Here is a 70,721-nt window from a genome sequence, read left to right on the forward strand (position 1 = left end):
CCTGCGCTGTGAGAGAAGTGGTAAATATCACAGTCTTGGGGGCACTTGTGGGGTCCCAGGATGGCCACCATCACCAGCTACCTCAGCCAGGCCAGGAGGAGAGATTGATCGGTCAGCTCAATTTTTATCGAGTGTCCATGGCTGCTCAGAAAGGGACAAGAGGGGCTGCGAGCCGAGAGGAGCCAGAGCCCCTGGAGGAAGGAAAATAAATGCCACAGTCCCAACCCATGCCCAGACCTGGCACGCAGGAGGGGCTGGTCCAGTCATCCAAGGTGATGGTAGATCAGCAGTTTCCTTTCCCTGAAAACTTGAGGGTTCAGAGACGCACAGGTGAGCTCAAGGGGAGCCAGGCAGGGGCAGGAAGCGATGGCAAAGAGCCCGCCCAACTACACACCCGAGGGGGCTGTCCGGAGCTCTTATCACATCTGAGCCATGAGCAGCAGGGCGCTGGGGTCGGGGGCGGTCCCTGAGTGGGGAAAGTCCCTGCCATGCCTGGACTTATGCAAACCACGACATTTCTTGGATGCATCTGACTGAGGGTGAGAATCCATGTGAGGTTGGCATTCGGCTGCGGAACCCACCTGGGGTTTGTTTTCACACAGAAGTTTCACATCCTGCCCAGGATCCTCGAGGAAAGCAGATGCCCTGAGAAGATGGGATGTGTCTGAATGTGGCTTGGCTTCCTCCGGGGATGCATGTCCCCATGTGAGACACACCGACAGTGAGTGCAAGAAACCAGGACTGAGGGTTCCAGCTCACTGGGCCAGACCCCTTCCCCTGTGGGCCTTGATTTCCCCATCTGGAACCTGTCCCTTGGAACCCTGGGCCCCTGGCCACAGCACCCAGTCATAGGGAGGAAGGAGCAAAGGGCAGCCTCGTGTGACAGGAAACTGAGCGGTGTGGGTTGGGATCCCAGGAGGGAAGACACATCCAGGGTCAGATCGGTGAGGGGGCAGAGAGCTTCCAGTTGAGCAGAGCCATGTGCGGGTGTTTGTCACAAGGACAGTTGTCATCGTCTCAGCCACTAAGAAAACAAATCCTTAAAACACCAGGGATTATGACCCAGCAATTCCACTCCGAGGTCTCTACCCAAAAGAATTAAAACAGGTGTTCAAATGAAACTGTACATGAATGTTGATAACAGCACTATTCGCAGTAGCCAAAAGGTGGAAATGACCCCGTGTCCATCAGTGCATGATAGATAGACACGTGCTCTGTCCACACAATGGAATGTCATTCATCTACAAAGGGATGATGTTCTGATACATGGTACTACACGGACAAACCTTGAAGACGTGCCAGCTGAATGAAATCAGCCAGTCACAAGAGGACAGATGCCGTATGATTCCATTTATATGAAATGTCCAAAATTGGCAAATCCATAGAGACGGAAAGCAAATCTAGAGGTTTCCAAGGGCAGAAGTGACTGCTAATGGCTACAGGGGTTTTTTTGGGGGGGGGCGGTGATGAAAATATTTTAGAACTAGAGAGGTGACAGTTGTACAACACTGTGAATGTAATAAACGCCACCAAATGTGTACCCTTTAAAAAAATAAATAAATAAAAAGGGGGGTTTTACATTGTGTGCATTTTATCTCAATAAAAAGTGAAAAAATACACCAGGGATACAGCAGATCCAGGACAGAAACAGTGGCTGAGAGGCCAGGCTTGGCAGCAGTGTCCCCTCCCCCAGGGATGACACGAGGACGAAGTGGCAGAGGCAGGGAGCTCCCGAAGTAGGGCCTGCCCTGCCATGACCACCCTGCAGACGCTGGCTGCGTTTGTTAGTATCCTTCCCTTCCAGAACCTGGAGCGGCCACCAGGGCCTCTGCTGGGCTGTCCACGTGGCTGAGCCTGGCTGCTGGCTGGTGAAGCTCCCTGTGGTCATGGTACCCCAGTGGCACCAGCGGAAACAGAGTCGTAAGACAGGAGGCCAGTTCTCTGCCACTGGTCAGCTCATTTCTCCCCCCAGGCCTCACCCACCACCTGGGAAGGGCACAAAAGTCAGTCATCTAGGAAGCTTCCAGCCCCAGAAACTTTCCGCACCTGGAACCTCCAGGAAAAACAGTTGATCCATCAATCAACATATCAATCCATCGGACTGATGGTGAAGGGGCCAGAACTGTGCCTGGGGTCAGTGGTGGTGATCCCAGCTCCCCCACATCCCAGCCCTCACCCTTGGGCTCTAGTTACCCCAGCTGGCCTCTCTGTGCCTCAGTTTCCCCATTTGTAAAATGCAGATAATAGTCACAACTACTCCTCAGGCCATTGTGGAGACTGAATGAGGCTGTGAGTGGCTGGCTCACAGTGCAGCCTCTGCCAGCTGGGTCCCCATCCTTAGGAGACAGACCCTGTGCTAAACCTGGGTTCAACCCAGGGTATAAACTCAGCCTAGGAAGGAACAACGAGACGAGCCCAAGAGAAAGGGGGCTGGGGGAGAGGTTGGCGGAGAAGATACCTGCCCCCACACCCACTCACACACGCATTCACAAAGGAAGAGTAGCCCAGAGCGGGTGGGGGCGCAGCACAGCCTTGCGCTAGGGGCGGATTCAGCCTCCCAGCCACACTTTATAAATTTTGCATCATCCTGGCTATGAATAGCTTCCTCTGCAGCAAGACAGACAGTTCAAAGGGAGGAAAAGGGCCTGAGGGGGGAGGGGAAGGGGCAAGATGCACCCTGAATCCCTAACTCGGGTGCTGGAGACGTTGGCCCTCAGGAGGGTGAGGAAGGGCATCCCACCCACATCCCACAGGGTCAGGTGTGTTTCCAAGGCCAGCAGGTGAGGTCGCACAGGGGTTCCCCAGCAAAGCCCTGGCAGCCCTGTTAATGCTTCCAAGATTGGGCCTAGAGGATACGGCAGGGGTGGGAGGGGTGGATGGGAGTCTGGGATGGCACGTGAACCCACATGGAGACCCCTGTCCTCCCAAGCCGGGGACTGTGAGGCCATTTCTTAGGCAGGCACACTGAGGCCTGGAGAGGCCACTGTCCAGTAATAGCCACACACACTAACCAGGCCTGAGCTGAATGCATGGAGTGGCCCAGCTGAGCTGATAGGGAGAAGTGACAGTGGGGTCCAGGTGGCACAGCAGGGGCTCAGGGAGGCCTTGGCGAGGGTGATGGTGTCATGGCGACTTCCACAGCCTCTGTGGCTGGAGAGCCTGGGCTCAAATTCCAGCTCCACTCCTTCCTGACTGGGCGGCCTTGGGCAAGACACAAAACCTCTCTGTGCCTCAGTTTCGCCAATAGAGAACTCGTAATAAAATAATGAAAGTACCGCCTCAGTACCACCTCCCTTGGATGGTGGTCCCGGTGTGGCCGCTGGCCCCCCGCTGCTCACCAGCTGTGGATCTTTGCCTACCAGCTCCGCTCCTGCCTGCAGAATGGGTTGATGCTGCTCTCTGCCCTATCTGGCTGTGAGAGGACCAGGTGAGGGTGCAAAGTGCTGAGAACGAGCCGGGCACAGTGTTGGGCCATGTGAGCATGACCATTTAGCATCATGTTGTTGGCTTTTTGGCTGGAAAAAACATGAAAGGGTCCCTCACCCATAAACAGAGAAAGTCATTGGTGGACAGCCCCAGTGTGCCACCAAAGGGGGGAACCCCCAAGTGTCTGAAGCACTTGTCCCATCCCCACCAGGCTGGCCAGTTCTGGTGGAGGCCTACATGGTGGGCAATCAAGCCAGGGAGCTCTGTGAGGGGCACAGGGACACTCAGACCTGATGTGGCCCCTGTAGGTGAGCACCAGGCAGGTGAAAATGTCAGCTCAACTTGATGGGCTCAGGGCCTGTCTGTCCTCTCTGGCAGGGCTGGGGGTGACCAGGCCACATCCCCACAGGGCTCCATGGGGTACCCACCTGCACCCACTGCTCATGTCCCCAGCTTGGGGACCTCAGGATATCTCAACCCCTGAGCCTCGGTGAGGGGAGGGTACTGGCCACATGATTGGATTGCCGTGACAAGTAACATGCCCAGTGAGAATTATCAACATAACCGTGACAGCCAGCTTGACTGAGTGCCAACCACACGCCAGGCACTGTTCTAAATGCTTTATATGTATTCACTCATTTAATCTTCAAACCAATCCCCTGAGGCAGGTGCCATTAGCATCCCCATTTTACAGATGGAGAAACTGAGGCCCAGGGAGTGAAGGGGTCGTGTGCAGGACAGGGCCCCACAGTCATCTCTCCATTATCCAAGGTGTCCAGCGTTTCAGGTCCCGGCTCTTCCATTCAAGTGCTGGGAGACCAGGCTGAGGCCTTTCCTTTCCCTGGGCCTCGGTTTCTTTTTTTCATTATAATCTAAATTTTTTTTATTGAAACGTCATTGATTGTACGTATCTGTGGGGTACCGCGTTGAATATCAATACCTGTGTGCGATATGTGATGTTCAAATCAGGATAATTAGTACATTCAGCATGACACAATGTAATCATTTCTGCGGCCCTTTCCCAATTTTTCGCTAATCCTCCCCCTCCCCCCTTCCCCCCTCCGGTAACCTCAGTTCTGTTCTGTCCTTTTGAAAGTTCAAAGTATTACTGTGATTGTCGTATCTTTGTTTCTTCTTCTTTATTTATTTTTTAAATTTAATTTTCTCTTTTAGCTCCCACTTATGAGTGAGAAGAGAGGTATTTCTCTTTCTGTGTCTGGCTTATTTCACTCAACATGATTTTCTTCAAGCTCATCCACGTTGCTCTGAAAGGCAGAATTTCATTCTTTTTTATGGCTGGGTAGTATTACTTTGTGTAAATATACTCCATTTCCTTACCCAGTCGTCCACTGACGGACATTTAGGTTGGTTCCAATCTTGGCTATTATAAATAGAGCTGGGATGAACACAGAGTGCAGGGATCCCTTCGACATGATGATTTCCATTCCTTTGGGTATATACCCAGTGGTGGGATTGTGCGGCAGTTCTGTCTGTAGCTGTTTGAGAAACCTGCATACTGATTTCCATAATGGCTGCACTAATTTACAGTCCCACCAACAGTGTAGGAGGGTTTCCCTGGGCCTCAGTTTCCCTGGCAGTGAAGGTCTTGGGTGCAGGATCAAAATCCGGACTCCAGTCCTGGCCCTTCCACTTGCTAGCTGGGAAGGTGAGTCCTTAACACTCCCTGTGCCTCTATTTTCTTCTCTGTACCGTGCGAGCGGGAACAGCTCCTGCCTTCAGGACTAAGCTCTTAGGGCAGCCTGGCACTTAGTAAGCGCTCAGGAAGTGAGTTGTACTGTCATTATTGCAGCTGTTGCTATAAAGTGAGGGGTCTCTAAGACCCTGCACTAGAGGACAGGGGAGGGGGGTTGTCCAAACAGCCAGGAACCTACAGAGGCCTGGGAGGCGGTCTGTGCCCGCAGCCTGCAGGCCCCTCAGAGCAAACAGCCCTAGAGCCCGGCCAGCCTTCCCCTCCTGCCAGACCTCCCTCCCGGCTGAGGTCGCAGACAGGGAGCAAGCTGAGCCGAGAGCAGCTGAGCCCAACCCAAATCTCCAACCCAAAGAACCATGAGCTAAATAAAATTGTTGTTTTCTACCTGAGTTTAGGGGATGTTTGTTAGGGCGCAATACCCAGCTGATACACACCACATCCCCATGTTACAGGTGAGGAGGCTGAGGTTTCCAGGGGTGAGGCTCAAGGCCTCTTCCCCGTCTAGGGAGGCAGCAGTGAATGAAGACACACACCCGGGGGACGGGGAGCCGCGATGGTTTCCGCCAGCACTTTCAGTTGTACCATTAAAAGCATCGTTAATAAGGACGTATTGCTGCAGATGAAGCTCACGCCAAGGGTGTCTGCTAATTGCTCCTGACATTTTTACACTGGCTGCCCACTGATCGAGCTGGCAGCCTGACCCCCACCAGAGAGAGTAAAGGGCCAGCCAGTATCAGCTTCCTCCCCACCGCCAAGGACAGAGGCTTCTCCTCTGCCTGGGAAGTGGGCTGTGCTTTGGATGGTGGCAGAGGGGAGGGGCAGAGGGGGGCTCCGAGCCAGCTGGGTGTCCCCGAGCACCCGCAGTCCCAGCCACGCCTTTTCCGCACATGCCACAGCTCTGCAAGTGCTGCCCTTCTGCCTGGTGCAGACTTTTCTCTGTCCTTGCTAGACCATGTCCAAGCCTCAAGGCCTGGCCAAGTTCATTTCTTTTTTGTCCCCGCTCTCTGTCCTCTGGATTCAGATAGAATCCACTTCCTTGAGAGGCTTCTGGGACCACTCAGCAGATGCTGGATGCCCCCGACCCCCAACCCGTTACTCTCTGTGAGCGCCTCTTAGGACTGTCATTATGATTACTTGCTTCTTTGATGTTTGTCAGCCCCCCAGAGCGAGTCCCACGAGGGTAGGTCATGTTCACTGCAGGGTCTCCAGGAGAGAGTCTGCTCACAGAGGGGCTCAGCAGCTCCGTGTTGGTGGAGCCCGTGAATAAATGAATGGAGAGCCGAACAGATGAGCTCAGCCGCGCAGAGCCTGAGGCTCGCAGGCAGGAGTGGAGGTGTCCAGGGCAGAGAGGCGATCAACACGGCGAGGGGGCGAGGGGGCGAGGGGGCGAGGGGCCTGGGGCCTCAGCAGAGAAGGGAGCAGGGCGAGGCGACGTTCCGGGGACATGGAAGCGGACACTGCCAGGGACGGCGTTGGGAGCCGGGCCCGCCTGAACAGGACCAGCGAGGAGCACGTGCAGTGACCCTCCTGGGCTCAGGTCTGAGCTCTGTGCCATCCCGTGTGTGAGGTCTTGTGCCACTTACTGTGCCTCGGCTTCCCGACCATAGGACGAAGACAATGATAGCAGCTGCCCATGCGCTCATCGTGGAGACTCACTGTGCTCAGACCCCAGCCGGCTCCACAGATGTCATTGTTTTTGAGCACGAGCCATGGGCAGATGCTGGGCTCATACCCGCCCCGTGAGGTCGTGCTATGATACCCATTTTGTAGACAAGGAGACTGAGGCACAGTTTACATAAACTAGGTTTACACGGAAGCTTGTGTCGGACTGAATTTCTCACAGCTCTCACAAGGTACCTAATACCTCACGCGGTACCCCCACACGCCTCCTGCTAAGTTAGAGAGTCAAAGGGAGAAGCAAGGGACTAATTTCTTTTTTGTTTGTTTGTTTTTGGCAGCAGGCCAGTATGGGGGTGCACACCCTTGACCTTGGTATTAGCAGTACCGTGCTCTCCCTAGCGAGCTAACCAGCCAGCCCACACATTTTTTTATTTCTTTAAAATTCTATGTGGAGTTCATTGATGGATGAATGGAATGGAATATTCAGCTTTAAAAAGAAAGGAGATTCTGAAGCAGGTTACAACATGGACAAACCTTGAGGACATTGTACTAAGTGAAATAAGCCAGTCACGAAAAAACAAATACTATATGATTCCACTTACATGAGGTGGTCGAATTCATAGAGACAGAAAACAGAACGGTGGTTGCCAGGAGTTGGGGGGAGGCAAATGGGAGTTGTTGTTTCCTGGGTACAGAGTTTCAGTTTTGCAAGATGGAAAGAGTCCTGGAGAAGGACGTGGTGATGGTTACACAGCCATGGGCGTGTTCCCGTACCACTGAACCATATGCCTAAACATGGCTAAGATGATAAATTCTACCTGATGTGTATTTTGCAATAAACATGTTTATGTTTTGGGGGGTTTTTTGGTTTTTGTTTTGTTTTGCTTTTTTTTTTTTTTTTCATTTTGTATTTTCACAATTAAAAAAATTTTTCAATGCTATGTGGCACATAGACATCCAAAAGACTGTATAAAATGACTGTGTACAGTTTAAACCGGGTGCTAGGATGAACCCCAGGGGACCCACCAGCCACCTGAAGAAATACAGCATCACAGCCCCTTGGAAGCCCCGAGTCCTGCCCAGCTGCTTACCCACCTCGCCCCTCAAAAGAGAGCGGTGATAGGGAGAGATTGGTTAATGGATACAAAAATACAATTAGATAAGAGGAATAAGTTCTAGTGTTCAACAGCACAATGCGGTGATTATGGTTAACAATAAGTTATCATATATTTCAAAATAGCTAGAAGAGAGGATTTTGAATGTTCCCAACACAAAGAAATGATAAATATTTGAGGTGATGGGTACCCCCGTTACCCTGATTTCATCATTACACATAATATACATGTATCAAAATATCACAAGTATGCTATAAATATGTGCAATTATTATGCATTAATTTGACATTAATTAAAAATAAATCTACACGACTGTTTTTACACTCTGCAGATGAGGAGGCATTTTCCAAGTATCACACCAAAGACAGAAGCCGCAGAAGAACAGACCGACATGTGAGACGGCAAAACAGTTCAACGACGACTGTGGATTAAAGAACACCCCAAGCAGAGCTGGAAGAGCAAGACGAAAACTTTCAAATAAGACACAGAAAGGACTAATGTCCTCACGGTAGGAAGAGGCCTTAGAGATCAGACAGGAAAAGGGTGAACACCGCCCCCCACGCAGGCCCTCATGTAAATGGGTACGACCTTTTAAGAAGGCAATCTATAGCAAAAGGTGAAAGAAAAGCTCACCTAGTAATCCCACTTTTAGAATTTTACCTTAAAAAATAGCCAGAAACGTGCACTAAAATTCATGTACAAGACGTCTTTCACAATCACGCCTATAATCAGGAAGAAATGAAAAGTGATCCAGCTGTTAAACCCTGGGCGATGGTCCGAATCTTCAACACCACTGAAATCACGTTCCAGAAGAATGTTTGCTTAAGTAGGAACATATTGATGCTAGACTAGTTGAATTAAAAAGCAGGCAATACTCTGATCAATTGCTGATTGTAGGACAAAATGGCACAGCCGCTTTGGAAAACATTTCAGGAGTTTCTTCTAAAGTTAAACATACACTTATCACGCAAGCCAGAAATTCTATTCTTAGATATTTACCCAAGAGAAATTAAAACATGTGACCACAAAAACTTGCACACAAATGTTCACAGCATCTCTGTTCACAACAGCCCAAAACTGGAAACGACCCAAGTGCCCACCAGCTGGTCAGTGGATCATGAACAAACTGTGCCCCATCCATACTATAGAATACAAGTCGACAACAAAAAATGAACTTTTGGATCAATCTCAAAAGCATTAAATTAAGAGAAGGAAGCTAGACACAAAAGGCTACATATGGTATGATTCCATTTATATAGCATCCTGGAAAGGGTAAAACTATCACGATGGAACAGAGATTCGTGTTTGCCAGGGGTGGGCTGGGAAGGGATGTCGGCGCGAGTGGGCAGGAGTTTGCTCTGTGTGGTGAAGGGAGTGTCCTGTCTCTTGACTGTGCCAGTGGTTACCCTGCTGTCTACATTTATCAAACTGTCACTTCAAATTGACGAAATTTATTGTCTGTCAATTATGTCTCAATTAAGCTGACTTTTTAACAGTTTTTTAAAGCACTTTTTAAAGTTTTTACTCCTCTCCGCACACCTCCAACGCACCACGATAGAACAGGGACCAGATAGCTACAAGAATCGTTCCCATTTGGAACCTGTCTAGACATTTCAAAATCCATAGCAATTTGGGGAACCCACCAGGCACACTTTGGGCAGCCCCTACCTTGAGGGTGAGAGCGTTTCTTTAATTAGACCCTGATGCTTCCCTCTGGGAGGAACTCCCTTGTCCAGTGTCCTCCACGGTCCCACATTCTACCTTTTGGGGGTTTCTGCCTGTTTCCCTTTCCTTCTCGGCCATATCTGGAGTGAGATTTCCCACAGCCTCCTTCCTGTCCGCTACAAGGGTAATGCCCTCATGTCATTTAAGTCCATTTTAAGTCTCAAGTCATCAAAGGCTTTTGTAGGCCAGGCTTGGGATTTCACTGGAACCATATTCTTTTTAAAAACCCAGGAGGATGCTGATTTAGTCGCCTCCGATCTGTTCTACGTGCCAGTTCCTACATCCAAACTCCCTTACAGGAGGCAACTCTCACCCACGTGCCCTGGCTTTATCACTAGGGCCTCTTTCTCTCAATTGAGTGACCGAGTCTATCTGGAACAACAGGCAGGAAGGCCACCCTTGAACCTAATATTTACCCTGAGACACCTCAATCCAGTGAGAGGCTTATTCCTCCAAGATTTTGTAAGTGCCATCTCTTACTGTCAGAAGTCTAGAAGCTACTGAACTTTTCAGTCCTGCTTTGTCCTAAATTTTTGACTTATCCCAACTCCTGTCGGCTCTCCTCTGAGATGATTTCTTCCTATGCTCCTTGCCAAATGCAGCCAATAACAGTGAACAAACATCACTATCCTCCTCTCTTCCAACTTCTTCCTTTAGATATATAAAGTCGGGAGCCGCTTGGCTTGCCTCCCCAATTGTCATGGGAGACAGCTTTACCAAATGGTTCACCTCGGCTCACGTGGAGCCTGTCTTTCCATTCTCTGATATCAGTTTCCTGGCCACCTGCCACTGCACTCCTAAGACAGTGCCACCTATTCCAGGAGTCTGCAATGGCAGCATTTCTCTTTCTGTGTAAGTCAGGATAGGACAGGCTGTGTTGACAAAGAAACTCCAAATGCTCAATGACTTACCACTACACAAGTTTAATTTCTGCTCACATCTGATCTGATGTGGACTGACGGGAGATCCAGGACTCAGAGATCCAGGCTCCCTCTATCTGAGATGCAGCTGCATCTTCCAAGATCACCCCAGCCATGAAAAAAAGGAGCCAGAGGAGGCACGCCAGGTCTTAACTGTTTCCGGCTGGAAGGGACCTGCATTGCTGAAACTGGAGGGTTTGCTACACACCCCATGTGTGGGTAATTGTAGGAGGTACACAGTGAAGCTGCGACGCGAGTTCAGGCCCCGTGAAGTCTTGAAACCAAAACTCTCTTCCAGAGCAGGAGTCGCACTGAGAAGAATTTGCTGAGAGTAGAATCGAAATTGGGCAGAACAGAAGCAATAGAAATGAACAACTAGGAAGGAAGGAAGGAAAGAAGGAAGGAAGGAAGGAAGGAAGGAAGGAAGGAAGGAAGGAAGGAAGGAAGGAAGGAAGGAAGGAAGGAAGGAAGGAAGGAGAGAGAGAGAGTAGGAGGCCTACATAAAAAGGAAAGAGGGGAACGGAACACGAGACCATATTTTCTTTTCTTTTTTTTTTGTGGCTAGCCACTATGGGGATTGAAACTCTTGACCTTGCACTCTGAAGACCCCATTTTTAAAAAAACTTCATAGAAACAACAGAAGAGGAAACTGTTGAACCATGAAGCTAGAAAAGTGATTCTGACCCACTAAACACAACAGATGATGCCTTAAGAGAGTCAGAAGACAAAATGGGTTTAAAATGTAAAACAAACAAAACAATAAAAAGAAAGTGACTATGCAGGCAGGGGACAGGCAAGCAATCAAACATGTGTATGATGGTGGTAGCTGAAGAAAACCAAAGCTAGGGAACCACAAAGACTAAGCACTATAATTCAGAAACCCTTTCCTGAAATAAATAAAAACTTGAAGCAACATTGTGACTCTGAAAATCTGATCCAGAACATCCAACAGAGAGTCACATTCTTTTTTTCTTTTTTTTTTTTTTTGTCTTTTTCGTGACCGGCACTCAGCCAGTGAGTGCACCGGCCATCCCTATATAGGATCCGAACCTGTGGCGGGAGCGTCGCTGCGCTCCCAGCGCCGCACTCTCCTGAGTGCACCACGGGCTCGGCCCAGAGAGTCATATTCTATGACTCTATGGACACCATTTAGAATCCAGGAAAAGATCAAGTCACGGGATCAGGAAAATCGGATTGTCATCAGACTTAGCTACATCCACACTTCATAACAGAAGGCAAGGAAGTAGAATATCTGCAATATTCAGGGGTAAATTATGATTCAAGGAAGGTATACGTCTAGCCAATTAACTTTCAAGTGTAAGGGCCATAAGGTGTCATTAACATGCAATAACTCCAAGAATATTGCTTTCGTGAGTGACTTTGGAGAACCCTATTAGAAAACATGCTTCAGACAACCAAAATGACGAGAGAAGCATAATCATCAGGGCTGATGGTGAGAATTAAACATATAGAATATACAGTTACTTGTACAGCTAGGGCCAAATAGCCACTGTAAGGGACAAAGTGTAGTAGGACACAGTACAGCTATCAAATATTTGAGGGAAGTGGTAAGAGCATGAGAAAAGTAGAACAAGCTTGTTGATTGCCTTATAGCTAACATCTGGGAGTAAAGGATATTAATTCAAATTAGATGCTGTGGGAGAGAAGAAAGAAGGGAGAGGATAGCAGCAAATTTCAATATTGCTCATAGTCGGGAAACAAGAGACAAAAAACAGAGAGGAGACTAAAAGTATTACACGAAGATATGACTATAAAGGTAACCATGTGAACAAAAATATGGATCTTCTTAAGTACCAAAAAATATAATAAAATACCATATTGAAAGACTGTTTAAAAGACTTACATGGGGTGGCGGGTGGCAGTGTTAGTGGGGGGACTGGCCAGTCAGCTCAGCTGGTTGGAGCATGGTGTGGATAAAACTGAGGTCCAGGGTTCGATCCCTGTTACTGGCTGGCCATCAAAAAAAAAAAGGAAGAATTTTTTTTAAAGACATAGGTGTAAATGTAATATAACACAATATGACAGAACTGAGGCTAAGCGTATTGATTATATGGTCTTGGGCGGGGGCAGGCAGCTGGCCAGTGCAGGGATCGAACCCTGGAACTTGGCGTTATCAGCACCGCACGAAACGACTGCGCAAACGGGCCAGCTCTGATTATACAGTCTTAACTCACCTACTAATAGAAGAAAAAGATGTTAACATTGGCTAACAAAGCAAAATCCAGCTCTGTGCTTTAAATCACTCTCAAGTGGATAGCCAGAACGTTTGGCTTGGTGAAAAGCGTGCGGTGCAGAAAGGTGAACCTTGCAAGCTACCACTTATCCACACACATATAAACCAGCGTGTGTTAAAAATGAAAAAGGAAAGGATGTGCTGATTATTGCAACATAACAAATGATCCTACTGACTGGCTTGAATAATTACTTTCTCATGTAATTGATTTTGTGGGTCAGGAGTTCAGACAGGGCTAGTTGGCTGGTTCTTCTTTCGCACGTGGCATTGAAGGAGGTCACTCACCCACATCTAGTTGGAGGATAAACTGATCTAGAGGATCCATGATGGCTTCACTCACATAACCAGTGTTTGCTGGGGACAGCTGGAAGGCTGAGCTTATGGGACTGTGGACTCATGTGCCTACACCTGCCCTCTCCAACAAAGGGGTCACAGAGTGGTCGGACTCCTCGACGTGGTGGCTCAGGAGGTTCCAAACATGAGTGTTCCAAGTGAGCTGGGTGGAGACTCCACGGCATTTTACAACTCAGCTCAGAAACTCCTGAGCATCACTCCTGTCACGCTCTGTTGGCTGACGTGGTCCCTAGTCCCCCTGTTTTACAACTGCCATGAAGGATAAAACATGTATATGTTTTTAGTGGTTACATACGGGGAAGAGGAGAGACAGGGTGGAACAGACAGGGATGGAAGCTAGGCTTCTCTGAATATAATTCACTTTGTAGATTTGATTTGACAACTATGGAAGGATTTTTATATCGTTAAAACACAGAATTTTTACAAATTCCCTAAACATTGAAAGCAAAAGAAAACAAATGAACCTGTTTTGCCACCACAGAGAGGAACTTGAAAATATCATAATTTGACTGTACATCTCTAGTGAAATATACCATAAAGACAAAAAGAAATGCAGGCAAAAATTGTTTTAAATTGTTTTCAGTCATTGCATTGTTGTCGCTGGTGGTAACATTATTATTCTGATATTGTTGGGCCTGTACAGTGACTGCCCAAGCAAATGGTTCTCTGACTCTACTAATCCAGCATCACTGAGAACCAGATTCTTGCCTAGAGAGAGGAGATACAGATAGAGGACAGAAGGTGAGTAAAAGCACTGTAGTCCTAAATTTGAATCAGAGATATTAGTGTGAATTAATGACACAGAAACAATGACCGATGCAGCAGCGCTGTGTACCCCAGCACCCAGACTGTGGTTTCTAAATACCATTTCTCACTAAAAGGATCTAGGGCTTCTTGGCGTACCAGCTGACTCCAGGTCTAGAGCAGGAAATATGTAAGATGAACTTGTAATATCTCGCCAAACCAGAGAGCAAGTGCACTCTCAAGGGCCACTAGGGTCATGTCCAAAGGACGCGGGAGCCAACTTGAAAGATGGGATAATTTGAGCCTCAGTGAAGGTAATTATCACAATCAATTAAAACACATGCGATATCTTTGACTTCATGAGTTCTTAGTGTCTTTTTTTTTAAATCTCTATTTGATCACTAATGGAAGAATAATTTAATTTAGAAAACTGCTAGAAGCACCAGGTCAAGCATACATCCTGCCTTTCCTTTACAAACTGTGCCACCGGGTAACTGCTTAGTAGAAGTTTGGCTGATGGGGAGTTTCTCTCTATAGAAACATTTCAGCTAATAAATGAAGAAGGAACGATAGGATCAGAATGTCACCATTTTGCAGCCACTAATTTATTTTAAATTTACTGGCATGACTAATAAATTAATAAATCCAGGCATTGAGCCTCAGCAGGTACTGACACCATAAAGAGGCAACAGGACACTGTGCCTCCTGAAAGAGGAACACAGAACTCTCTACAAAGTGTTCTTCCCCCCCCAAAAAAGGTCCACCCGGAATCTGATCAAATCCTTACACCCAGCTACCAATTTGCAGGATACACAGAGACTATAGGAAACTTTACAATCTAAAAACCTAGTTTCCTCAACAAATAAATTACAAGAAAGAAAACACAGAAGGGTAACCACCAGGTGAAAGACACCACGGAGATGCATCAGCCAGTCCAGATGTGGGACTTATTCAGCTCCTGGTTCAAACTATTCTTTTGTAAATTTTTACTTTTAAGAGATAATTAGAAATGTGAACAGAGACTGGGTATTTGCTGTTATTAAGAAACGATTACATGTGTAAATATTAAGTAATGATATTGTCATTTTTTAAGTCCAAGTCTTCCAGAAATACACTCTGGAATATTTGTGGATTAAGTTATATGATGTCTGAGATGAATTAAGTCAAAGTCCAAATAATTTGGGAGGAAAAGTGAGTGAGGGTAAAGATAAGACTGTGCATTGATCACTGTTGAAGGGGGTGGTAGGTTCCCGAAGCCTCATTATGTCACTCTGCTTTTGTGTATGTTTGAACTTTTCATACTAAAAGGCTTGTGTATGCAAATTTTCACATGATAAAAAATGTATGTGTAGGAAAAATGGCTATAAGGATATAAATCAAATTGCTAGCCATAAGTAATGCTGGCAGGTGAGACTATAGGTAAATTTTCTTTTTAAATTGCTGAATGTCTTCTACAGTACTTAAAAAATCTGGGAAAGGAAGATTAAACCAAACTAGCCCACCCTTCCGGTGGGGCAAAGGTTTCTCCCAGGCTCTGTAGGTGACAGGTAAATTGGCAGGGCTGGGCCAGGAAGCCATTTGGCTGTACAGACCATGGCCTTTGCAGGCAACTTTGTCCATCTTCACCCCACTCCTCTTCTGGGAATCGTGCCTAGGAAATCATCCGAAATCTGAAATGCCAAAGAAGCTGCCTGCACAAAAGATGTTCACGTCAGGGTTATCTACATCTGACCACAGCAATTGTCTCGGTGAAGCCTCACGTATCGTGGTGACAGAACGCTAAGCAGCCATCAAGAACGATGCAAGGGTTAGTTAGCAGCAGAGCACAGAGCAGGTGGGGGATTAGGAATATGGTCCCGGTGAGAAGGTCTGCAGGCTCTGGGTGAGGCACCAACAGTGCTCCACACAAGGGGGTCGCAGACTCACAACAGCAGCCTTCAAGGCCCTTTGTGAGTCCCCCACCTGTCAACCTCACCCACCCTCCTCACGTCTTGGCCCAACAAGATGAACAACTGACGGCCCCACAAACACTCTCCTGGGACCTCTGACCAGAAGTGCTGCAGCCCCAGGCCACCAGCCTTCATTCCTGGGACCCTGAGCCAGGCACTCCCACCCCCCAGCCTTCATCCCCTGCCTCTCATAGATTTCTGGCAGACACCACAAGACCTGGGATCCGGTTGCCCAGTATACCATGCTGGCATTTGCCCTGAGAAGGTGGCAGGTCCCAGCACATGGGGCTGAGAATGTAGACAATCAGGGAGGTGCAATGACTTGCCCAAGGTCACACAGCTCATGTGGAGGGGCCGGGATGGGTGGGAGAGGGGAGCAGCAATGCTGCAGGCAAGTCTAAAGCTGTGACAGAACCCAGGGAAGTGGACCCCAGACCCCGCGGGGAGCCAGCAAGGATCCAGGCCACAACATCAGTGTCACTTACTGAGCACTTGTCAGAAAGCTCCTAACTCCCCATCACAAGGTGCTGTCTCTTGAAGTCTTCCCACTCCTCTTTCATTCAATGAGAGAAGGATTTGGGTGCAAGTAAATCCCAGACCCACAGGGAAGTGGAAAAGGGAGACAGGGAAGGGAAGGAGCCAATAAAGGGTGCGTTGTCAACGGAGTTGGTCCTGGGGGATGAGGGGAGCTCCATGCTGCTGGGAAAGCCTGGCAGACTTGCAGCACGCACCCCCACGTCTCCTCTCTTGCTTGAGGAAGCTCCTGAGGAACGCAGACCCCCCAGCTGGCCTGCCCTGCTCCACGCCAGCAGCACTGGTCCCAGAGAAAGCTCCTGGGCACAGCTGCGTGACTGGGGAGTCGGGTAGCCACGTCCTCCGGGGCTCCTGGGCCTGGGCAGGCACCACCGCACCTGCTGTAGGTAGCACCCCCCTTTTGGTGGAAAAAGGAAAGACCTCACAAAGGCAGAGCCAGAGGAAGAGAGTCTGAGGAATGAGTAGGAGTTTGCTGGCAGGAAAGGAGGGCGTAGTGAATGTGGGTGCTGGGGTCGGGTGGCTGTCCTGCACCCAAACCCCTTCTTATTTGGAAAGGAACCCCCTATGTAGAGTTCTGGGTGGGCAGTGTCCCATGTCACGCTGCAGAACCTGAAAGGACCAGACTTTGGTCCATAGGCCTTTGGTTTGGTCAATAGGCCTCTCCTGCCTGGCACTCTGAAGCCCGACATCTGGGGCCAGGGCCACAGCAGAGTCCTGGCCAGATTACCCTGGATGCCAGGCCCGTGGAGCCCGCTCGGCCCCTGAAAGTTCTCCTGTTCACTCTGGAAGCCCTGAGATTGAGCCAAGACATTCCCCCTCCCCCTGTGGTGGACAGAGTCCCTTTCTGTCACTTACAACCAAGAATTCTGTAGGGAATTCCTGGCAGCAAGACAGGAATGAGAACGTGGTGGGAGGCAGGGGCTGCAGGAGTGGCTTTGGTCCTCCCTCCACCCATGCCTGGCCCCCTGCCCCAGCCTTTTCCCAGAGACTCAGTGAAACCACCCAAAGAGGCAGGCTGGGCTGGGGCTTCTCTGCTCCATTTTACAAACAACCAAACAGACGTGAGAGATGTGTGACTCACTGAAAGTCGCACATAGACAGAGGGGAAAAGCTCTGAAAGAGTCTGGGAGCCCAGCTCGGCTCTGCCCTGGCTCGAGAACCCCAAGATGGGCCAGAACAGCCTGTGAAATCTTAGTCCTAGGACAGACACCTCCAGTCACTGAGGCCAAGGTTTAAAGGGCAAGCCCAGTTCAGCCATGGACGTGCATCCTTGGGGGACCCCTGGGGGAAAGGTTATAGTTTAAAGGCAACTGTGGGAAGAAGAGTGAACTTGGGCCTGGCCCAAGAGGGGGCAGTGGGGGCAGGGACCAGAGGGACAGGTTCATTAATTGAGTACCTACTGTGTGCCAGCCCTTGATGAGCCTTTGCATTCTCTAGTGTTTCTTTGAAACCACCGGCAATCCTACAAGATCAGTGTTAGGTGCCCCAATTTGCAGACGAGGAAACCAAGTCTCAGAGAGGTGCTGTGACATCTTCAATGTCACACAACCTGGGCAAGAGAGTTGAACTCAGAGCTGTCTGACCCAAGAGATGGGGATGGTGGAGTTGGGGCAGGACAAACCCTGGAGCGGGGCTTTGAAGGCAAAAAGGGGGCGTCCACCTGGAGGAGAGGAGGACGTTGCAGATGACATGATCTTGTTTGTTCTCCATGTAAATCAGATGACATCTCTCCCCGACACAAAGCCCTCCAACAACTGCCCGATGCCCTGGGATGGAGTCTGACCTCTGCCGTGCCACCTGCCCTCCGACCCTTCATTCTCTCCAGTGGCACCAAGTCCCCTCCTGCCCCAGGGGCTTCTCAATTCAAATTTAAATAATTTAATTAATCAGATTTAATCACTTGGTTGTAATTAAGCTTAATTAGTTTAAACGACTTAACTAATTAATTTAAATTTGATCGCCGTGTCTCCTCGGGGAGTGCTGATGGGAAGGCAGCCAGTGCTGCTGCAGCACTTGTGAGTTTGCTTCTTGCCTCGATGCCCTCACACACAGGCCCAGGTCTGTCTCAGCCCTGCTCTAGCTCCAGTTCAGGAGCACTGCCTGGCACACAGTAGGTGCTCAGGTAACACCTACCACGTGCCACACCCTGCAGAGAACAACCCAGACAAGTCCCTGCTGTAGAGAGTCCATGCTGCGCCTCCTTTCCCCTGGATGTCGTGGGCAATAGTAGGGAGCCATGGAGGGTTCGGAAGCCAGGGAAGGAAAGAACTTCTTGGGCAGGTGCACAGAGCAACTCCCCCATCCCCAACCAGAGACTTCAGCTGCCTCTGCCTCCCCAGGCCTTCCCCAGCCCTAGTCCCCCCCAATGCTGGCCCAGAACAGGAATAGAGCAGCCCACGGCTTCTGTCAGGCCAGAGGGGGTGGCTGCAGCTAAACCTGGCCTGGCAGGTGGCTCACTTGGGGTGGGGCAGAGCCTCGGCCAGGGGTAGGGAGTGAGGCACAAGACATCTTGGGTTCCTGGGCTCCCTCTGTTTCTGCCTCACTCTCTGGTTGGGCTCAGGTAGGGCCAGAGCCTCGTAGAGACTTTGTATCCTCCAGGAGAACCCGGCTGCCCTGGGCATGTAGATAAACCAGCTCCAATAAGCATAGCACAGCTGATGTATATATAGACCCTCCCACCTGGTTTCCAAAAGGATTTGCAACAGCTTTCACAAGAGGCAAAGAAATGAGCATTTAGAGTGTACCAGAGTTTACACATGGGGCCCTCACGTCCCAGGCCTCAGGAAGTTGAACAAGGACACGGAGATGGATCTCAGATCCTTCCAGGAAGCTCGTCCCAGTGGGAGTGAGCTCCCCATTAGGGGAAGTATGCAAGCAGAGGTCAGCAGGCCCTGGTGGGGGTGTGGCCCGGGAGGGATGCGTGCATCAGATGGAGGCTTGGTCAGATGCTGTGAAGTCCCTGCTGGGAGATGCGGTGACTCTGGCCCTCCTTGCCCAGCCAATGCCCCTGCCCACAAAGAAGCCTGGAAAAGAGCCTGAGATAAAGCTGGGGTGGGAGTTGCTTGCTGGCCCCTTCCCTCTTCCCTAAACGTTACCCAGACAGGTTTAAAAACTGGAGGGGGCGGGACCTTAATCACAATTCCTGGGACTGTGGTGGGGACGTCCACAGCTGCCAGGTGGCCACACAGGCCTTCCCTGGACCCTGCCCTCGGAAGCAGAGCCTGGCAGCTGTTGTGGGGGCAGGTGCCACCTTGGACGTTCAGTTCCCAGCTTCGGTGCTGCCTGCTGTCTGGCCTTGAGTGCGTCCCTTCCCTTCCCTTCTCTGAGGTGCAGAGTCCTCAATCAGTACAATGAGGGGCTGACTTGCTCCTGGAGCCCTCCCAAGACTGCCAACCCCCCAGAGTGATTAGAGCCACAGGCCTGCCCCAGGCCGAGCCTTGGCATGGTTGGGGCATGCTCTCTGGGCCCCACTGCCTGGTTCCTGAGCTTGGCCTTGGGGCTGGAGGCAACTTCCCTGCACCTGCCCTGTTTCCTCTGCCATCACCTGACCCTCATCTGAGCTAGGCTCTGAGCAAGACAGACCCCTCTCAGTGTACTGGGGAGACAGTGAACAAGAATGCAAATAAATAAATATGAAGAAAATATGGTAGGACCAGGGTGGTCAGGGAGGCCTCTCTGAAGAGGCAGTGTTGGAGCAGAGACATTCTGAGCAGAGAACACCCTGGGGGAGAGCATTCTGGGCAGAGAGGACAGCTAGGGCAAAGGCCCTGAGGCAGGTCCAGGCTTGGCATGTGGGGGCACCATGTTCCTGCACGGCAGAGAGAGGGGCAGAGTGGGCAGAGGCCAGGCAGGGCTGTCGGGTGTGGGGCCTAGTGGGCCATCGGGAGGCCCCAACCAGGGGAGCTGGGAGCCACAGCAGGGCTCTGAGGAGAAGAGGCACAGCTGATATTTAACAAGGATGGCCGCCTGCCCTGGCCTCCAGAAGGGAATCCGCCAAATCCTCCCTCAGACTCAGCCTCCCTGCTCCTGGAAAGGCCTGTTTGCTACATTTTTTTTTCCCTGCATTTTTAATGCTGCTTGATGAGGAGGCTCTCACGGCTGTAATTGAAACAGAAAGTCCACATGTTTTGCCACCTGTCTGTCAGTCCAGAGAGACTATTAATCCCAGGTCTGGGTGAGGCGCCTGCCCTGACCCTGCTGCCTGATGGGAAATGGAAACATCCGGCCTCAGCAAAGGGGCTTGGTCTAGTCCCTATCCCCATGACCCCCACCTCAGGGCCTGGCAGCGGGGAAGACAGGGCTCTGCCACTTGGGGCAAATAGTATGGTGGGGGAGACCCTCACTGAGGGCTTGGGTTGGATTCACTGTCCAGGGCCTGGGACTGGCCCTGTGATTTGTAAATGCCGGCATGATTTGCACACTGGCTCCCCCACTTTGAGATCTGAACACCCTTTATAAAAGCTGAAGGGTCCCATAAATGGTAACGGAACCTGTAAATGACTAGTGCTTGCAGTAATGTGTGGAGGAAGCTGCAAACTGTAAAGGGCTGTCTAATCTAGCCAGTGCTTGGCAAACCGGAAACTATAAAGTGCTTTGTAACCCTGTAGGGAGTTGCAAACCGTAAATGACTTTGTAAACCGTGTTTGGTAAGCTGCCAAGTGCTTTGTAAACTGTAGGGCTCTCTGAAAGCTGTAGCGTGATTTGCCAGCTGTAGGGGCTTGTGCACCATGAGAACCTGTGTGACTCAGGCCTCCTGCCCTGTCACCCTAGTCAGCCCCAAACCTCTGAGACTGCCTGCCTACGCCGCCGGGAGCAGGGCTGTGGCGCATCCTGGGCTGGCAGGGGTGCGAGCCTGGCCACGCCAAGTGCACGGGGCGCTCCGAGGCCGGGAGGGGCTCCAGGGGGCTGTGCTCGCAGCCCGGGCTCTGCCGCCTCCTGGTGGCTGCAGGCGGAGGCGACCGGGGCCTGCCCCTGGAAGTCGGCGCGGGATTCGTCCCCTGCCTCCCTGCCGCTGTGTGCACTCATTCAGCAGAGGTCAAGGGAGCGCCTCTGGGTGCTGGCGGCATTCCAGGCACGGGGGTACAACAGTGACAGGTCAGACCCGCCCAGATGAAGCTGGGTAGTGAGCTTGAACGCCTGTGCTGTCTTAGCCAGCGTGGTCCTGGAAGGCCTCCCTGAGGAGGTGACAAAGGAGGCAGAATGGCAAGAGGGACGAGCCACAGGAAGACGGGCGGCAGAGTCCAGTCCAGCCGAGGCCCAGAGGTGAGCGCGAGCCTTGGAGATTGGAGGAGAGCGGGAGGGGCAAACACTCCCTGAAACTGTGAAGTGCTGCTGTGCCCGGGAAAGGCTGATGGGCAGAGGCCTGTTCCATGGTAGGCTGGAGAAGGGCGAGTGGGGTGGATGGAGGCAGAGGACGGACATGCCCGTGGGACCCGTGCCCTCCTCTTGGGAACGCACCCTAACTTTCCTTGGAGGACTGTGGATGCCCCACTCTGACACCTTGAGATGTGGCGGCCGATTCCCCCAAGGTGTGATCTGGGTCTGCCCAATCACACTCCATCCTCCTGGCCTGGGGTGAGCATGGGACCCAGCCGATGAGAGCCAGCCCTGGGACCTCAGGTGGCGCTCTGAGCCATGTGCTGAGCTGGTGGGAGCCACTGGGCCTGCCCTGCCGCATGAGCAGCATGAAACGGACACAGAGAAAAACAGAGCTAAGGTGGGCACGAGCCCTTCAGGACATTAACCGAACTCCTGAATCCAGGGATGCCTGAGCCACCCACACTTGTGCTCACATAAGTAAATGCCCTTCTTCTGGAGTCAGATGAAGTAGGGTTTCTGCCCCAGCCCACACGTCCAGGACTGCAGCGCCAGAGTGGACTCTGGCAAAGGAGCCTTTGTCAAGCTGCCCCCACTCCCTCCAAGCCTTCCCCAGGGGCCAGTACCTCCCCAGTGTGTTTCTCCATCTTACAAGCTGTGTGGCTTTGGGCAAATCACTTCAGCTCTCTGGGCCTGTTTGCTCATCTGTAAACCAGGAATAGCATAACACCATAGATGAGGGGACGGGGCCTGTGTGTCTGCTGCTCTGTCCAGCAGAGCCTCACACCTCAATGGTCACAGAATGAAGCACCTCATCACAGATCTCTGGGAGCCTCGGTGTCCTCATATGTAAAAGGGGCTGTCAAGAGCAAGGCCTGGTGGGTCAGCCGGACCGTCCCCTGATCACCCAACCTGGTTCTGGCTCAGAGGTGAGGAGACCTTCTAGGGGACACAGTGGGGCTCGTCGCTGTCATACACAGTCTCACACAAACTTTTATCCCACTATTTTTTTTTTTTAAATTAAAACAACAACCAAGCGACTGCCCCAACCCATTAGAGAAAGGACCCAAGATGGGCAGTCCTTTCTTCAAAAAAATATATTTTCTTTTTTTTTTTTTTAACACCACCAAAGCAAATCCACGGCTCCCATCGAGCCAGTCCCCAAGGCAAGCGAGCTGGATGGCTCCCCCTGGGCACCTCTCCCATCCCCCCTACACCCCAGCCTGAGCAGGACAAGGATCGGCCTGCTGGTACATTAGGGGGTGGGAGAGAAGTGATCAGCTCCAAACCATGCAAGAAAAACCAGCTAAACCCACAAAGCAAAAGAAAAAATCAACAGAGGATAAATTAAAAAAAAAAAAAGGTGAAGGTGAAAGGACACCCCTGGAGGTGGCTGGCAGGGCTAGATGACCCACGTGCCCTTTAGAGGCCCTGTTTGCCAGTGCTGGGGGGAAGGCCTTGGGAGGCTCATGACATCTCCCTCGTGGGAGTCTTGGGGGAATTCACATGGCTCATCCATCCCCCCTGTTATGTCCCTCGCAGTGAAGCCAGGACAGAGGTGTGGCCACCCTGGGCCAAAGTGTGCGAAGTCCATTCAGTCAAAGAGATAAAAAATATACAACTTGTGTAGCATCCAGGGCTGGGCCAAGGCAGCGGCCTGTCCACACAGGAACTGGCTGCCTTCTCTGCGAGGGGCAGCAGCATCCGGCAGGGGGCATCCAGGCCCCTCAAAGTCAGGGTCTCAGCAGCTAGAGACTTGGGGTCCTTGGAGCGGCAGAGGCACTAGTGGGGTCCACATGGGCCCGCTGGGAGCCCCAATGGTCTGGTTCTTTGGCACTTGGGACAAACGATTCATTGCAGAGCCCGGCAAGGAGCAGCCCCCTCAATTCATCCCGGAACGCCCAGGGCCAAGATGGCAGTAGCTTATGAATGTGGTGGGCAAGCACTATCCCCGCAGAGGAGGCTGTGGGGCTCTGGAGGGCCAGAGTGGGGCCCAAGGCCCAGCCCCCTACGAGTCCTCTCCCAGGATCTCCTTCACGAAGGCAGCAATGTCCGTCTTCTTGGTTTTGTGCAAGGTGAAGAAAGGGTGCTCCTGGTGGGTGACAGAAGGCACAGTCACCGTGGAGGGAAGTGGGGTGAGGCACCCTCTCCTCCCCGGCCAGCCTCAGCCCCTGCATGCTCCTCCTGCCTGGTGAACTCCTACTCATCCTCCTAGGACCTCTGCTCCCAGGCAGCCCTCCACAACTGTCAGAGACAGCATTCATGGCTCCTCCTTGGCCCTCCTGCAGTTACCCTCCGGCCACACAAACCTCCCCTTTCCCCACATATGCCAGGCCCCTGCCCATGGTGGACGTTCTGCTTGGAATGCCCTCTCCACCCTTCCTTCCATTAGCAGGCAACCCTTATTCATCCTTCCAGGCTCAGGGTAAATGGCACCACCTCCAGGAAGCCTTCCCTGATGCCACTCTTGGTCCTTCTGCCCCTTTCTGTCACAGCACTGCCTCAGCACCCTTCCACCATGGCCTGGCTGGAGGAGGAAGGAAGGAGCCAGGTATGCGTGGGTGAATGAGTGAACAGAGTGACTAAGCACCTAAATGAGTTAATGCAGGGGCCGGCCAGAGAGCTGCCCATCTGTGTGCCCGGATTCAGCACTCTCCCCGGAGAGCCCCACCCAGCCACTACCCAGCCCACACTCACCATCAACTCCACGTAGCTCATGCGCTCTGCAGGGTTCTTCCTCAGGCTAGGAGAGAACAGGGCAGCTGAGGCCGGGCTAGCCTGCAGTAAGTGAGGCTAGCCCTGCAGGCCAGCCAAGCCAGGCTGGGCTCACCCCTGACCAGGCAGTGAGGCACACGTGCTCCCAGGGGTGGGGAAAAAGGGGCAGGACTGTCCAGGGGACCTCCCAGGGTGGAGCGGAACCCGTGCGGGCAAACTACAGAGACTTAGTTTCCTTGTTTCCATAGTAATCTAGGAATTTCCATGAAACCAACACCAAAATGCTCTGCCTAGCATGGTGCTGATAACACCAAGGTCAAGGGTTCGGACCCCCATACTGGCCAGCCACCAAAAAACAAAACAAAACAAAACCCAAAATGCTCTGCCTAATGACCATGTACTTGGTATCCTCAATCAGAGGAAACTCCTTGTCATGGGTCCTGGGATAGACGAGGTGCCAATGAAAGGGGATCAAGCCAACCAATGACTGTTTGCTGACCTCATCTGTCTTCAGTTTTCTTTTTTTTTTTTTTTGACCTGTAAGGGGATCGCAACCCTCGGCTCAGCCAGTGAGCGCACCGGCCATCCCTATATAGGATCCGAACCCACGGCCTCGGCACTCCCAGCACCGCACTCTCCCGAGTGAGCCACAGGGCCGGCCCCAGTTTTCTTACTTTCTAATAAATGAAATAAAGGCTTTGAATTTTTCTGAGTATCTCTTTTCCCGCAACATACAGAAGTTGATATGTTATGTTCTCACTGTCCTCACTTACGGCTTTTAATTTTATTTCTGAAATCTCTTTCGTAACGCAGGAGTTATTTAGAAGAATTTACTTTTCATTTCCTTCTAGCTGTTTCCTCCTTACTTACTGATTTCTTGTTCTATTTAATTATGCTCAGAGAACACATACATTCTCTGAATGCCTTTTCCTTTTTCGTTATTTCCTTTGTAACCTCAAACACAATGAATTTTTATAAGGCTCCCATGTGCATTCTTTAATTTGGTTCTAGACATCAATAAAAGCACATTTGTTACGTATGTGAATCCTCCATATGCCTTTTTTTCCTTTGCAGTCTACCTAATCTATTTCTGGAAGGATTGTATTAAAATCTCCCACCAGGACCAGTTTTGTCAAATTTTCTTCATGCTCCAACTATTTCTGCCTTACGTATTTTGACACCATGCTATGATTTGCTAAAGGAGAAGGGGATGCGGCCCAGGAAGGAGTTGGGATCTGGCCCAGGAAGGAGTTGGGATCTGGCCCGGGCAGGGAGGGCTGCCAGTTGGGGCTCAGCAGGGCCAGAGACTCACCACTGTGCAGTGAAGTCCACAAACTCAGGGGAGAAACGATCGGCTGGGAGCTGGGGTGACGGCTCCTCCACCACCTGCTTCAGCTGCTGGAACGGGGTTCCCCAGGACTCGTAAGGGAACCGTAGAATGGCCATCTCAATCTGCAGTGAGGACAGCAGCATTAGATGCACCCACACTCTGCACCCAGAAGACAGGGATGTGGGGAGAGGGATCTCAGAGCCCGGCCTCCAGGCGGGCTGAGGGGCTGCTGTAGTGACCTACCTAACACATCAGAGCACACCCAAAGGGAAGGCCAGGGGCGCCAGTATTTAGCTCCTCTGACCCAGCCAGCAGAGACCCGGTGCAGGGCTGTGACTAGTTTGACCATGTGGTTTTCAAACAATCTGAATTCAGAAGATTTTGCATAAGAACCCAGGTTCCTGCTGATCTGGCAAAATCTGAGGAGCTGGCAATGGTGGGCTGCCTTCTTGCAAGGCAGCAGTTGGCAAAGCACCTTAATTAGATGGGTCATCAGGTCCCTGATCATCACAAGCCACTGTCCTCCCTAATGTCTCCCCAACACAGCCTATGTGCCTATTGCCATTTATTTGGGCTGTTGTTTTTACAGGGGAGGCAAAGAGGAAATAAAATGATTCTCACACACCTCTCTCCCCCGAAGGCCGTGGGAGGAATACTAGACCATGCAGCCTACATCTGATGGGCTGCTTGGCTCTCTGCAACAGCCCACCAGGCCCATCAGGAGTTGATGTCTGCAGCCCCACCCCACATCCATGGCTGCCTCCTCTCTGCCCCATCACCACCGTTTCTCTCTGACCCCCTAGACAAATGGCCCATGCAGCCTCATCTCTGCTGCTGGACCTGGACCTCCCTGCAGGTGACATTGGGCCGACCAGTCTCTGCACCTACTCCAGGCTCCTAGCCCCATGCCCTGCCTGCAGTTGAAAGGACATCATTTGTGGAAGAGACAGGCTAGCTTACAACAAACTCTGGTTTCCGATTTTGACTGCTGGGATGAAAAAAGCAAATCAGGTCAGTCCAGGCCCTGGCCTGAAATAGCAGAGAGAATTCCGTGGCTGCAGCGCAGGGCCCTTCACTGACAGGCCGTAATCACCGTAATGAAGGGAACAGACCTCAGCTCAAACAAACGCTTTGTGTTAGCAACTGGCACCCAAACAGATCACTAATGACTGTGCTAAGAAAGGGCCTTCCCATTAGGCTAAAGGCCCTTTCCAGCCAAGACATAAACACGCCACATAAACAAGACATATCCACAAATGCGGATACCAGCAACAAATGCAGCAGGGGTGTATGTAATCATGTGTGTGTGTGCACGCGTGTGTATATGCGTGTGTGCATGCATTCACAGGACAGAGCCGGACCAATTCTGGGTGCCTTCTCTCAGAATCTCCACTGTAAGAGAAGAACCAGCAGCTACCAGAGTTTATAATCAGAAAAACAGACAAGGGTCCACACCCTTGACCTAGTATAGAGACCCCTTTTCTGGTCATTTTTTTTCTAAGGAGATCAAAAAATGAAAAATAAAAACTGCCTGTGCCCATAAAGATGTGCCTTACAGTGTTATCTGTCACAGGAAATATTCAGAAGCAGCCTAAATGTCCAGTGCCAGGGATGGGCCCTGCTGCGGGGACTGAGCCTCAGCCAAGCCTGTGACGGTTGGACCCCTGTGACACCCCGGCAACACACCAGCCTGGTCAGCACTTGGTTAACGTTCATCAGGGGCCAAGAGCCTTCCTAGGTATGACCCCACGTCTTTTCTAGGTAATTCCTTTCAGGCCCTGTGGCGCGTGCAGTAGGTGGGAACAAGCCAGGCACCCCAGAGGCTCCCGCGGTGCTCCGCAGGACAGTGGGAGAGCAGGGCCGGGGCCCCCACACAGGGTCGTGCCTGGCTGTTCCACCAGGCACTCCCCCCGCATGGCTGAGGGTTTCAAATGGCAAGAAAACAATCAAAAACAGTGAAATGCCCATTAGGTAAATGGTTGCTTAAGTGGTGACAGATGTTTAAGGAGGTTTTGGACAAGCATACAGGGATTTGTAACAATTCATAGAAATATGAACAATATGTACTACTAAATGAAAAGGGCAAAATAAAAAATACATGTTTTTTAAAAAAGCAATACAAAAGTCTGGAAGGCGATTCCAGAAGACAATGAACAATGCTGGCATTAGCAATAGAAAGAAGAGGTGTGTGTCGTTAAGCAGAACAATTATGGTCATTTTCCCTTTATTTTTCCTCTGTGTTTTTATACTGGGTTTCCATCACTTTTGTAACTTGTGGGAGAAAGCTACCCTGCACCATGGCAGCAGGTCTCCAGAGTGGACCCCACCCCCATACACCTGCCCTGCTCCCCTTGCACCTGGGCAGCCTTCTGACTCGCTCTAATACAATGAGGTAGCAGCAGTGTTCCAGGCCTAGCACTCAAGAGGTCTCCCCTTTCAGAAGCCAGCTACCAGAAAAGGATTCCAAGTATGCTGACACCACTATGTCATGAGGAAGCCCAATGCACAGCCCAACAGGAGAAGGCCACATGGAGGAGCTCTGCATCTGTAAGGTCTTTTTGGACCATCCAGCCCAGCCCAGTCCAGCATGACCCCAGCCAGTGCCAGATGCAGCAGAAGAACCATCCAGCTGAGCCCAGCCTTGACAGCAGAGACATGAGAAATAAAGAACCACTGTTGGTTTAGGGCACTGGGTCCTGGAGTGGTGGTTTGCTATACAGAATTTGATAACTGAAATATGCACTTAGCACACACTTGTCCAAGTTCCACCAGAGACATCAGAAAGTCATAGGTCATGGTGGGTCCCAACAATGATGACAGAGGGAGAGAAGGAGGTAGCACGGTGTGTGTATGTGTGAAGTGCTCACGAGTGGGGTCTCTGACATCCAACCAGTTCTGTGTAGTCTGTAGATATGATAAAAACTTGTTCTTTTTATTTTCTAACTTGGGAGTTGGAAAACACTTATCTGCAGGCATAGTACCTGACTTCAGACTTTAAAATATTCCTCTCCAGTTCAAAAAGAAAAAAGCTTAATTGAAAAATGGCATATCAACAGTATTAAGGAAAATTGAAAGTATCACCCAATTCTACCTCTCTGACAAAATTATTTTGATTTTGATTCTTTCCCATTGTCTACAGAGACATTTTATTAAAGTTACAGCTATATGATGATGATGATGATGTGATGGTAACAGCAATATCAAGTGAAATACAAAACACCTACATTGATCCTACCCTCCATTGACACTTCTCTGCCGTCCCTCCCACCCTTTCTCCTCTGACCCGGCCACCCAGGCACACACTAGTCACTTACCTACCTCAGGGTCCCCTTTGCCTCCTCACAGAGGCCTTTCTTGGCCTCCTGCCTGGAACGGTGGCCCTTCTGCCCATCCCCAGGGCCACCCCCCACCCGCTGGACTCTCTTCTCCACGCCAGTGGCACAGTAAGAAACATATCTGGTTTTTGTTCCTGGCACAGAGATCTTAAAACCCTTGGAATTTCCTGCCTGATAGAAGTATCTTTTGTTATCTACGAGGAGCTTCCTTTGATCGCACCTGATTTTATGCTAATGAGGTGACATAGGGTGGGGCCATTCACCAGAAAAACCAAGGGATTACAGGGCTAGAACCTCCAGAAGGCGGGAGGCTGAAGATTAAGCCCTATAAAAACCCTGGAGGAGCGGGATGAGTTTGCGGGTTGGTGAGCATGTGAGGGTGGCCTGCCCAAAGAGGACATGAGCTCCACAACACATCCTCAGACCCCCCACACAGCCCCCTTGCTATGCATATCTTCCATCTGGTTGACCCTGAGTTGTGTCCTTTATGATAAACCAGTAAATACAAGTAGAGTGTTTTCCTGAGTTTTGTGAGCCATTCTAGAAAATTATCCAAACTTCAGCAGGGTTGTGGGAACCCCCAATTTGTAGCTGGTCAGTCAGTAGTATGGGAGATGTGGGACTTGGGACTGGCTTGTGAAGTAGGCAGTCTTGTGGGACTGACTGAGTGCTGAACCTCTGGGTTTGCGCTAACTTTAGGCAGTTAGAGTCAGAATCAAAATGAACTGCAGGACACCCAGTTGGGTGTCTGGAGAATCTGAGAATGGGTTGTTAGTGTTGGAAAACACCCCAACACCCTTTCTCACCATATATCTGACTGATTTTGTCTAAATGCTCCCCCCAGGCAGGGAAGATGCTGTCACACAGGACACATCCTACTAGTCCCAAAGATTGGGATGGAGAGTGGGGGCTGAAGACCACTCAGACAGCCAAGTCACCAGACTGACTCACAAACTCTGGCAGCTGCTATGATGGAGACACTCTTCCGTGTACCCTTATCTCCTGCACAACTTCCCAGAACTGGCTGAGAGGACACATCCTAGTGTTCCTATCTCTCCCTTCCATTCTTCACACAGGTGCCACAATCAACAGACAGACAAACCTCCACCCACCCATCTCCCTGAGCCCTGACAAAGGAAGGGTTGTGGGTTCTGCCAGGCAGTTCCAGAAGGAACAGGGGCTGGAGGCCCATTCCTACACCTGGACTTCAGATGCACCCCAACCCAGCTCAGCCGTGCAGGGCAGGACACCTGCCCCCACCCCACCTAAGCCAGGGGTCTTTGCAGCCTCCACAGGTGCAGGACTGAGAAGCCCCACCCACCCCTTCCTACCAAGCCCACAGAAATGCACAAGGACCCTGCAGGCAACATACTTCTTGCTGTGAACAACTTTTGAAAGGGTTTTGATGATTTTGCTTTTTAAATTATTTGCATACCAGAAAGGAACTCACGTAATATAGGATCGGCTGTGATTTTTCAACAAGCACTAACAGTTTTGGGGAAAAGTCCAGTGGCTGACTTATCACAAAATGTCCAGATCTTTCATGATGGGTAAACCTAACAATTAGGGAAGCGATAATGTCACTCACAAACACTCCCTTAAATAGACGGTAATTTTTGATGGCACGTTTTCTTCTCAGATTTTGAAGCAAATACTTTTTTCTAGGACCTAAACTATTTGATGCGCTCCCCAAAAGCTCACGGCCCCAGACATGGCCCCACCCTGGCCCCACCTGACCAGCAGGGGCTGGACCCAGCCCAAGACGGTACCATAGTGATGCCAAGACTCCAGACGTCCGACTTGACATTGTAGCCCTTCTGGTTCAGCTCCGGATTGATTCTCTCGGGCTGCAAGAGGGACCAGTGAGGTAAGAACACCCACCCCAATATGCAAGCCATCCGAGGCTCCCTTAGCTAAGTCTTGCCTCCCCCATCCCAAAACTGAGTGCTCATCTTGCCCTACCTGCCCATGTGACAGAGGAGGAAACTGAGGCTGGCGAGGGCTGGGGTCATGCCTAATCCTGGTCTCACAGCTACCCCCACCCAGGGGAGGGCAAAGGGAGTGGGGCAGGACCTGCACAGACCACAAGTCTCCTCCATATGGGGTGTCTACACAACTTATCACCCACATGGGGCATTTCGGGGGTGCAGTCACTAACAGGGGTAAGGAGGGGCCACTCGGGCAGCCTGCATCAGGAAATGCAGAGTCTGGGAGGCTGTCCCGATGGACAGAGGACATGGCCAACTGGCCGAGGCTGGACATCTTTCCCCTGGCCCTGTCCTCTCCTGAGCCTGGGGTGGGCACAGGGACCACTCACGGCCATGTAGGGCTTGCAACCGGCATCCATTGTCTTGGCCACAGAGTCCACCAAGTAGCCACTGATGCCAAAGTCACACATCTTCACGTGGCCTTCCTTGTTGATGAGGACGTTGGAGGGTTTCACGTCTGCCGGGGGCAGGACACACCTTTCTCAGCCCACCTTTGTGGGCACAAACACGCCACCGTGCCTCCCCCACACCCCAATGCGCAGGTTCCACCCGGCCAGAGAATCAGACGACAGAACTGAGGCTGCAGAGGTGCTGCGCTAGCCCACAGCCACGCAGCATGGTGGGACGGGCAGCCAGGACGCGCCCCAGCCCAGCCCCTGCCACTGAGGGGAAGGTAGGACTCTAGACACTTCGCCCAGGGAGCCACTTCTCAGTCTACCATCCGTGCTCCAGACACAAGGTCCAGCGAGGGCGGTTTGTCTGAGTGGTGCAGGCGCTACAGGCAGGTGGCAGGGTCACACATGGAGCCTTCCACAGCCTTGCAGTGAGAATCTCCAAGCAATCGTGCACATGACACATATGACACACACGCAGCCCACATGCTCTTACGGGATGTGGATAAGGTTACCAATGTGTGAAAAAAGGACCAGAAGTTTCCATGCTAAACATGTTAAACATGCAGTGACCTGGGACCAGCGGCTGGGCCAGGCATCGAGTGGTCAAAGAGGATTTGGCCTAATTAGTTTTTTAAGAAATAGCAAGTCTGGATAAAATGGACTAGTACTCAGCAGTAGAAAGGAACGAACTACAACCACACACAGCTGGGATGACCCAAGAACACTAAGCCCAATGAGAGGCTGCACGTTCAGGAACCAGCAAAACAGGGTACTGTGGGAAGAAATCAGGCGAGTGGCTGCTTCGGGGGAATGGGGGGAGGAAAGGAAGGGTCTCAGAGACCGTCCTGCCTCTCAGCAGTGACGGCGACGGCAGCAGCAGCAGCGGCAGCGAGGGTGGTTATGCGCACATGAACCTGTGGGCCCTTCACGACCTGTAAACTGTGCATCGGAACGAACACCAGCCAGCCCGTCCCAGGGCAGAGACCCCTCCCGCGGGCTGGCCCCACTGGCGGACTGTCGGACTGACCTCTGTGGATCACAGACAGCTTGCTGTGCAGGTGCTCCAGGGCCCTCACAATCTGGCGCCGGGATGGGGAGGGGAGAGACAGGACTGTTGTTACTCCTGGTTGCATCAACAATGACAGCGCAGTGAGACCCCCACCCCATGCCCAGCCCCCTCCCTCTCCCCTCATGCACCCAGCCCCTCATCACCCCAGGCTCCTCCCTGTCCCAGCTCAGCTTGTGCAATTCTGTGAACTGCCTTGGGGCATTTTCAGTATAAAGCAGTTGTAAATACTAAGTTCCTTTTTTAAAAATGCACTCAAAGGCATGGAGACCCAGTGTCTGCCAAATCTGTGGGGTTCCAGGGGCCCCAGGCCCTGGGGTCTCCTGAGTAAGAAGGCTCTGGTCTGCAGTGGAGGAGTGGGGCAGATACCCAGGTTCAGGGGCCACACTGGGGCACAGCTCCACCCAAGACACCATCATCAGACTGGACTCTGCCTGCTGGGCAGGGCTGCAGCCTCTGGCTCATGCACCCGGAAGCCCCCGGCCCACCCAAGTCCGGGCCACTTACAGACACAGCGATCTCCCCCAGAATGTCCTCTGGAATTGTCATGTTTTTATCCAGTACTTTCCGGTAAAACTTGTCCAGGGATGTGTCCATGAGCTCCATGCAGATCCACACATCTCCCTGTGGGTGCACCCAGGGCTCAGCACTCCCTGCCCAGCACCAATGTCCCCCCACATCCTGCCTCCACACAGCCGACCTGGGCCTCCCCAGCACCAGTGCCAGCCCTGGCTTCCGTCTCGGACGCACACCTGCCCACTGGGCCCGCACGTGTTACTGAGCTCCTAGCTCTCCCGTTCTGCCTGGCACCCTCCAGCCTCTGCCCGCTTCCCTGCCCCTCCAGCCTTGCCACCACAGCCAGGTCCAGGTTCCAGCCTCCCTGGGCTCTGCTACCACAGCTCCTCTACCTAATCCCTGATTCCAAGGTGTTTCCAGGGAGAAGGGAATAAAACACTAGCCTGATTGTGTCACCCCAATGGGGGCTTTCAGTGTGCAGTTGAGCCAGCTCAGCAACACATGCCCCTCATGCCAGCTCTGCCCCTGGCAGCTGGTTCCCTCGTCTTCCACGACCTGCTCCCTCTTCCCTAGCAAACTCCTGCATGTCCCTCAGGACGGCCTGCCGAGTGGGAGGCACTTGCTGAGTGCCAGGCCCCAGGCCACATCCCTTAATGATGACAACTTTTAGAGGCATGCATGGTCACTGGCCTCCTTTTCCAGACAAGGAAACTAAAGGACAGAGCAGGTGGCAACAGCTAGGAGGCAGAAGAGCTAGCCAGTCTGGCTCCTGAGCCTGTGCTCTGAAGAGCCCACGTGCTGTCTCCCAGGTGGGCAGGGAAGCCCCCCGACCCCAGCACTTGCATAAAGTAGTCAGCGGGCCAACAGATGGGTTGGTGATTGGGGCCGAGCTCCCAACCCAGCAGCCCAGCACCCCCTCCCGTCAGGCTGTACCTCTCTGAAGAGGGCCCCATAGAAGGTGACAGTGTAGAAGCAGTCCACAGTGCGCATATTGATGTCCAGGTCCATGAGAAGCCGCTTCTGCTCCTGTGAGTTCACGGTGGCTCGGATCCGCTGCAGGGAAGGGCTACAGTTCAGGGACAGCCGTGGCAGGGATGAGCATCCTTCACCCGTTACATGAGAGCCAGGAGCTCTGGAGGCCCATACCCTGGCCTGCTCTGAAAACCTCTGACCCACCACTGGTCACAGTGAGGGAGAGGGCCATATGGTGGGAAATCGACCGGTAACCTCAGCCCATGCCCCCTCCAGGCAGCTCTCCCAGCTGCCTCCAGGCCCTGGTGCTTCCTGGCAGGGCTGGGGTGGGGCACAGTGGACCCTGCTTACCTTCACGGCCATGATGGTGCCACTCTGGGCATGCCGCATCTTCTCCACCACCCCATAGGCTCCGCGGCCAAGCTCCGAGATGGCCACCAGGTCATCGGCCTCCACCTCAAAGTTCTTGGGGACAGAAAAGAGGGTCGGTGGCTACCAAGTGGGGAGCTGGCCCTCATCCCTCATCTAATGGAGACAGCTGGGGCAGCAGAAACAGAAGAGGACGAACTGGTTGGATTGGGGCTCATCCTCGTACCTGCCACTCGCTGCTGTGTAATGCCTGGCAAGTCACTTAACCTCTCTGAGCCTCACGTTGCCTCTATAAAACAGGCAGCAGCAGCCTCCAAGGGCTGGTGTGAAGTGTACGTAACACAGCCACTGGAACGCCCCAGAGGCACAGGCAGCTCCAGAGATGCCGTTTCCCTGTCCCCTCCCCACCCCCCAGCTGGTTAGAGTGCCCCGTTCATTCGACTGCTATTGATCGTGCACCACGTGCATCCCTGTTCCAGGCACTGAGGACACAAGGAGAACAAAACAAAAGCCCTGCCTCACGGGTCTCCCTCTGTCAGGAGAGACACGCACAAAAGGAAGCAGCAAGGCGAGGAACAGACATCAGGCATGAGTGTCAGAGGAAGACAAGCCCAGGAGGGGTGCCGCCTGAGGAGAGGCCTCAGAGACTGCCAGGAGAACCTCGGCATGCCCGTGAGTGACACTCGATCCCTGAGCCAGGATTCCCAATGGCTGGTGCCCTCCCAAAGCATCAGGAGGTGTGTGTAAAATGTAGACTCCCGGGCGCTGGCCCTGAGGGTCTGCTCCAGCAGGTCTAGGTAGGCCAGGAGTCTGCATGCTCAACACAGTATCCCACAGGTGAACAGGGGCCCATGGGCCAAACGCTGAGGTCAGAAAATTCTGTGCCAACTCTGAGCACACCACGGCCCCATGAGGCAGGCCAACTGTCCCTGTTCCAGACGGGAGAGTCAGAATGGGTAGCCCAGCAATGTGGGGAGTGAGGCCCTTCCGCAGAGCCAACTCTGGCCGCCACCCACAGCCACTCCCAATGGCCCTGAAGGGTCAGCTCGACCCATTCGTCAGGTGCAGTGAGAGACCCCGCCTAGGGGTACAGCCGGCACCTACTCTGTCTCCAATGGTGATGAAGGTCCGGGAGTCCAGGTTCCGGGGGGGTCTGTGGAGAAAGCAGGACTGTGAGCTTCAGAGAGAACCACCCCCATCCCCCAAAAGAAGGAGCATTCTGACCCTGGGAGGGAGCCCCCCGGGCCACCTCATGCTCATATCATCAGTGCCGAACATCTATGTGCCAGGTGTGGCATCTCTGCCAGGTGGCTGTGGCACAGCCTCCAAGACGGGGTGAGAATGGGGCACAGCAAGTGGGGAGTGCCTGTGGGCCCCCACAGCCACCTGCCTGGCCTGGCTCCCCCCCACAGCCACCTGCCTGGCCTGGCTCCCCCCTACAGCCACCCACCTGGCCTGGCTCACCATCCTCCTGGCCCAGTACGGGACCAGGAGCCGAGGCAGGGCCGGCCTCACCTCCTGCTTGCTCTCTCCACTGGACCCCATTCAGGAAGCCTTTCCAGGCTGAGCAGGAGAGCAACTGAGGCAGACTCACGTGGGGTTGGGCGCAGGTGGCTTGGACATGCAGGATATCCGTAAATCCTTCTTCCTCTTGGATTTTCCTAAAAGGGAAAGAAGGCAAGGTGTCTGGTTAATCCCTCAGTCCATCAATGTCCCCTGGGCTCCCCATGGGCTGGACAAAGCGGGGGACAGAGATGACTCAGGCCCCCCTGCCTTGGAGCCCCACCACTACCCCGTCTCAGACACAGATGCCCAAGGGTCAGGGTAGTCAGGGCCATGAGGGAGCCCTGGGGCCTCTGCGTGTCCAGAGCGCATGCCCGGCCCAAGCTGGGGCATCAGGAGGAGGAGAAGGTCCAGGGCTTAGAGCCCACTGTTGTAACAGGGAAAGGCACCCAACAGAGGGAATGGAGTGGGCTACAGAGGCAGCAGGAAGCCAGAGGTGCCCCACTGGCACACCCAGGACCTGAGCTCAAGTCTGCTCCCAAAACAGTTTTCCTCACACACTGGAGAGGCCCAGTTCTGCCACCGTTTTGGAAGCTGCTCTGCTGGCTACACCATCCCCAAGAGCCGCCTGCAGCCACCGCTTGCCTGGCAGGCCCCACATGCTTCAGGGCTTGGCTGGGCAGGAGTGACCAGCCCATGGTACAGGCCCACCCAGGATACACAGCCTCAGGGCGCAGGGCCAGGTCTGAGAAGCTGAGACATTTGCCAGGCCCCGAGGCTCCTGACCCAGGCAGAAGTCCTATATCCTAAGTTTCTGTTGTGGGCTGAATCGTGTCCCCCAAAAATTCATGTTGAAATCTTAACCCCCAGTACCTCAGAATGTGACCTTATTTGGAAATAGGCTCTTCACAGAGGTAATTAAATTAAAATGAGGTCATTAGGGTGGGCCCTAACCCAGTAAGACTGGTGTCCTTATGAAAGGAGAAATTTGACACACATGGAGGGAAGACGAGGTGAAGAGACACGGGGGAAGACGGCCACCTACAAGCCGAGGAGGGGCCTGGAGCAGATCCTTCCCACACAGCCCTCGGAAGGAACCACCCTGCAGACACCCTGACCTCTACCTTCCAGCCTCCAGAACCACAAGACAGTAACTTACTGTGCTGGAGCCGCCCAGTCTGTGGTGTGTGGTTACTGCAGCCCCAGCAGATGAATAGTTTCCATCCCCTGCTTATTGAGCTAACCTTGGCTCCATTCAGGTCCCAGCTTTGCTGCCCATCCCCTCTCTGAGCCTCGATTTCCCCATCTGTCACTCTGAAGCAGATTCCCACCTCAGGTGGCTGGATGCTAGGAATAGATGCAGGCTGGGGGCCCCTGGCCAGGGAGCGGGGGTGGCCACAGCAAGCTCTGGACTGGGTCATGATGCGCAGCCCACCCAGGGGTCTCCACCACCCAGGTACAAGGGCCATGCTCTGAGCTTGGCCCCCACGTGCACCATGGACCCTGGCATATGTGTAGGAAAGCCCCCGCCCCTCTCAGCCCCAGCTTCCCTATCTGCACAACAGGGCACTGACCCCAAAAAGGGATCCAGGCAGAAAATGATAGGGAGAAACTATGATGACAAGAGCAAGGCACACAGCCTGGGGCCCAGGACAGGGCAGGCAGCTTCCTTCCCTCCTTCCACAAGCCTGTCCGCTCCAGAGGCCCCACACCATCCCATTGCTCAGATTAGGAAACAGGCAGAAAGAGGAGCATCCATGGTCAAGGTCACACAACAAGTGGGAGCAGCACTGGGATGTGCACTCAGGTCTGCTGGCCGTGTGCCTTCCAGGATGTGTAGGATGTCCCCTGTGCCCGGCATCCCCATCTGTGAAGTGAGGGTACTGGACAAGGTGAGCTCTGAGCTGCTCGCTGTGGTCAGGGCAGAGGTGACAGCAGTGACACTTGACACACCACCATGCTCCCAAAGCAGCTACACCCAGCCTTGCTGGGGTCAGCTCCCTCAACCCTCACCAGAGCCCAAGGGCAGAGCTGTTCGATCCCCATGGTACAGATGTGGAAACTGAGGCATCTCATACCCACAGCCATGCCTGATGCTGTCAGCATCCCCTCAACAGCTCTATCACCAAGGGTGCCAGCCTGTGCTGTCATCCAGGTCAGAGCTCTCTGCCTCTAAGCCAGGCAGTGAGAGGTGGGGGTACCTAGGGCCCCACTTCATGGGGAAGGAGGAGGTAGGCCCACCAGCCCTGAGGGAGGGCAAAGCAGACATATCCAGTCCTGGAGGCTGAACCCTGGGGCCTTGTCTCAACCCTGTCCGCAAGGCACCATCTCAGTGCCTCCCTGGGCCTCAGTTTCCCCATCTGTGAGGTAGCCCCCCCATCCTCCCAGTCTAGCCAACAGCAATGTGGGGTAAGAAGGGGCCCAGTGGGGTCCAGCCAGCACCTGCAGCATGCACCATCCAGGGGTCTCATGGCTGCAGGCAGAGGGACAGGGCTCATACCACACGAAAGAGGAAGAAGCCCAGTCTCCAGGGAGGGCAACGAGAGGCAGAGCAGGACAGGATTCCAGCCCAGGCTGTCCCCAGGCTAGCTCTGGCAGGACCTGCCCACCCTGGAGGCTGAAGCTTGGTGCCCACTTCTCTCCCACCCCTATAAGTTCTTGCCTTTGCCATCACCCCCCTACACACACACACAAGGCGCCCAGGAAGCCTTCTCCCCTCCCCACGGCATTGGGCTGGCCCGAGTCCCAAGGCAGTATGGCCCTCACCTCCATCCCCTGGGGACAGGCAGGGCCCAGTGTCCACACTCTCAGGCCAGCTGAGGGAGCGTGGTGGGGTGCCTGGCACTCGGCTGGATCAGTATTCATGAAGCATTGGGCATGGCTGGGCTGGCACGCAAAGGGAGCTTTCCTCAATTAGGGCCACCCTTTGAAGAAGGAGCAGACATCACCATACAGGTGGGAAAAGCAAGGATCAGAGAGGTTAGGGAGCTGGCCAGGTGAGGAGCTTGGTCACCTGACACCCTGGGGGGCAGCAGATCTGGGATTCAAACATAACTCCCTGAAACCGCCCAGAGCAGAAGTGAGGGGCCTGCCCTTGCAGATGCCTCCTTCCCACTTCCCAGGCCCAGTCCTCAAGCCCCCACCCATCACCGCACACCCACTGCTGCTGGCTCACTCTGGCCGCCCAGGGCCCAGGAACTGCCCGGGGCCCTGCTGCCACCTGCCATGGAGACCCCAGTTCCGAAGCACTTCTGAATCAGGCTCAGATCCAGCCTCCACCAAGCCATACTGCAGCCTCAGTGCCTCATTTGCAAAGCAGGCAACAGAGCCCACTCTCTTGGGCCCAGCACTTAGCCTGGCTAAGGTGACTTAGCCTGCCACCCCTGCTAAGTGAGGGGATGGGGTTGTTACTGTGCTGGGAAGACATGGCCCAGAACAACCAGGAAAGAGAACAGTCCTGGTGGGGCTGGGGATCCCAGTGTCCATCCTTGGGCAGGGGGCAAAGCAAGCAGATACCTGCCACCTCTCTGTGGAAGCCACCTCAGGGACCCCCAGATGCCAGGCTCCAAGGTGTCTTTGTCTATGCCCTGGAGGCCAGCAGGAGAGTCCCAGCTCCAGCCAAAGTCCCTGACCCGGGTGGCTCCCCGTGTCCGCTGCACCAGGACCTGACCCCGAGCTCCAGGAAACAACAACTTCCACAAAGAGTAATAGTAACAGCAGCAGCAGCAGCCGTACTCACTGCACCTACCAGCACTCACCCCGGCACTGCGGCACATCAGTCACCTAATCACTGGCTCCTGCAAGAGGTGTTTGCACTCCATTTTAAGCTAAGACAACATGGCCAGTTGTCAGGGTCTGGGTGGGTCTCACTCCAAAGTCCATCAAGGCAGTAGCCTGCTGGCCACACACATAGCCCTTCCCATCTGTTACTCCAGATGCTCTAACAGCCCTAGAGAAGGGCTCTTAGCCTCCCTTTATTTGAGGAAACTGAGGCTCAGAGAGGTGAAGCTGCTTGCCCCAGGCTGCAACAGCGAGGCAGGAGTCCAGGTGGGAGTCACTGCTGAGTTTGCTGACTTGGAGACTCCAATGGGCCAAGCCACCAGCTCATAGCACCCTTCCTGCAGGGAGCTCTCCCTGCAGCAGAGGGACAGTCCTGGGGTCTCATGCTAACTGAGCCTGGAGACCCAGAAGCCTCCCTGGTTTTCCCTGGGCCCAGCACATTCTCTATGGAAAAAGAAAAAAGAGAAAGCCAAGGAGTGCAGGGCCATTAGCTCCTGAGGCCGCTTCTGTCTGGGTCAAAGCTGCCACCTGCACTTCAGGATATCAGAGCGGGGGCTCCGGGCTGCAGGCCCTATGCTTACAGCACATTAGCCATGGTAAATCCCAGATCTGCACCCAGCTCTGAGGCCCCAGCACGGTGCCCTCCTCTCTGCCCCTCGGGTTCCTCACCTGCAGAATAGAGCATGGTGGGGATGCCACCCACCCTCCCTGCACGTGGTTGCAGGACCAAGCAAGAGCACGACAGCAAGACACTTGGCATTGAGCTTGGCACGTAGAAGGTGGCCCCACGATGGCCTGTATAGGTCACAGGGTTATTCCAGCTTCTCTGTAGATGCAAAAAAATCTGTCCTAAGTAATGAGACTTACAGGCAGCTTTATTCTTGACATGAGGCTTTTTGTAACCAGAATATAAGATGTTTTGTGCTAAAAATTACAACTCTGCTTGGAGCCCACAGCCCTTGCAGACCTGGGCCTTCTCTACTGGGGTGCACAGCCACACCCCTGCACTCCCTCTGCTCTTGGCCCTTCCCCCTTCTTTTGGCTCTAGCCTGCCAGCCATAATGTCCCCCTCCTCGCCAGGGTCCAGTTTTCCTGTCTGTCAAGGGCACTTCTGTGCCTGCAGCTGGGCTGGGCAGGTGAGGACCACCCCTCCTCTTGGCCTCCTCACCACCTGCCCATCAGGGACGCCAGGCCTGCGTCAGGAGTGACATGGGCTCTGTGAGGCAGCCACACCAGCTGTCAGAGGGAGTGGGCGAGGCCACCATGGAGACAGCCCAGAAACAAGCCTCAGGGTGCCAGCCACTGCCACTGTCCGCCATAGACGTCAGGCTGGGCCCAGATGGCCAGGCAGCCCAAGGCTGCCCAGGTGCGGCCCGCTGTGGCGACTATCACCACAACAAATAGAGGTCCTTGGGCCGCCACGGGCAAACCACAACAAGCACGCCAGCCTCAGCTCGCAGGGCCCCGGGTGCAAGCAAGCCTAGTGCCAGGCGTCTGTGTGTTCTGGGGCTGCCTCCAGCCTCACAGCAGCCCCCCAGGAGGGAGGGACGAAACAGACAGAGAGGCACTCAGCCACCAACCTGAGGTTATGCTGCTGGTAAAGAGAGGTGCCCTGGGACTCAGACATTGCCACCAACCCCAGCGGCCCTGCCCCCATCACACCCCACTCGCCCTCACTCGAGCCACCAGCCCCTCTCCATTCCTGGAATGAGCCACCTTCAGTACCACCTCAGGGCCTCTGCACATGCCATTCCCTCTACCTAGAATGCTCCTCCCCATGACTCCATCCTGGCTGGTACATGCTGCCTTTCACCTACTCGAGAGAGGCTCCCGACTGCCCCAGCTAAGCCCCCTTGTTACTGGCTCCCCACATTCTGCTGGTTTCTCTCCTGTCACTTCTCATGAGTGACTGTTCTGTAGTTACTGTTTCACAGAGGCAGTCAGCGGAATGTTTACAAGCATGACTCTGGAGCCCACTGGCCTGGGTTCAACTGCAACTCTGACACTCTGCCACTTCCTAGCTGTGGGCCCTCGGGCAAGTGACTTAACCTGTCTGGTGTCAGAGCCTCAACTGTGACATGAGGATAACAGACTGACATCCCCCCACCCCACCTGGCATTATCAGTGCCAAGCCTTAGTAGTGCCTTACGCATGGAAGATTAGACAGGGCCATCTGGAAGCCCACAGCTCATGAGATAACGCCAGGCTCTGAGCCCCAGAAGTCCCTTCTGTCCACCCTCTCAGCAGCTCCACTAGGGGAGGGTTTCCTCGTGTCTGTTTACCCAGCAGGTCAGAGAGGAGCAGCAACTTGACAGAAACAGTGGGCATCTGGTGCGGAGAGGACGTGAAGGCAGGTCTGTCTGGCTCCAATGTCCAAACATCAACAGAGACAGCTTGAGAGTGGGGCCACCCACCCTAGCTGCCACCTCCACCCCAGGCCTGGGGAGATGTGAAACAGACTGGACCGTGCCGCTCTCTCGGGCCAGACTACAACCTTCACGGCGAACCCCGCCAGGCCTCGGCTCGCAAAGGAGCCTCCCTCACCACGTCATACTCCATTGCACCACGAGGTTTCCAATGACAAAAGCATTACCTGCTCCTCTTTCATGTCCCACCCCCTACTTCTGGGTGTTTCAGGTGCCTCTCCCAATTCCTGATTCCACTGTGGAAGTCCGGGGCCCCAGCATCCATGCCATCAGGTAAGAAACTGCATGTCGCTGCTGAGATGTGGGCAGCAAGATGTCCTATCCCCACCCCATTCAGCTGGTCTATCCTGCAGCGTCCCTTAGAGAGAGCAACGAGGCCAACCCGCTCCCACTGCAGAGGGAAGAGGGGTGGGGATGGGGGCTGAGGCCCTGGTAAGAGGAGGGGCAGCTTTCACGTGGGCAGATTTACCTTGATAGCTAATGTTTGTCAGCTTCAACAAGCCAGAGCCCATGCCCAGCACCTGACATTCTCCCTCGGGCCTAGGTACCCTCAAAGATAGCCCTGAGGAACTTTTGGGGGCCACCAATGCTGAGCATCCGCAGGGAGCAAGGAGAGGCCCGGCACCTCCAGGCAGGACCCCCTCTCCCGAGGTCCTGGAGGCCCTGTTTGGGGCTCTTGAGAGGAAGCCTGGGGCTGCAGAATAAGGGGAGGGTTCTCTCATTTACTGAGCACCTACTACCTACCAGGCCTGGGACCTGCCCCCTTCCAGCCTCATGGTCATAGGTGAGCAACAGGCTGGGGCTAAGGCAGACCCGCTCCAGGCCTCTGACCCCCACAACCCTGCCCTCTCTCTTCCCAGCCACGTGTGGACACCTGGCCGGGCCCTGGCCTCCAAGGCCCTCGGTCTACCCCATCTCTCCACCTCTCTGGGCCTTTTCATCTGCAAAGTGCGTTGGTGGTGGGTTCTCGCCCTGCCCACCTCGCAGCACCCACCTTCCACAAGCCACCATGAACTCAGCAGATGGGAGACTGCCCTCCCAAGACTGTGCTGCAACCCAGACAGATGCGGCAGTGTCTGCAGCCACTTTTGATGGTCATGGCTGGGAGGTGCTACTGGCATGTGGCAGGCAGAGGCCAGGGTTGCTGCTCAACAACCCACGATGCACACACAGCCCCTCCACAGAGAAGTAGCCAGCCCAGAATGTCAACAGCACCGAGGCTGAGACAACCACAGACAACGAACACACAAAAGCAACACACCTCATATCTAAATAGCTTCTGCTCTGCAGAGAAAGGAGCCTGGGGAAGGGGACAGAGAGATGCGGACTCAGTGAGGAGGCTGAGGAGAGCTGAGGCTGACATGGGGAGGAGGCAGCCATGGACAGAAATAGAGCCAAGAGCAGCCCAGGCACAGAGGCAGCAAGCGCAGAGGGCCAGACTGGAAGGACGGTGGAGGAGAGGTGGCATGGGCAGCTGCAGGGTCCGGTGGGTCTGGTGGCCTGCCTCATCGAGCTACAGCCACCTTCTCCCCTGACCAGACCTCACTGGACTGGGCCCTTCCTCTCCCAGGGCCTCTCAACATGCCCATTCCCCTCGGCCCAGAAGTTCCTTCTGAAGCAGCTCACCCCACCACATACCTCCCACTAACACAGTAAGTACCTACTATGTACCAGGCCTGTGCAAATCACTTTAATCACATCTCACTGGATCCTCTCAGCAACACTGTAGGCAGGGACTAACATGATCTCCATCATACAGATGAGGAAACTGAGGCTGGCGATTTATAAAATCAAAAGACTGGCACGGGGAATTGGCAAGAGTCTGGCGGGGCCCCACAGCCGGATGCCAGGAACTGCCTCCCAGGTGCAGGAAGACCACGAGCAGGAAGAAAAAGTACTTTGTAAAAGAAAGAAAATGTTCATCTCTGCTTGGAGTATTCCAAGGAGAAGCAAGAAACTATGTTTTTTGCCCCTTTGAGATTTCTACCCGTGTGCACTATCAGCTACTTAAGTGTAAGCAATTTAAATAACATAAGTAAGAAAGAGGCCTGTTTCAACCCCAGGTCCTGGCGTTGCTGTGGGTCTGGGCCTCAGTGTCCCCTTCATCTAAAGGAAGCAGCTGAGCTCACCTCACACCACAGGGGCTCCCAGCAGCAGGCTGCTCATTACTGGACAGGGCCTCAGAGACTGCCTAGTGCAGACATTGTGGCCAGAGGTCCAGGGACATACCAGGGCAGCTGGCCCAAGCTCCCACCGCCCCACACTTCAGCCAAGTGGCCATGACAGCATCTTCCCCAAGCCACTCTCACAGAAGTTGACTGACCTGAACTGCCATGTGACCCTGGGCAAGCCACATTCTCTCTGACTTGGTTTCCTCCCTTGACATTCTGTGCACAGATGCAGTGTGCTGACCTCAGGGAGAAGATGAGCAAGGCTCAGGTTCTTAAAACAAGGCCACGCTCCCAGGACAGACCTTCGTGACTGTGGGCAAGTCACTCTCCCAATCTAGGCCTCAGTTTACTCACTCATAAAATGGGGGTGACGACAACACACCCATGTTGCTGGGTAACCATGAGGGCTAAATGAGATCATGCACATTAAATGCCCAGCACAAAACGGGTCACGTCAGTGTTCACCCAGGCCCTGGGCCCCCAGCCTGTGGGGTGGGCCCCACACTCCAGGCTTCAGGGAGCTGTGACTATGGAGGGGATTTCACAAGTGATGCTCCACCTTCCCACAGCCTCAGGAAAACGGGGCATTCCTCGTGTATGGGCTTGCGGCGTCCATGTGCGGCCAGTGTGAGACCAGCCAGACCAGCCCAGGCCACGAGGGGTGCTGACAGGCCACATGCTACCACTCGAGCAAATAGTAACAGCACCTTTCCTTTACAAGTGCCACTTTTGTTTTTATTACTACTACACAAAATCTTACAAAGCATGGGATCAATGAGAAGCAGTACCTAAAAAGGTGTTCTTGGTGATAAAAATGCTAATATGTAGCTCAGGTTCAAATGCAGTACTGACTGCACCTACAGTGTCCCTGCACTTGACAGCTCTTGACACCTCTCATTGCTTCTCATCCTCAAAAGCAACCCTCAGAGGCAGGTGCTGTTCATCTCCTTCTTTCAGAGGAGGACATCAAGGCTGGGGAGGTCACCAACAGGGGTTAGGCAGAGCCAGGCCTAGAACCAGCCCCTGCAGGCTTGCCCAGTGAGGGTCTGACTGCACCATCCTGGGGTCTGTCCCAGGCACCCCAGGATGGGATGGGCTGTGCCAGCAGCAGAAAGATGTAAGACCAGCAGGCTAAGTCTCAGACATGCAGAAAGACAAGCAAGGGACACAGGGGACATTTTCTAGCCCCATGTCCAGAGCTGTCCAGGGCAGGCCTCTTATCTGTGCCTCAGCAGCCACCGGCCACCAGCACCAACGCAGCACCTCCTTATTGGGTGCACAGCTATGTTCCTCAGCCCACTTACCTCCTGATTATACCTCACACCTCCACTGGCACCCAAGGCCCTTCACAGCCCTGCTCCAAGGTACCTGGTCTGTCACTTCACACCCACTGGCACATGCAAACCTTAGGACAGGCCTTCGAAACCAGTGACATTAGCACAGTGACGTGGGTGAGGGAAGTCCAGGCTGTAGGTACAGCCACCCAGACTGAGCAGTGCAAAGCTTGGGGCAGGAGGAGGGAATTAGCTCAATGCAACACAGGAGCAGCAGCAAACACGCACAGCCACTAACTCCGAGCCAGCCCCAAGCGCAGCACTTCCATATATTAACGCACCAAGTCCTCACGACAACCCGGCTATCTAGGTCCGAGTACCATCCCCATCTTGCAGATGAAGAAACTGAGGCCACACAGCTCCAGCCTCCCCCCACCACAAGCCCATGCTCCCCACCAGACCATGGGGTGGAGGCCGGCCTGGAGAATCCGCAGGTCAGTGAACTAAATGTACCACATGCACATTAAAGCACAATTTTTAAAAATAAAGAAAAGCAAGAAGTGATTAATACAAAGTTAGAACAGTTGCTGAGGGAGAAGGGAGGAAGATACAGTCCCTAGGGAGTTTGGGGCTTCCCTGAACAATAGTGTTTGATTTCTTTAGCTGGGTATTGGATATACAGAATCATTTTTCTTTTATTCCTTAAAAATAGAGATACGTTCTGTGTATGCTTTTACTGTCTGTGGATATAGTTACAATGTTTTTTTAAAAGGAGGTGGATGGAAGGCCCACCTGCCAGGATAGGACTCAGCCAGGAGGTGTCAGCAGAGCAGGGCACAGATCCGGTCACAGGCCCAGACATGGTCACAGGGGAGGGGGACGTCATGCTGACATGCCCAGGGGCAGGGGACCAGCTAGGCGAGGGGCAGCTAGACATGGCCTCTCCAAAGTAGCCCAGGCAGCCCTTGGAGTGACAGGGACCTGTGCCTAGAACTGAGGGGAGGGGGAGGAAAGCCTGGTGACCCTCTCCAAAGTCTAATGCGGCCCAGGCTTGGTGTCTGAGCCGCAGAAAGGCCCAGCAGGCTGCCGCTGCCTCTGCTTGACCCTGCCTGGCCCTCATGCCCTTGACATGAAGTTTTTGGGTTTCCAGGGCCATTGCTGGGGGGAGGCATCTATAGAAGCGGCTGGGCAAGCGGGCCTGACTCAAGTGGGCAAAGCCAAGAGGCACGGCCAGGTGGAGGCATGTTCGGGGCTGTGGGTGGGGCCACCTCACCACCCCATCCACACACCCTCCACGCTGCTCCCCAGCACTCTTCCTCTGAGCCCCCTCCTGAGATGCCAGGTCTGCACCAGGCTGCTCCTCTCAGCTCAGCCCACCACCCACTGACACACGTGACTTTGGCCGGGCCACCAGACCCGCGACCCCAGGACCTCCCTCTCTCCCCAGGTGGGGCCCATGACAGCCCGGAGCGTGTCTCACTTCCCCCGGATCCACATGGACAGTGCTGTGCCTGGCACTGACAAAAGTCTATCACCTGAGGGGCTGGCCCAGGAGGCTGCGTCCTGATTCCTCCTCCCACACCTAGCACGCTTCCCCTCGTTCATCCTTCTAACGCCGGATGCCAAAGCAGGGTGGCAGAGGCAGACCTGCAGAAAGAGTCAGGCAGCCCATTCTCTGTTCCCCACACACTCTCCCCAGGAAGGCCCAGGAGGCAATGGGCGCCCCCCAGCTCCAGCTTGGGGACCAGTAGGGCAAGAGATCCTAAGGCCTGGTAATTCTGGCTGGCATTAAAGGACACTACAGCTGAAAGGCCTTGCTTCCCAGAGCCTACAAGTCCATCGTCAGAAGCCTCAGCACTGTTTATTCACCCACCAGCTAACAACAGCCACAGCCATAACAATAATAGAATAATAACAGATGCCGTTCACTTGACAAACACTGTCTCCCGTCTTTACCACAACCCTGCAAGGGAGGGGTGCTTACTCCCCCTTTACAGAAGAGGAGATGAGGGTCAGAAAGGGCAGGGTTGACTTGCCCAGATGAGGAAGTAATGGAGCCAGGATTCAAGCCTAAGCCCATTCCTCCAGATCCCAGGCTCCACCCCCACTTCCTGCCTGGACTGGGTTCTTTGTGGGCACAGGGCAATCTTGCTGTGACCAGGAGGACCTGACACTTAGCAAGTGTGGAATGAGGTTGTCTGCATCCAGACAGGCAGGGTTTCCATTCCCATTCTGCACATGAGGAAACTGAGGCTTCTCCTCTGAAGGCTGGACAATGCCCAGGGGACTGAAATCATTAACAGAGTGCAGAGAATGTACCAGGTGCAACTTGTCCAATGTCACATTGCAAAAGGGGCCAAGCTGGGGTTTGACCCAGGCAGTCAGGCCCCAGAGCCTGAGCTCTTCACCTCTCCACATTGCTGTCTTCTGGGAGTTCAGGCTGAGTTCTACCCCAGCTGACCCTGCACTGTGCTCCTCGCCCTCCCTGAGTCCCCAGCTGCACATGTGAGCCGAGGAGTCCCCTGGGCCAAGGGCGGTAAACAGCCGCTGCCACCTGCTCCTGCTCCATGAGCAAGAGGAAGCAGAAGCCCTTGCCCAATAGAGGAAGTTCCTGGGCGGGGCGCAGAGTGCCAGGAGGGCCTGCCCAGGGGGTCCTAGTCCAGCCCACAGTCCAGGAATGAGCCACTTCCAGGGCCCAGCCCAGGGCCAGGTGCTGCTGCAGGGCCAGGACACGCAGCCCCCTCCCACCTACCAAGCTGGTGGGCATCGCCCCTTTAAGCTGCAGGCAGCCGGCTGGCATGCCCAGTGGGTGAGTCAGCGCCCAGTGCCCGCTGACTCACCCGCCGGAAGCCTCCGCTGCCCTGGCCCTCTCCCCGCACAGGCCAACTGAGAACTTTGCTCCCTTCGGGCCTCGAGCCACGGGCTGGCTGATAGAGAGTTTCCTGTGCGTCATGCCAGGGGTGGGGGAAGTCCCAGAGGTGCCACCCTCCAGTCTTTCCGACAGCCAGGATGGGAACGGGGGTAGACAGCAGCCACTGAAGGCAGGACCAGGACATGACAGAGATCCTTGCAGCCTCAGTGTCCCCATTGGACAGCCAGGAGCCGTCCAGCCATTGTCTGAGCCATGTGAAGATTTAACCATGAAGTGCCCCCACTGGTGGCACTCCCAGGGCAGCAGGGACAGAGACCATGCCATGAACAGCAACAGGACGTGTGTGGTAACCCCCCAGGACAAGTGTGGCTTGCAGATGCAGCCCATGCTAATCACCGGCCCTGGCACCAGCTGCCCTTGGCCTCTGACCCCAGCCAGTGATGGCATGTGGGTGAGGGGGCCAGGGGAAAACCAGCAGGGCTGAGGGCTTCATGCACTCCCCACGCCCGTGGCACAGAGGACAGGGCAAGGCACCCGCTGCAAGGCAGGAAGCTCAAAAGTAAAGTTCCCATCAGGTCAGGCATCAGCCACTCCCTGCTTTGTTGAAATTCCTTTGAGAAGGCGGAGAAGAAGAGCCCAATGCTGAGGGCCCAGTGCCCAGGATGGGGAGGGCACGGGGCTGAGCTGGGGTTTGATCCAGGCAGTCAGGTCACCCCCACTCTGTGGATTCAGTCCAGCCACTCTCCCTGTCTGACCTTGGTTTTGTATCTGTTGAATGGGTCTGATTGCAGTGAGTATGCGATGTACCAACTGTAAAGGGCTGTGCACTGCCTCTGCCTCAGTCCATCCTCTAGGTCTGACACAGCCTTGAAGAGACACTCACTGGACATGGGTGTGATAAAGGGTGAGAGTGGGCGGCATCCCACTACCTCAGCTCAGAAATGGGACACCCAGCACAGAAATGGGACATGGGGAGCACTGAGGAGAACACTATGGAGACACACAGCCCTGGATGGAACAGTGGCTCCATCTGTCACAGCTCTGTGGCTAAGGCCAGGCACTTAATGCCTCTGAGCTTCAGTTTTCTTATCTGTAAATGGAGCTGTGAGGAACGCCTCAGAGAATGCATGGCACATTGAAAAAAGCTCGATAAGTGGGAGCTCTGAGGATTTTGGGTGAGAGGGCATTCTGGCTCCCCCACCACATCTTTCCCCAGACCCCAAAGAGGCTACAGGGTCTCTGGGCACTGGGGAGACCCCTGACTTTTCACCCGACCCACCCACCATCATCTGTTACCTGGATCCACAGGCTGGAAATTCATCCTGGTACTCTCTGCAGAGAGGCCCGAGAGGGCAATGCCAGCCCTCAAGTGACACAGCACATGGGGGTCAACCAGTGTTTTCCCACAGTGCTTTCTCACCACACTATGACCCCCTCTCCCTTCACAATGCTGCAACTAGAACTTTATTTTGATGAGGCATCTCTGCCTGGAAGAGCTGAACTGCCTCCAAAAACAAACATTACTTCCAACCCCTTCCCCGAGCTCTCCAGAGTGGAGAAGTGTCTGATTTCCCGGTTCCCAAGCTCCACGAGGTCTGTGCAGCAAAAGGCCCTCCCCAGCCACCTCCCCTGGCGAGTGCCTCCTGAGTTACTCACAGCGGTTGGGCAATGGTCAGGGATCCGGCCTCCCACTTATGTAAGACATAATTACCCTGCCCACCCGGCTCCAGCCCACAGTCATGGCAGCCACCAGCAGTCCTGCCGCCTGTGCCCCTCCAACAAAGGAGAGGGGATGACCCCTGATGAGGGCCTAAGTAAGTGTCTGCTGTTACCTCTCTCCTGCTTACTCTGTAGCTGCAACCCAAACACAGGCAAGTCCCTGACCCTGCATGGCTGAGGCCTTTCCAGCAAGGAAAGTGGCAACAATAACAAGATGTGCAGCAACTGCCCCTTCCTGGACACCTACTGCATGCCAGGTGCCATGCTGAGCTCCTCACCGCCTCACTCATACTTGCTTAAAGCTCTTTAGTAGTCACTGGCTCAGGTGACACTCCCAAGGTCCACAGAAGTAGGTGTGATTACTCCCATTTTACAGATAAGGAGACTGAGGCCCAGAGACATCAAGAGGCTTGCAGGTGAGACAGCAACAGAGTCAGAGAGCAGGGAGGCAGCCCATTCATTACAGCTATGTCCGGTTTAGAAATCTCTGAGACAACCCTGCCTACTGAGACTCCGACACACCAAAAACATCCTTTCCTCTTCCTGAAAAAAAATCCCCCTTTCGCCCTGCCCTCCAAGTCTCATCCTCCCTGCTCTGCATGACAAATCCCGCTGCTGCTGCTGCCGCTGCCGCCACCTCACAAAAATTTCCAGGAAGGCCAGTTAGTTACTTGCAGAAGACAAGAGCAAGCCCCTTGCACAGCCAGCACCCTGGCCTGGAGGCTGGCCCAGGTCCCAGGCAGCAGGAACAGGCCTGGGAGTAACCAGCCCCAGAGACACTGAGGCACAAGAGGGGGTGAACTGCCCAAGTGCAGAGAGAAACTTGCAACTCAAGGCAAGGAGGAGCCAGTGGAGAGGAGGCTATGCATTAGGGCAGGATGGGAGGCCAAGAGAGGTTCTGGGGGGGACTGGGCTGCAGGATGGGATGCAGGCCAGATAGGGATGAAACGACGTAGGGCCTACAAGGATGGAGAGAGTTGGGAGGAAGGTGGACCAAGAGTTCTGAACTGGGGTGCAGCCAGGGCACTCACATGGGAGGGGGACTTCAGTGGGGTTCCCCAAAACAGGAGCACCTCCAGGACACAGATGGAGAATGAGAATTAAATCCCACCCTGGATACGGCCTTGACGCCTGGAACTGGAAGGACCCAGGTGGGGATCAGCGTGAATCCCACTTGGGTCCGGCTGAGGGAGGAACATTGGGAGAGTTCCTGTCCAGGCTGCAGCCCTAAGGCCTAAATGAGGAGATCATAGTGAGGTTCCTGACCTGGAGCGGGCTGAGCGGAACGAGGTCCTAGCCTGGGTCCAGCCTGGGAGATCTCGGGCCTGGGACAGTCCCAGTCTGGGACTGTACCCGCGACCCGAGTAAGGAGGGGTTCTGGGCCGGGCTGCTGCTGATCGGGTCCAGAACACGATGGGGTGGGACCACACCGAGGTCGGGGGTCGCAGCCCAAGCCCGGATGGGGCGCGGGGGTCAGGCCGAGGTCCCAGCCGGGCGCGCCTACCTTTAGACTGAGGCATGCCGGCGGGCTGGCCTGAGGCGGGCGACTCCATGCTGCAGGCGGGTGCGGGGCGACGACGAGCACTAATCTAGAGGGCGGGTGGCTCCATCGGGGCCGAGCGCGCTCATGGCTGCGGGAAGACGACCCGTGCACAGCGGAGGAGCAGAGACGGCGGCGGCGGCGGCGGCGGCGGCAGCGAGAACGCGATCGCGACAGGCGGAGCCACAGCCGGAGCCAGACTGGGCAGCGCCGCGGGGGTCCCGGCCTGACGGCACCGACGTAGGCTCCACCCCCACGCGCCGATTGGTCAGTCAGTCTCCAGGGCCCGTCCCCTGCCTATCACACGCCGTCTTGGCCCTGCCTGTCAAGCACAAGCCTCGCCCTCTGTTGGCCCAGGATCCGGCCCCGCCCACTGTCTGTCAAGCCGGCCCACCACCCGGGAAACCCAGGCCGGGTCAGGCCCCGCCCTGTCGCCACGCAAGCCCCGCCCACTCCCGGGTCCCACGGAGCCCGCCTCTTGCCTGTCAGGCACCAGGCCCCGCCCCCGCGCGCCCCCAGCCCCACAGCCAGCGGCGGGTGCTCTGCGTGGGCGCCTCCCGGGTGCGTCATCTGGAAAAGCCCGGAGATCCCCCAGGTGGCCCGCTGGGGCCCTGCGAGGCGGGCAGGCTGGGTGCTACCGCGGGGTTAAGAGTGCGCCCCTGGGGTGAGACCAGGGTTCAAAAATGACTCGGAAACTTGGTAGCGGGAGTGACGTCGGGCATGTCGGGGACACCCGGAGCCTCAGTTTCCACCTCTGTCAAAAAGAGGCGATAACAGTCCCACCTCCCGGGGCTGCTTTTGAGGACGGGATGGGGCGTTGGCGACACTCAGCACGTTTGTGTACCGCACGTTGTCGAGGGCTTAGCACCATGCCCAGCGTGCATGCATTTATGCCCTGCATCAGCAGACGTCCACGGGCGCCCGTGCCGGGGTGAGGAGACAGAGGCGAACTTGGGGGTGTAGAGTGACAAGACAGTACAAGTACTTTCAGGGTTCTGTCGTTCCTGCACCCATTCTACACAGGGGGAAACTGAGTCTCAGAGGGAGTAAGGCGGCATTTCAATGCATCCACTCCCTTCCACAAGCCCTCGCCCAGGTCTCATCCTGGCTCTCTCCTGGGCCTTGTTTCTCTCCTCCTCTCCTCTTGGAACCTTAGTCCACCCTCTGCTCCAACATGGAGCCACGGGGGTTTTCAAGGGCCGCTGACCAATCTGGCACTGGGATCAAGTGACTCTGGATGGAAAGCCGGGGCTAGTGAGGGCAGGAAGCGCCTGGCGAGGGTGAAGGGGTCAGCCCTGGCCTCCAGGCAGGCATGAGTGCATGCCCAGTCAGAGACCTCATGTGAGGGAAGCAGATTCCACCACCTGCCAAAAACGCTTGAAGCAGGGGACTGACCCCTGCTTGCCCACGTGTCCACCCAGGTGATTCCCACAGGGCCCCACCCACACAGAGGAGGGAGGGCCAGATGAGATAAGAGGGAAAGACCTTATAACTATCATTATTCTCTTCCTGTGTCTACTGCTCACACTTTCCAGGCAATGGGATGGAAAATCACAAGTTTTGGACTCAGAGTTCAAATGCCAACTCTGCCACTTACTAGGTGGATGACCTTGGGAAAGTCACTGAGCAGCTCCATGCCTCAGTTTACTTACCTATCCCATGGGCACAATGAGGCTTCTGAAAGCGTTTCATGAGCTCAGGCTTAGAAGTGCCCTGACCCTCACTAACTAGGTGCCCAGGAAATGTGAGTTGGTAAACACACTGTGCTCCACCTCCACCCTGGCAGTACCACCCCTGGATGTCAAGCACTTGGGACCTGCACTTATCCATCTGTAAAATGGGCACCCAGCAGCAGCTACCTCTCTACCAGAATTGCAAACCTAGTCCAGTGGGTTTACTGGGTTCAGGCTCCAACTTCCACTCCTCTCACACTCCCCCTACACTCCCCCTTGCCCACTCTGCTCCTTGGTATGTTCAAGGGTCTGTTCAAGTGCTGCCCCTTGAAATTACCAACACCAGTCCTGCCTCAGAGCCTTTGCCCTTGCTGCTCCCTCTGCCTGGAACATCTTCTTCTTCCCCCACCCCCCACCCCCACTCCCTTCCTGGAGCTGGTTCCCTTTAATCCCTCAGACCTCCTCCTAAATGAACTCTCCTAAGAGACCTTCCCAGTTGTGGTCCCTAAACCACCATTAATTCTCTGCTCAGCACTCTTGCTGCCAATGCATTTCTTATTTGCTCTGTTTTTAAGGCAGCTCTCCCTCCAGACTATCTGCCCCTCCTGAGCAGGAATCCTACCCGTCTCATTCCCTGCAGCATTCCTGATGCATAGACCAGAGCTGGGCACCTAGTAGGTGCCTAATAAATATCTGAGGAATGAATAAAGGAAGGAGGAAAACATGCCACAGACCTGGGTAGAGTGACTCTGGTCCCATGCCTACCTCCTGGGCACCCCGATGACTCAGACAAGGCCCTCACATACAAGGAGTTTACAGATTAGTCAGGGTGCCCAACAAACAGCCCAAGAATCACAAAACTCTATGTGGAGTGCTATAAATAGATGCATGAGCAAGAGTCCCAGAAAGGTGCCGGACTCCACCTGGGTGGGGTCAGGGAAGCCTTCTCAGAGAAGGTGATTTGGAGTCTGGACCTCTAAGAACCAGTTTCTTGCTTCTTTGCCAGGCAGAGAAGCAAGAAAGAGCATCCCTGGAAAGACACAGCAAAAGCAAAAGATTGGGGGTGTAAAAAGGTCACATGTGAGGGCCAGACAAGGGCCAGACTGGAATGCAGAGCTGCCCCGCTGCCAGTGTCAGGAGCACCACCGGACAGCCATCAGATCTTTTTCTCCTGCTGGCTTTTTGCAGCAAAATCTGTTGACCTCCTCCTGCCTCTAAGTGGCATAGACTGGGGAACTCCAAGACCACTCAGAAACCAAAAGGGGCATTTGACATGGATCACAGCAGGCTGCCTCTTACCCTGACTCTGAGGAGAAAAGTCCCAAACACCCCTCTCTGCAGACACAGGGAAATTGAGGGTCAGGATGGGAAGGGGTGTGGCCAAAGTCAGGATGTGGGTGTGAGCCAAGGTGGGCGGGACCTGGGGTGACAGAGGGCTGGAGAGAGAGGATGGTCCAGACCCAGGATGGAAGCAGCTATTCATTCATTCAACGAATATTTGTTAGGTACCTACTGTGTGCCTAGCACTGAGGGCACAACACTGAACAAAACAGGCAAAACTCCCTGCCCTTGGGAGGTGATAACCTAGCGGGTGAGCCAGACAAGCAAAATGCCTAAGTTAAATCATAGTATGTTAGAGGGTGATAGGTGCTAGGGGGAAAAGTAGGGGAGGGGACAGGGAGTGTGCCTGGGAGGCGGGGCTGTAATTTTAAAGAGGTCAGGAAAAGCCTACCTCGAGGGGGACATGTAAGCAGAGTCCTGAGGAGATGAGGGAGGAAGCCACAAAGATATCTGCAGAAGAACATTCTAAGCAGAGGGAACAACATGTACAAAGGCCCCAAGGTGGATGCCTTATAGGAGAGTGACAAAGAGACCAGTGTGGCAGGGGGGGTGGGAGGTGAGTTACCTCTGTTCTCACCTATGTGCACCCTTTGCACATGCTCATTCACGAGCCCTTGCACAGTCTCAACCCCACGTAAATGTACGTGGAGTGGCCATGCAGGTGCGGGCACGTTCACAGACAACCCACACGGAGAGCTGTGCACACCTGTGTGCATGGCCCTGCCACCAGCAGGGGCCTCCACGGCTTGCTGACCCACAGCGCCCTCTTGTGACCAGACCTGACATGGTGGTGTTCTGGCGTGCACAATGCAGGGTCCGCCACCCTGTCTGCTCTGACTGATGTCCAGCGTTCTCCTTTCTGTATTTCCTGCCCCCAGGCCTTCCACACTGCAGCCAGAGACAGCCTTACAAAATCGAGCTGGCCACACTCCAAACCCTGCCATGGCTCCCTAGGTGGGGAACTTCCAGCATTCTAGCCCCTGCCAACTTCTCCAGACATCTCCCAGTCTAGCCACTCACAACCCAAGCTGTCCTTCTTGAAACTTTCTTTGCCAAGGCTGTTCCCTCTGCCTGGAATGTCCTTCCCTGCCTTCTCCACCTCACACATTCCCACCCCTTCAAGACCCAGTCCTGAAACCAGGATGGGAGGCTTTCCCTGACACCCCTCCACCCCACCAGTGCCACTGTGCTGGGCCTCCATCCTGGATCATCTGCTCTCTCAGTGGCTGCAATCCCCTCTGCGTCTCCCATCAGACTTGCGCTGCTCCAGAGCTGGGGCTGGGGCTATGCTAGAGGTGGTGCTTTGGAAAAGAAAAGCTTGAGAAGCTTGAAGACAGGCAGGAGCCTCTTACTCAGGGTCAAGTTCTAAGTTGCAACATACAGAGGAGGAAACAGTGAAGGCAGCTCACCTGTTTTATTTAAATTGTCACCACTCTCAAATATCAAAGGATGAATTTGTACAAGTGACGTGGCTCCACTAGCAAAACAGCAAGTACCATTTGTAGAGCACCTACTATATGCTAACCCCTTGAAGCATATCATCTCACGGACTCATTAGGATGCAAGTCTCATGAGGGAAGTACCTTTGGTCACTGCAGTGTCCCCAGCACACAGGAGGTGCTCAGCAAACACTGGTGGAATTGAGGAAAGCTCAGAACACTCCAGTAAGGTGCACACTATTATCATCATGTCTGTTTAACAGATGAGAAAACTGAGGCTCAAAGCAGTGCCAGAGCAGGCCAAGGCCGCTGGCAATGCCACCATTGTTTGAACTCTGGTCTGGGCTATCGGACCGAGACAGTTTTCCCTGCCTTTTCCTGCCCATGCTTCCATTAAAATGGTTTGTGACACCCTGCTTCTGAGCAAAACAAGCTGCCCTTGAGCTCCCTCTGCTGCTTTCTGGAAAGACGCCAGCTCCTTGCTTCTGAGGGAGACCTCAAGTCTGGCCTGCCTGGTTCCCTGCAGGGCTGCACAGAAACCCTGAGACAACCCCAGACACCTATACATGGGTCCCAGGAGCCTCAGCATGGTTCCTTTCTGCCTCCATGGTCCTCAGACATAGTACTTCCTGCTCAGGAGGCAGGAAACAGGCAAGGAGACAGGCATTTATTGGCACGTGTTGTATGCCAAGACCTGGTGACTTGACACCCTGGTGAAGCCGCTGTGGTAAGACTTTCATCTTACAGACAAGGAAACTGACGCCCAGGGCTTCAAGCAGCTTGCCCAGGTCCCACCGCCGGGAAGGATGAAACCAGATTTTAAACCCAGATCATCATAGTAATAACAGCCTACTGTGTATTGGGCTTTTTATTGGAAGGCTTGGCCTTGTTATCTAGAATTCAGGCCTGCAGGATTGTTCTTATCACTACGTTATGGTTGAGTAGTACTGCAAACAGAGACAGGAAGCAACTTGCCCTCAGTCACACGACCTGGGAGAAGAGCAGCAGTAGTGAATCCGCATCAGGCTGACTCCACAACATGAGTGCATCCCAGTACCTGCCTGCAAAGAGTTGTTTTCTTTTTTATTTTTGTTTCTGGCAGCTGGCCGGTAGGGGAAAAAGCTTTTTTCTATTCTGAGTCAGGAAGTAGCTGAGTGATCTTGAGCCAATCACTTGTCTCAGCCAGGCCTTGGAGATCGTCCTGTCCATTCTCATCAACACTCTGTCTCCTCTCAGCCATCCCAAGCCTGGGCTTACATCCCTCCCATGACAGGGGTCTCACTCTCTCCCTGGCAGCATCCATCATTCCCAATGAGCATTACCAGCTTCTTCTTAAGTAATGCTGAAGTTTGCCTCCTGGAGATTCTCTGCTCAAAGCCATGCATTCATTCAACATATACTTCTTGTATATGAGCATCTTCTTGGGCATCTATTTTTGCTCAACACTGTGTGAAGCACTGAGGATATAGTGAAGAACAGGACGGACAAGGTCCCTGCCTTCTGGAGGAGCTTGAGAAAGAAGGCAAATATATCAGTGAAAGTAAATACATAAAACAATTTCAAATAGCAATAAAGGTTTTGAACAGAACTAAAGCAGGGTGATGGGGCAGTGGTGGTCGTGGAGGTCTTCTTGGAGGAGGTGTCTTCTGAGCCCAGATATGGGTAACAAGAAAGAGCCATGTGAAACTGGGAGGAGGGACTGGCTTAAAATAGCCTATTGTACATAGTAGGTTCTCAGAGAGTAAAGGTAAAATGTACTTCTAGTTAACCATAGACTGGACAAGGATATTCTTCTCCTCTCTGTCCCGAAAATCCCACTAAAATAACAGTAAAATTTTAAAAATTTTAGGCACACACCCACAAGGACAAAATAAACAGGAACGTCAATGATAGGGACAAGAGAAGTCTACAAAATTTTCGAAGCTGGAAAATGAATAGACAAGTAATAACCAACTAGGCAGAGGAGAGGAAGCTGAAATCAAATTCTGCCATCCAAGGTCAGCACACCAACATGACAGCCCTCCAGAAACACGGCCTAGGAGGCCACCAAGTCCCTCTAGAGGTGGAGGGACAGAGGAGGATGCAAACAAAACGAGTTAAGAATTTGTAAAAAGAACAGTTGTGCCTTCCAGCTTACCAGAACTGAAGAGCATTGAGTCTCTAGACAGCAAGGACCCAGTGAGTGCTCAGCTTGATGCAGGAAGAAAGCAAAGCAGTTATGAACTCCTGGAAAAACAAAGAACACAAAACAGAAAATGCAGTCATAATGTACCACACAGCCTAGTTGGCAACAATATTTATATAACCATAATACTGTAAACACCGAACACTGATGTATTCAAAAATTGTGACGAAATGAATTGGGAGCTTGTGGGAGGCAAAGTATAGGGTTCCATGTGTAAGAGAACTTACTCCTCCTCATCATGGGAGGAAGCCATGGGATGCTGTCTAAAATTGAAAAGCAAGAAAGAAAAAAAATAGCAATATAAGCATGTGATTGAGAAACAAAGAAGGAAGAGTTAAAAGGGCTGGAGGAGGTCACACTAGAAGGTCGGCTGTGGGCAGCTAGGGATTCGGTCTGGCCGATCGCGGTTGTGTCGCCAGAGCTAGGCCACGCCTGGGACCCAGCTGATGCTCGGTTCTGTTTGTCGATGGTGGAAGCAGGCTGGGGAGCAGCGGCTGCTGGGTTTTGCTCTTCCCGTTGTTCTAAGTCGTGCGGTGCTGTTTGACTTTTAACACTACGTGCGTGCATCACTTTCATAAAAAGCAAACTTTAAGGAAAAATCAAAAGGCCAGTGTGTCTACGGGACAGTACAGCACAAGGGGAGGAGGTGAGGTTAGGAAGGCGGCCAGCCCAGGGGCTGGAAGCCACAAATGGAATATTTTTAGAGAATCTGGAGTCATTCAGGGACTCTCTGGCCTGCCAGCTCCACACTCGGGAAGAAGACCACGAGCCACGGTGCAGGACAGGCCGCGTGGGTGACGACACCAGCAGCGCTGAGACCGCAGGCGCCGAGCCTCGAGCCATGCTCCTTCCTCCCGGGCGCGCGCCTCAGTCCCCGCCCACAGGCCGGCCAGTCCGGGGCGCCCATCTGATTGGCTGCGCGCCCCCCCCCCGTCACGTGGCCGCCCCACCGCAAGGCAGGCCGGGAGCACGAGGGTCGGGCGGCTCCCCTTCCCCAGGTGGAGTCGCCAGGCCGGGAGGGCAGGCGGGGATCCCCAGTCCTGGGGTCTCCCAGGGTTGGCCCCCCGGCAGGCCAGAGGCAGACACGTGCCCCCCAGAGGTCGAAGGCTCACCCGCCGCATCCTTTCCAGCAAAAGGCAGGTCTTGTATAAGGGGAGAAAGGGCACTGGAGTGGTTGATCTTGGGAAACTGCCATTTGGAGGGTTGCAGACATTTTTGGGTGGAGAGAAGAATTTGTCCCTGGGTGGAAAAGGTCTGCTGGGAGCCCTTGAGGCCGCTGAAGAAGGGAACTCATTTCCTCTCCTGGGTGCCCAGGATTCAGACTGATTCAGAAATCTGTTGGGCGGGCAGCCAGGATGCCCCCAGCATGCTGAGAGAAGTGTCTGCCTTTGCCCTCCTGAGGATAGTTTTTCACTGTCCTGAGTCTGCAGGGTATTTTTTGTGCTTGGGGATTTGAGAGTCAAGAACAGTCTAAGGCAGGAAGGATGCACGTCTTCAAAGCCACCCCTACCCGACAGGGCAGAGTTCACCTCGCAGGTGTGGTTCTAATGTAATTGACTTAGAGGTGGGGCCCGGGCAGGGCAGGAGGAGCTGCTGTGAGAGCCCGGTCAGTGGGGGGCCATGCAGGGACTGGCAAGGAGCAGTCTCGGGCTGGGGACACTGAGTCCTCTCTCTGTGCTTGGAGGGCACTAAGCCGGCATCCTCCTTGGGTGGTCTCCTCTGCTGGTGGTGGGATCTCTCCCTTCTGCTAGCTGGTCTCTGCCCTGCTGGAGCCATATGGAAAGTTTGCTCAAGGTTGCAGCCTGGTCTGAGTTGAATGGTGGAAATGTAGGAAATTTACCAACAGTTCAGCCTTGGTGATTTCTGGACGTTGAGATAACAAGGAATATGGTTTTTTTCTTTATGTTTTTTCTGTCAAACATTTCTGTAAGAAGTGGGTATTATTTTCAGTAAATATTAAATATATACTATTTTAATATGTTAGTACAATCAATAAATTAATGCTAATATAATATTTTAATACAAGTAAACAAAAATGTTAATTCTTCTTGTTCATTACAGCTCAAATCCTGCCTCTTATATGTAGCCTTCCTGAATAACTCAAACTGAGATCCTCACAAGACACCACAGCCAGAAGGGGCTCGACACCATGTAATGACCCAAGACCCCAGACTCAAATGGTCTCAGGGGCTGGGTGTGTGTAGTAGTTTGAGGGGCAGGGCGGGGAGTCACAGTGAGTGTCCCCTGATTGTAATCGCTTCCCATTGTTGTAAGGGGCAGGATTAACAGTGGATCTAGGGTTTTACTCTGAGCTGAGTTCCCAGCCAGCACTGCCTTCAAAGCCCACAGCCCCTCCCAATGTAGTGACCAGACTTAGGGAAGTCACAAAATCCCCACTCTGCTTGCTTCCTGCTGCATTGCAAACCACCCTAAACTCAGTGGTGTAAAATAACTGGCACAGCATGGATGGCCTGTCTCTGCCTCATGAGGTCCAGGGCCTTGGCTGGATTCATCCAGAGGCTTCTTCATCTGCATGTCCGGTGCTTGGGCCTGGAGGATGCTGGGCCAAGCCAGACTGTGGACTGGAGCACCTCCACCTGGCCTCTGCATGTGTTCAGACTTCCTCACAGCATGGTGATAGGCACCAAGCCTGAGTGTCCCAATGTGAGCAGTCACCCAGTGTCACTTCTGTTGACTCTGTGAGTTGAAGCAGCCTGCCCAGATTTAAAGAGAGGAGACATGGACTCCGCCTCTTGATGGAGGAATAACAGAGAATTTGCAGCCGTTTTCTAAAACCTCTACACCCCTTCTGGAATTATCGTGTCCAGTAACCATTCACAGGGCTGCCTACAGCACTTCCCAGTTTTCACCATGTCTCCTAGAGCAGGGCCCCTGGCAGGAACTTCTTATCCCAGTGGAGAAGCTGGAGCAAGTCTGGATGGGACAGATTGGGGATGGAGTGTGGGGCAGAAACTGAGAAAGATTCAGAGGCCACAGTGGCTGGTGGGAAGGGGGTGGGGGCTGAGGGAGCAGGCCAGGGTGATAGGGAGGCTTGGAGCCTCCTCTGGATAGGGGGTGGGGACCCTGCCAATCACAAAGATAAGAACAGGCAGAGCAGTAGGTGTGGGAAGGGAAGATAGTGAGCTTGGTGAGGACACACTGAGTTGGCTCTGACGGCCACCTCATCTTTCTAGGCCATGCACCAGCACCACCGTCCCCGGGAAGCTTTCCCTGGTGCTCCAGGTGGAATTGCCACGCCCTCCTCTGGCTCCCCCAGACTTGCGCTGCCCTCGGCACACTGAATTGGAGCCGACAGGCCCCGGGCCAGATGCATCTTTGGGTTCCCAGCCTCATCCAGAGCAAGAGAAGAGGGCACTTCCAGGCCAAGGGGCCTCCCAGGGGGTGGAAGGAGAGAACCCATAGGCCAGTCTCCCTCAGGGGGCTGCGTAGAGCCTCTGGGATGAGTCCTGGCGAGTTATGGAATTTAGGTGCTCTGAGGCTCAGTTTCCTCATCTGTAAAATGAGGGTTTTAATCGTACTTAAAGAGTTAGGGGGAGGATTAGAATGTGCCTCGCACATGGTTAGACCTTAACGAGGCTTGGCTGTTAAATCAGCCCACTCATGAGGCTCAAAGGGAGGTTAGGCATTGCTGGATCTGGGTGAATTCAGTGGCCTCCTAGGGACAAGCCTCAGGCAGGCCCTTCCCCTCTGGGGTATCTAATCTAACCCAAAGTACAGAATAAGGGCTGGAGGGAGGCGCCTCCCAAGGACATGGGGAGCAGCCAGATTTAGAAAAGGGAGGCTGGGCTGGCCAGTTAGCTCAGTTGGTTAGAGCATGGTGCTGGTAACACCAAGGTCCAGAGTTCGATCCTTGTGCTGGCCAGCTGCCAAAAATTAAATAAATAAAATTAAATAGAAAACGGAGGCTTTGGGCCCCACCTCTAAGTTACTGCAGTTACTCAATGCCGTGGGTAGGACACCGCAGGCAGTGACATCAGAAAAGTCGTCCTGGAGGAGGGGAGATTTCAGTTTGCAGTTCCAAAGGTGACAAGGTACAGAGTGAAAAGCCTCCCACCTCTGTCCCCCAGTCCCCTTGGCACCTTCCCAGGACTCAGCCAGTGCCATTGGCTCCTCCTGTATCTTTGAAGAGACAAGTAAATATCTTCTTTTCTTTCTCACTGTCCTGCACATTTCCTGTTCACTTACCACTCCCCTTACATCCTGTGTATCCTTTTGTTTCAGCACAGGGACAGCATCTCCACCCTTTTTCACAGCTGTGTGATACTCCACTGAATGACTCTCCCAAAGTGTGCTTAGCTGGTGCCCCACAGTTAGGACTTGGGTTGCTCCAGTCTTTTGCAGTGATAGTGAATATCCTTGTGCAAACGTCATTTTCCACATTTGCAAGTAAATCTGAGGAAGACAGTGCTAGAAAGGGGTGGTTAGGGCAGAGCTCCTATGCGTTTTAACATAGATCTTGCCAAATCATCCTGAGACAGGCTGTCTCCTCTGCCACACTAATTTATTGAGGGAGTCACTTGGTCCCTTTAAGCCTCAGTTTCCTTATCTGTCAAATAGGACAATAACCATAACAACCACTTGCCTCGTGTGAAATAATTCCTGCAGAGCCTGGTGCTTAGTACCTACTAGGTGCTAGTAGTCACTGTTTGCCTCCAGCTATTTTCTACTTGGCCGGGCAGTACATGAGAGCTAGATGATGTTTGCTGGATAGAGAGTGAGCAAGCGACTTTAGCGCAGGAGAACCTGTGATCAGATCTCAGGGCCACCCCTTCTGGGCTGTGGGGCTTTGGGCAGCCACATTACCTCTTCAAGCCTCGGTTGTCTCATCTGGCAAATGGGAATCAGGACCTACACCGGGTGCTATGGTGTGGCTTGTATCTGCATGCAGCCATCATGCCGGGGTGGTGGATGTGGGCCAGGAGGTGGGGAGGCTGTGGCTTTCTCTTTAGGGCAGGGCAGGGAGGGCGAGGCCATCTCTGAGGTCTCCTCTCCCGTCCCTCACATGATCAGCCCAGCTGAGCAGTCTAGGCCAGCTGGCTGGTTTTGATAAATGAATATTATAAACAACAAACAACCCAAAGAGTGTGTCCTGGGGCTCTGATGGAGGCTGTGGCTCCCTTGGTTAGTTCCACCTGAAGGATACCTTAGTGATGGGTTTGGGGGAACTGAGGAGACTCTGTGGGCCAGTGCTTCTGGAATTTCTGGGCTGGGAGGCACGTTGTCCTATCTACAAAGACAAAATAGAGTAATATAGTAGTAGTAGTAATATTAATAATAATGATAACGGCACCCACTTATTGAGTGTCTATGATGTTATTTAATGCTCAACCCTGAGAGAAAACTCTTTGCAAAACATCTCCCAGATAAAGAGTTGTATTTCTGATATACAGAGAACTCCTACAACTTAATAGTAAGAAAACAGGCAACCCAATTAAAAAAAAGTACAAAAGTCTGAACAAATACCTCCCCAAAGAAGATATACAGATGGCAAATAAGCACAGGGAAAGATGCCCCACATAATTAGTCATCAGGGGAACGCAAATTAAAGCCACAATGAGATTCCACCTCACACCTATTGGAATGATGAAAATTAAAACGGCTGACAATTCCAAGTACTGCAAGGATGTGCAGAAACGGGTGCTCACACGCTGCTGTGAGAGTGTGAAATGGTGCGACAGCTCTGGAAAACAGTTTGGCAGTTTCTCATAAAGTTAAATATACACCTACTTATGACACAGTCCTTCCAGTCTCAAGGGAAATGTAACTATGTTTACACACACACGCACCTGTACACAAAGGTTAATAGCAGCTTTATTCAATAGCTAAAACCTGGAAAGAACCCACATGTCCATGAACTTGGGAATGGATGAACAAATTCTGGCGTACCTATCCATGGAGTACTACTCAGCGACAAGAAAAGGAATGAACCACGGCTACGCCCAACAACATGGATGAAACTCAAACACATTCTGCTGAATAAAAGAAGCCAAATAAAAAGGCTACATTTGATATGATTCCATTTATAGGACATTCTGGGAAAGGCAAAACCATGACAGAACAAATTAGTGGTTGCCAGGGGCTGGGGGGCAGGAATCAACGGCAAAGGGACATAAAGGAAATGTTCTGTACAATGACTGTGGTGGTGGTTACACAACTGTATACGCTTGTCAAAAAAATCATCAAACTGTGCACTTAAATGGATGAATTTTATTGTATGTAATTGTACCTTATTAAAGCTGGGGGAGGAGGAGGGAAGCCCTGTCAGTGAAGGGGAAAAAAACCCTGAGTACTTGGAGCCATTACTGCCATGTTACAGATGAGGAAACAGGCTCAGAAGGGTGACATGATGGGCCCAAGGTCAGGGAGGAAGTCCGTAGTGGGACTGGGATTTGGCTGCTCTGACGCCTGTGCTCTCACCCTCCAGACTCTGCTCTGCATTTCCTGTATGACTACAAGCTGGTCTCAGTTTCTTGTTCTGTAAAATGGGTGGGGATGAACAAGACCCAGGCCCTCCCAGGTAATGGGGCAGACAGATCCCACCCACAGAACGGTGATACTCAGAGGGGCTGCAGGAGTCACGGGCTGGTGCCTCACCCAGTCTGGGCTACAGCTGGGGAAAGCTTCTCAGAGTGGAGGATATTTGACCTGGGCTTCGAAGGATAAATAGGAGTTTGCCAATAGGAGTGTGTGGAAAAGGACAGTCCGGAGATGCGGTAAGAATTTCCATATATCTGCTGAGACACGCTACCTTTTGCTGCCTGAAATTCCATGACTAGTATGCCACTCTTCAGGGCCCAAGCCTGGCTTGTGGCAAACCCTGACTGGAGGGGACACACAGAGACCTATGTTGAGCTGGAGGGGAGCAGCAGCTTTTCCCTGGGTCTGGAGCCAGGGAAAAAGAAGAGTTGGGGCTGGGGCAATGGCTGGAGATTCTGAGATTTCAGAGACTACAGGGATAGAGGGACATGTGACAGAACTGGCTGCATGTAGGGCAGCAGGTCAGGAGCCTTCTCATGGGTCACCTCATTAACTCCTCACACCCAGAGCAGCTCAGAGAGGTCAGGTGAGTCCCCAAGGGTCACACAGCAAAGCCAGTGACAGAACTAGGACTGCTGACCGAAGGCCAGAACTCTTGCTCTGGGGACAGAGGGAATGTTGGGTGGCCTGAGGACCAGCTTCCCTTCCCAACTCGATGTGCAGCTCAGGCAAGTCGCTTCTGTTCTCTGGGCCTCAGTTCCCAACTTTGAGAAATGGGGTTGTAACACAACGGCCGTCACAGAGCTGTGGTGGGGAGAGACAAATACAGCGAGAGAACTGCCGGCCCAGTCTCACCAGCCCAACACCCGCTCGCACACTCGGTGAGGAGAACGGAATTAGGGAGATACGTCAGCAGTGAAAAGGACCCTCCCACCTCCTCCCCGGGCCTCGATTTCCCCATCTCGCAATGGGGCTGGATTGGGCTGAATGACAGGTCACAACCTGGGGACCATTTCTAACACCCATATACATTTTGTTCCACCCCCGTGATCTTTTTTCTTTTTTTCCTTTTCCCCTGAATTTTTATTATGAAAAATTTCAAGCACACAAGTAGTCAAAAGCATAATCCATGGCCATCGTCCACCTACATCCTAGGTGAGACCGTCCTCTCTCCTTCCCTTTTTCCAACATGTAGCTATGTACTGTTTTCTGAATCATATGAAAGTTAAGTCACTGCCATGGTGAACTTTTGCTCCTAGCTCTTCAGCGTGTATCCCCCAAGAACAAGGACATTCTTTCCTACATAACCATGATATGATTATCCCACCTAAGAAGAAAAGCTGTAATTCCACAAACATCTAGTACACAGTCCACATTCAAGTTACCTGATTGTCCCCAAAGTGTCTTTTACGGTTGGATTTTTTGTTTCAAACCAGGAGCTAATCAAGATGCATATGTTACATTCGATTGTCTCTCTAGGAAGGGAACAATTTCTTATTTTGAAAAAATTTACATCTCCAGAAAAATGGCCAGAATTGTGCAATGAATATGCACGTGGCCTTCACGTGGATCCATTGGTTAACAGCTTGCCAGATCGTCCCACTCTCTCTCTGTCTCTATCTTATCTTTTCCTCTCTGTCCCAACCATTTAAATTTGCAGCAGACACTCAGTTGCCATCATTGAAACTTCAGGGAGTCTTATGCTATTATTGTTCTATTTCCAGCTCCTCTTGAAAAAACAGAAGGCCGAGAACAGGCCTCCCACGTGGGACAGTCAGCTGGAGTGGGCAGCAGCGACCCCACTGGGCAGGGCAGGAGGTCCCCGTTATGCCGCGCTCCACACCGCTTCCTCCCACCTGACACCCAGCCTGCCTCCCTCAATCGTGGAACCTGCCTGGGCTGGCACTCGTGGCCTTCCGACCCCCATGTCTATTCCCGATGATCTTGAGCTGCCTCCTGGTCTTCTCGGGAGGAGGCCATCCTCACCCTCGGGGAGGCGCCTGTCAGGCAGGCCGGTGCCAGTGGTTTGATGAAGTGCCAGCCTTGTAGCCGCTTGTCCTCTGCTCAGGATGTCAGACATGGAACTTAGCCTCACTGGGGTTCGAATCCCAGCTCTGTGAGCTACCACTAAGGAGACCTGTGGAAAATTCTCAGGCTCTCCAAAGCCCAGTCTCCCTTGGTTTGGGTGATCCCTGCTTCCCACGGTGCGTGTGAGGATCAGATGAGATAATGCACACAAAACCTGGCATGTAAGCAGCACCCAATAGTGTTGCTGTCAGTAACACCTTCCTGAGGAGATACTTGGGCAAGTGGACAAAAACGTGTATGAACTTATTCAACTCAATGCAGTAAGAAGTCGGAAATGACCTAAATGCCCAACCACAGGGAATTGGTTAGTTATTGCAGAGGCAAAGATGCTGTATTTAAGAATGACCCAAATAGCCATCAATAAAGGACTGTATCAGAGAGAATGGTCAGGGTCTTGCCAACTGTTAATGATCACATGCTTTCATTCAATGCAGCACTGTGCAGCCATAGAAAGAGGGGCACCCTCAATGTAGTATAGACGGACCTCCAGGAGAGACTGCTAAGTGATATGCTTAACTTTCCGGTTATATGCTAAGTTCTAGGTTTAAAAATGAGGGGGAGAATATATATTCGTACTGCTTTGTGTTTATGTGTAGAAAGCTCTATAAAAGAATTCATAAGAAGTAAAACTGCTTCCCTGTGTGGTGGGGAAGGCCTGGGCAGATGGCAGATGGGGGCAGGATTTTTCCTTGGTGCGTGTACACGTTTAGTTTTAGTTTTTGAAACGTGAAGGAAATTCACATTTCAAAACTACTAATCAAATTACTAATTACTAGTAAATAACTAATTACTAATCAAAATTACTAATTTGATTCAATAATCAAAATTACTTTAAAAAATATTCTTAAAGAATGATTCTGTGGTTTTCTATATACTAACAAACGAAAATGCTCACAGTATATTGTTAAATGGGGGGAAAAAACACAGGCTACAAACAGCAAATATGATTTGATTACATGTCTGTTGGAAACAGCATTCTATTTGTGTGTAAAGAGTTCCGTGTCTGCCTCATTCCCCACTGTGTTCGCACAATCCAGAACACAAAGTAGCTGCTCAATAAACCGTGAGTGAGTGAGCGAGGGAATGAGTGAAGGAACCGACGGCCACAAGGTCAGGAAGATGTCCAAGGATGTGTAGCCAAACTGTGAACGGTGTGGACTTTGAAGGTGGATTTATAAGGGACTTTTATCTTCTCGATATTTTTTTGTTTATTCTAAAAGATGTATATGAGCACCCCTTGTGCTTCTAATCAGGAAAGAGAAACAGTGAAGGCATTTAAAAAGAAAACAAAGGCTCTCTCCATAGGTGTGGGGGCGGCAGGGGCATGGGTAGGGCAAGGGGGTGGGGACTCACTGGGAAGAATGTTGGGCTGGTGACCAGGCCAGGCATCCCACCCACCCTGCCCACACTCATTCCACCCAGGCCTGGCAGAGCCAAGTTTCCTTGGGAAAGGGCCAGGGTGGGCAGAAGCCTCATGGAGGGAAGATGAAGACCAGAGAGGGCCTGCGACTGGCCTGAGGTCACACAGCATGGCCAGGACAGATGAGCCATGCCTACTCAGGTCTCAGCTTCCAACTTCGGAATGCTTGGACACTGGATGAAGTTACTCACACCCTTTAGTGCTGTTTCCCAAATGGGGAAACTAAGGTCTGGGGGTGTAGATATAGAGGCTCTGAAGACAAACAGATTCAGAATCAAATCCTAGATCTTTCACTAAACTCTCATGGACTCCTGGTGGAGCTTCAGCTCCCCTCACCTACAGTGGGGCAGTAGTGTCCATGACAAGGCCACAAGCTCCCTGCACAAGGCAGAGGTCCCCAGGCAGTGGTAGGGTTGAGGTTGGCCTTTGGGATTCTGAGGTCAGACTCAGCTGCCTCCCTGGAGTGGCTGTCCCTGGCTCCACAGGGGCAGAGGATTCATACTCATCATGGAGTCCATCAGGGAGCCCTGTCCCACTCTTGGGGACAGAACAAGGAGGGGCAGGGTTTGAATCTGACTCTGCCACGTGCCAGCTGTGTGATCCATGGAAGTTACTTGCCCTCATCTGTAAAGTGAGGCTAAACTAACAGTACCTTCCAGGCAACATTGCTGTGAGGTCGAAGAGCTCAGGACCGCAGGCGCCGGCCACTGTTGTCACTTTGTTGGGACAAGTGCAGAGGTCCCTGCCTCTCTCCCTTTCCCTCCATAGTCCATCCCCACTCAGCAGGCAGAGGGATCCTCAAAAGGGAGTCTGGCACACCATTCCCTGGAATGTTACACAGCTGTGAAGAGGGCAGACTACTGATCCCCGTAGCACCCTGGGCAAATCGCAAAGGCATCATGCCGAATGCAGGAAGCCAGACATGAAGGCCACACGCCACATGATTCCTCTTATATGACACTCTGGAAAAGAGAAAATGATAGGGACAGAAACAGGTAGGGTGGGGTTGGGGAGGAGTTAAAGGGGGCACGGGAACCTGGGGGGTGATAAACTCTTTTAAACCTCGGTAGAAGTGGTGGTCACATGACCAGATGTGTTTGTCAAAACTTGCAGAACAACACACTAAAAGGAGGAATCACTACTGTATGTAAACACCTTACATTCTTTTTTTTTTTTTTTTTTTTTTAAGATGACCAGTAAGGGGATCTTAACCCTTGACTTGGTGTTGTCAGCACCACACTCTCCCGAGTGAGCCACGGGCCAGCCCTATTACATTTTTTTTTTTTTTTTTTTTGTCGTTTTTCGTGACCGGCACTCAGCCAGTGAGTGCACCGGTCATTCCTATATAGGATCCGAACCCACGGCGGGAGCGTCGCCGCGCTCCCAGCGCAGCACTCTACTGAGTGCGCCACGGGCTCGGCCCCTATTACATTTTTTTAAATGAAAAAAAAAACCCTCAGCCATGAAACAGGTACGAGGGGCTTCATTTTACCATTCTCTTTATTTACATATAGTTGGAAATTTACAAAAATTTTTTTAAAAATACACTTAAGATCATGGCTCTAAAAAACCCTCCCATGGCTCCCTACCAGCTCAGAGCAGAAGCCAAAGGCCCCTCAGTCTGCCCCAGGACCTCTTGGCCTCACTCTTTCTCCCCCAGGCCCTCTCTGCCCCAGCCACATGGTGTCCTTTAAACGTGCCTCAGGGCCTTTGCACTGGCTGTTCTCTCTTCCAGTACACCACCCGACTCACTCCCTCACCAACTTTAAGTCTTTCGGAAAAACACCCCGTGTCAGCTGAGGTCTGTCCTGGCCACACTGTCTCAAACAACAACCTCCTCCCGGAGCATGTCCCATCCCCCTCCTGGCTGAATCTCTCTCCAGGCACTTATCTCCATCTGGCAGACCATGTATTTATTTCCTTCTTTGCTTATTGTCTCTCTCTGCTCTAGAACGTGAGCTCCTGAAGGGCGGGGTTTTTGTCTATTTTGTTCACTGTTGTGTCTCCTTAGAGCAATACCTTACATACAGTAGGTGCTCAATATTTGCTAAACGAATTTTAACAACTGACTGAGCCCCCAGGCTTGGGGGCTTTCAGCCCATACTCATTCAGCAACCTCTCCCTAAGGTCTCCCCTGTGACCAGCACTGGGGGCGACAGAGTGAATCCATTCAGTTCAGCAGACATTAATTGCTCACTTTTATTCTTTTGTTTATCCTTGATCCAGAAAGGATTTCTACAAGGTTTAAAGACCCCTAACAAGCTAAGAGGCACTTAAAAGTAGGGGAGAGAGCAGGGAGCCAAAGACAAGGAAGATCCTGGCTCTTATGTGGGCCTGGCAAGTGCTGGGCCCTTCCGAGGATGTAGGTAGAGAGGAATCTCCCCTGGATCCAGGCTGGCTGGGGGACAGACTAAATATATAAATGCGACTGCAGACAT

General features: G+C 53.0%; 1 protein-coding gene across 5 annotated transcripts; it reads right to left on the reverse strand.

The window, feature by feature from the left end:
* Window positions 1-22,670: 22,670 nt before the first annotated feature.
* MAP2K3 (mitogen-activated protein kinase kinase 3) lies at window positions 22,671-51,856 on the reverse strand. 5 transcript variants are annotated; one of them, XM_063109689.1, is made up of 13 exons: window positions 51,604-51,856; window positions 40,307-40,463; window positions 35,949-36,015; window positions 35,459-35,507; window positions 34,337-34,450; window positions 33,947-34,066; window positions 33,005-33,121; window positions 32,459-32,510; window positions 31,366-31,493; window positions 30,818-30,895; window positions 25,696-25,835; window positions 24,366-24,411; window positions 22,671-23,760 (listed from the first exon to the last, which is right to left on the reverse strand). In XM_063109689.1, exons 2-13 carry the CDS (start codon window positions 40,395-40,397, stop codon window positions 23,677-23,679), a joined length of 1,086 nt encoding a protein of 361 aa, XP_062965759.1. In that variant the 5' UTR covers window positions 40,398-40,463; window positions 51,604-51,856; the 3' UTR covers window positions 22,671-23,676. The 5 variants fall into 5 exon arrangements, with proteins under 5 accessions (XP_062965759.1, XP_062965760.1, XP_062965762.1 ...); XM_063109690.1 differs by lacking the exon at window positions 40,307-40,463; XM_063109692.1 differs by lacking the exons at window positions 40,307-40,463; window positions 51,604-51,856 and adding an exon at window positions 49,677-49,762.
* Window positions 51,857-70,721: the final 18,865 nt, after the last annotated feature.

This window comes from Cynocephalus volans, chromosome 10, assembly GCF_027409185.1.
Source record: "Cynocephalus volans isolate mCynVol1 chromosome 10, mCynVol1.pri, whole genome shotgun sequence".
Classification (NCBI taxonomy): Eukaryota; Metazoa; Chordata; class Mammalia; order Dermoptera; family Cynocephalidae; genus Cynocephalus; species Cynocephalus volans.

Bases quoted from the DNA above. Each gene is read 5' to 3' on its own strand.
- MAP2K3 (XM_063109689.1), bottom strand. From the start codon at position 40,397: ATGCCAAGTGTCTTGCTGTCGTGCTCTTGCTTGGTCCTGCAACCACGT. The intron at 30,896-31,365 runs GTGAGTGGTCCC...TCCCTCTTGCAG, and splicing joins GTTGCAAGCCCTACATGGCC to CCCGAGAGAATCAATCCGGA. The intron at 25,836-30,817 runs GTACCGTCTTGG...TCCTCACTGCAG, and splicing joins GGAGTCTTGGCATCACTATG to ATTGAGATGGCCATTCTACG.